This window comes from Solanum verrucosum, unplaced genomic scaffold (genome assembly GCF_900185275.1).
Source record: "Solanum verrucosum unplaced genomic scaffold, falcon-dt-bn FXZP01000110.1, whole genome shotgun sequence".
Classification (NCBI taxonomy): Eukaryota; Viridiplantae; Streptophyta; class Magnoliopsida; order Solanales; family Solanaceae; genus Solanum; species Solanum verrucosum.
The window spans coordinates 1,425,878-1,497,966 of record NW_026020370.1 but is presented as its reverse complement, the minus strand read 5'-3'; the positions used below and the strand labels follow the sequence as shown (position 1 = coordinate 1,497,966).

The window sequence follows — 72,089 nt, the reverse complement described above, 5'->3', positions numbered from 1 at the left end:
AATACAAAAAGAAGATGAACATGAGTGTATTTACTGATTTGCAAAAAGAAAATCACACTTGAATGAAGTTTATCTTGCTTAGTTGATAAATCTTCTCTCTTTAAATATGTCGTCGCTGATAATATTATATTTTCATACAATCTGTAGTGAAAAAAGTAAATAGACCATTGGAAGAAAATTTTAATTTACAATGAACCAGTTATATGAGTAATTCCAATCAATAACGAAAAGTCAATAACTTCGTATTCTTGGTAACATCACATATCTATGTGATCTGCAATAAGAAATTTAAACGACAATCACATTTTCTTTATCCACGAAGAACTAATTATTACATAATTACAATTTATATAGATAGATTCAAATAAAAAAAACATAATTAAATTTGATGAACAAAGAGAGATATCACATCACTTTAATATTACCTTGCGTATACTTAACTTTAATATTATACTATACAGATTTAGATTTAGGGAGAGAGACATATTGAATAGAATTAGAACGTAACTTCCAAAAACTAAAATAATTTTTTTAAAAAAATTAAATAACATTGATATTGATAAAATAATAATAATAATAATAAATTATTGGCTTATATAAAAAAGCTTCATAGTAATATCCTTTTCAAAGGATGGTAACATGTGTTAAAAATAAAATCAAGAATGGATAAAATCAACTCTTGGCTTATCTCTTCTGATCTTCATATAAAAGAGTTTCATAGTAATTATCCTATTTAAAATGATGCTAACATATATACATTAAAAATAAAAATCAAGGATGGATAAAATAAAAGGAAGAAGATGAAAGAGAACAAAAAAAAAAAAACACTACATGAAACCCCCCAAAAAGGTATAAGAAGATATGAAAAAATACTTACATGAAACCCCAAAGGAAAATGTCTAAGAAGGTATTGATAAATAGGGGAATGAATTGTCTAATTAATTACATGTGATTAAGCATTACCCAAAAAAAAAAAAAAAAACTGATAATACGTGGGTTGAACTGTTGAAGCAATGATTTAATAGGGAAAATGTGTGATAATGCACATTAATTGCACCATTATGTATTTAGTTGTTACATATTTCTTTTTGGAAGGAAGAGTTAAATGTAGTAAAGGCTAATACTCAATCTGTCCCTAATTACTTGTTCATTTTTGAATTGATACACCAATTAAGAAACAATTAATGACATAGTGAGTTTACCATTTTACCCCTATTAATTATGAAGTGGATGAAAAGTTCTACATTTTTCAAAATAATTAATCATTTATTTGAGGATATAATAGGTAAAAAAAAATTGTCCTTTCTTGATCTGTCAAAATGGACAAGTAATTAGGGACAACTATAAAAGAAAAAATAAACAAGAAATTAGAGACAAAGGGAGTAGTAAGGAAAGTGAATAATTGTTTTAAAAGGTTATTGAACAGAAAATGAGAGAAAAAAATTCAAAATTCTAAATAAATAAATAAATAGTATACTGATCAATGAAGCATGCCACATTAGCGTGATTTTATTCAGCTTTATATATATATATATATATATATAACTAAATATTTAAGGAAAATTAAAATTAGATTATGTATTTAATTGTCTAAATCAATGTATTTTAATTGTCTAAACCAATGTTGAATTGATTTTCTTTTTGCATTAGTATTAATTTGATTTTGATTTAAGTTTTATTATAATTATCAACATCTATGAACTGTAATCTTTATTGGACCATTCCGAATTCTAAGTTTTAAACTTGAAATAATATATTAAAAGATAAAAACTATGAAATAGTATAAGAAATATTTTAAAATTATATCAAAGTAAATAATTTTATGTATAAAATAAAAATTTTAAAATTACATATATAATGTCGGGTTGGTTTGATCTCGGGTTGTTTTTTTTTTAGTTAAAACCAAACCAACCCAAATATAATCGGGTTTTTTTTTCCAATACCAAACCAAGTTAAACCAAACCACTAATCGGGTTTTTTTTCGGTTTGACTCGATTTACAGTTTGATTCGGTTTTCAATTCAATTTTGTACACCCCTACTCCTCACTACAGGCGGTTAATTGTCTGAAGAGAGAGACTCTTCTATACACTGCAAAAACCACTTAATATTAACCAAATTACTAATTAAGAATATCATGACATTCTTTAAATAGGCATTGCTGCAACTTAGAAGATAGTTTTGGGCATGCCTTTGCCTTAAGAACTTTATCAATGTGAAATCATGGGGTTACAAATTTAATATTCAATTCAAAGTTATTGTAAAGTCAAAGTCATGTTTAAAAAAGAGTATACCTGGCTATATTACAATTTTGATCTTAATATTGTAGAGATTTCATCTGACATTGTTTGGCATTAAAGAGATTTTCATGGATATATTGTTGGTAAGTCTTTATATTACATCTTGAAGACCAATATAATTTGTATTGGGTATGTGTGTTGATTTAATTTTAATGTCATGGATTGTTTATAGACAATGATACAAATTAACTTTGGTGGAGTTAAATGTATGTTCTTCTATCGGAAAAAATTTAAGGTGGCTGAGGCACACCATGTCATAGTTATATGAAAAGTTACTTTAATAGATAAAATTTTATTTTGTGGGTCCATATCTTTATAACTTTTCTATTTCTCTTCTCACTCCTCAACCCCACCTTCTATTTAACCCCCTCTATGTAGAGTACTTTGTAAAATTTCAAATTTTAAATATATTTTCATTAAACAATAAAAATAATTATACCCTAAAATTAGTAATTTAATATCTCTTTTGCGCATTATTTCTCCAATTCTTTAATAGAAAATTAGTAATGTCCTAAAATTAGTAATTTATTTTATTTATTTTTTTGATAATTCATAATGTTCATTTGTTAAAAATAAAATAGAGATAAATATATTAATATTAATTTAGATTTAAAGTCAAATAATTACGTATTTAAAAAAAGATAAAATAATATTTAACCTCATACAAATCAATTGGATTATTTTTAGGACACAAAAACAAATAGTTATTTAAAATTATTTGTAAATCAACAAAATCAAAATATAATTAATTATATTTTTTATTTTACTCTCTCTATTAATTTATTATTTTTTGTTCTCGCAATTCAAGCTATAAAATATTTTATTTTATTTATTAACATGATAAGAATTGCAACTAATAATATTTTAGGTTGAATTGCAACTTAGTGAGAAGGTTATATTTTTGAACAAACACTATAAGTTGCAATTCTTATCATGTTAATATAATAATAAAAAAATATTTTGAAAATATTAATTAAATTTCACATAGCTTGAATTTCAAGAATAAAATTATATCATATAAATTGAGAGAGTGTGTATGTATGTAGGAGTTTATGGATGATTTTTTATTTTGGATTACATGAAAATAGAAACAAAACTTATGTAATTACTTGTCAAGATTACGGATGGTCTTTCTGTTATATTTTCTTCTTGGAGAATTGTCACAACCCAGACCATCGTGATTGACACTCACGCTAACCCTCCGGTGGGAGAATCATTACTACAACTCAACTAACCATAAAACTACACAATTAAATCAAACTAAAGCATTTAAAGATACAGAAGCAAGTTTAAATGCTAAGAAAAAGAAATAGAGTTTCTGTAAACTCCAAAGTCTAAGACCATCTCCACCCCAAGTCTATTTTACTCTCCATTCTCTATATTTTGAGAGTAAAATAGAGAATGAGCTCTCCAAGCACCATCTATTTCACTCTTTATTCTCCACTTATAGAGAGGTGAATAGTAGTTCTCCAAATTTGGAGAATTACTATTCACACTCTCTATTTTACTTTTTGATTATTTTATTATTTTATAATTAACACATTATTTTTCATATAAGACCATTAGTTCAAATATTTAATATACGTAATTCTTTTTAAATGTAATATAATATTTTTTAAAATGTATTATTTAATATATACTATTTTGATCTCAAATTAATAATATTTTAATTTTTTTTTAAATTTTCGTCACTTTAATATGATTTTATATTATTATTAATTGTCACTATGATGAATGCACAAAATTAAAATGATAAGATGAAAATTTTAATTTAAAAATACAATACATAACATAATAATTTAAATACGAGATAACACAATACATAACATAATAATTTTATCACAACAATTTTGGTTGCAATTTATGTCCACTAGTTTGTATATTATATAATGTTTATTTGCAATTTATGTAATTTAGAAATTCAGAATAAAATAAAAAATTTAAATTAAATAAAATTAAAAATATATATATATTACATGAAAATTATACAAAGTGATTAATTGAAACTTTGTATAATTGAAAAAAAAAAAAAGGAAAGAAAATTATATTATGAAATAAGAAATAAGAATGAAATAGAAATAATAATATAATATTGAGGAGAGAGAAAAAAGATTCATTTTTAGAGAGTAAAATAGAGAATTGGATTGAAGTTGATTGTCTGAAAAAATAGAGAACTAGTCCAAGTCCAAAGAGTGGACAAAAATAGAAAGAGAACTCATGAAAACCCGGAAGAACTGCTCACCCTTGAATTCGAACGATCATTGATCTTCTTAGCGAGGTTTTTCAATAGCCTCTTGAAGATGCCCTGTACTCAACAAAGAAAGAGCAAGTGCAGTATCAGTACACAACCACAGTGTACTGGTAGGATCACACGACTATCTCACTAAGTGCAACATATATAAGCCATCACAACATAATAATAACATGCATACACCGAACATATACAATATTAATATAATTTACGAACAACGAACAATTTCACATTCCTCAAGATATACAATTATGTCAAATCAATGGTCCTCTCATGGAACTCATACCCAAACTATTAGCATACCGGTACGTGGTATCCGATCCCATGTTTATGCCGAAACGTGTTAAAAGATCCTAGTTAGTGTGTCAGAACGCAACACCCGATCTATTTAACAAGCCACAATCACAATCACAATCACAAGTATACTCTCAAATGATAAAATATAGTCATGATTTATGGCATTCATCATTCATCTATCCTCATTTACAACTAGTGTGGTCAATAATGCACCAGTCGCATACATACACGTATTATAATGAATCAAGAACAAATATACATCACACAACATGAAACCACAACCATCACCTACCTCGAAACAAGCTTGAATCCCTTAAGAAACTTGATTCTTCCTTTCCGAATTCTTTCTGCTTGTTCTTGGTCTACAAACAATCACAATAATGTGAGGATCAATAAACAACACCTAATTACCCAGATTATAACAATCATATCAATCCTAGGTCAAACCCTTGATCCCCATACCTAGATTAAAGCTTTTTCCACCATAATTTTTAGATCAAAACCCTCACCCATCGAGAATTACCCACGAAACTAAGTTTGTACGGATCGAAAAATGGATTTGGAGAGTGAAAACCCTACCTTTAGCCTCAAGAATTGTGGAAAACTGTCACGACCCAAATCGAGTGGTGAGTGGCACTCACACTTAACCTCCTAGGTAGGAGAACCAATGAATTCAACCCCAACTTATATTTATCATTCAGCTTACAAAATGCTAACCATAATGCGGAAGCTTAAATCTTATTAGTGTAAGAAATAGAAATCCATTATAGTCTACTATATGTCATTCCCAATACCTGAAAGTCATCACATCAAGGACATCTAATCTCCAAATACTAAGTCTAAGAGTATCAAAGATACTAAAATAAATTAAATAAAAAAATTTGTGTCCGAAAACTAAGGACATCATGTCATGACCGAGAGAATCCAACACAAGCTCGAATGAATAGCTCACCTTTGAACCTGATATGCTGAGACTGGCTAGAGCTGAGGGCGAGTCAAAGTCGCTAGTACACTCACTGCACTCCATAAAAGGAAAACAAAGAAACAGACAAGTAGGGCTCAATATGGACAACATGTACTGAGTAAGTATCATCGGCCAACCAAAAATAGAAACTAATATACAATGAATAATAGTGTAAAATCAACTATGACACTTAGCAGATGGCAAGCAACAAACAACATGAACCAGTGACAACAACACTAAAGTAAGTACGCAATCAATCACAATACCAAGCACACATATGGGGACTCATGCCTCCACACCACGTTCATCTGGGAAATGAGTTTTTTGAGATTGAGTACATTAAGTTAATTCAATATATTTTTCCTTTTAATATTACCGTATCCGAACATGACATTCCGATCCAATTATACTGTGTTAGAATGTGACACTCCGATCCAATAATATCGTGTCGGAATGTGACAATTCGATCCAATTATATCGTGTCGAACGTGACACTCCGATCAAATTATACCGTGTCAAAACATGACACTTCGATCCAATTATACTGTGTCGGAACGTGACACTTCGATCTAATAATACCGTGTCAAAACGTGACAGTTCGATCCAATTATACCGTATCGAAATGTTACACTCCGATCCAATAATATCATTAATTTATCATTTATTATCACCACTTTTCAATTCATTAATAATATTTCATCAAGCCTTCTTTATTCAAGGCATCACTTCGATAAAGAGGGTTTCAAATTATAAATTTCACGGTCTCAGGATTTCAAACCAATCACAAACCACACAACCACGCAGTCAAGTATATAGAGAACTTCACAATATCACTCAATGCATATCAATCACTATTAAGAGTCTATCTATCCAATAGAATAAATCATAACCTACTTCCACCGAAGAACCGAAGTCAAGCAAGCTACTTTTTCAAAAAATTTCCTTTCCTCAATGCCTCCGAACCTTTCCAATCTATCAAGCATATATACATTGTAAGTTAACGAGTCTAGAGACACTCATATTGTATTATCTCTAGCCTAGACTCAAAAACTCACCTAATTCTATAATCATTTTCCTAAAGTTCAAAACTATGGGTAATTCTTAATTCCTTCAATTTGCATAACCTAAAAGGTATTCAATTAATATAATACGCCTTATATTTAATTATCTATCTCAATATGTCGAAATACAATTTATAATACGAGAACACAAAATTAATATTAAACGTTTGAAGCCACTGATTACGAAACTAGTGGCAGCCAAACCTCAACTATACGCCTGTTGCACAGTGACAATATCCATTCCATGTCTATCCTTCTATACAATATCCAACAACAATACTCCAATCATTAGCCTCAATTATGAACTAAATTTCCTTAATTTTATTCTTCCTTAGTTGTAACTTGTATCCACATACACACATATAAATTTCATTCCATGTTTTTCATCAAGCCTTCTTTATTCAAGGCATCACTTCGATAGAGAGGATTTCAAATTATAAATTTCACGGTCTCAAGATTTTAGACCAATCACAAACCACATAACCAAGCCACACAACCACACAGTCAAGTATATAGAGAACTTCACAATATCACTCAATGTATATCAATCACTATTAAGAGTCTATCTATCAAATAGAATAAACCATAACCTACCTTCACCGAAGAACCGAAGTCAAGCAAGCAACTTTTCCAAAACTTTTCCTTTCCTCAATGCCTCCGAACCTTTCCAATCTATCAAATATATATACATTGTAAGTTAACGAGTCTAGAGACACTCATATTATTCTATGTCTAGCCTAGACTCAAAAGCTCACCTAATTCTATAATCAATTTCCTAAAGTTCAAAACTAAGGGTAAGTCTTAATTCTTTTATTTGCATAACCTTAAAGGTATTCAATTAATATAATACACCTTATATTTAATTATCTATCTCAATATGTCGAAATACAATTTATAATACGAGAACACAATATTAATATTAAACGTTTGAAGCCACTGGTTTCGAAACTAGTGGCAGCCAAACCTCAACTATACGCCTGTTGCACAGTGACAATACCCATTCCATGTCTATCCTTCTATACAATATCCAACAAAAATACTCCAATCATTAGCCTCAGTTATGAACTAAATTTCCTTAATTTTATTCTTCCTTAGTTGTAACTTGTATCCACATACACACATATAAATTTAACACCTAATATTCTTAAACCTTAACAGTTGCCTCCATTCCACCAAAATTAGCCATAATATAATTCTTTCCCATGAGTCCACATGGACTAACAAAGAAAGATTCAATAAATTTTGTTTTTTTCTTACTAATGTTAACAATTTCCCAATTTTCCAATCTAATGGCGACCACAGTTCTAACACCCACATACGATAATATTTAACACAAAAAAAATATATAGCAATTAGTAGAACCAAACCTGTCTCTGGCCTAGATCAACCTAAGTTAAATGAAGTCTCTATCGTTCTGCTTAAAAATCAAATATGAAACTTCATACACCTTAAAGTTCATATGACGAAAAGAGATTTTTTTGAGGTCCTTATACTCATTATGCCTAGCATTGAATAGACTGGGTATTCACCTTATCAAGATCTCAAATCAATGATGGGGTCTGTTTGGCACCGTCTCATTTCTTCTCAATTCGTTTTTCCTTTTCCACCCGTGCCTCTATCTTTTTAATTTTCTTCTTTTTTACAGATTATTTATTACCCTAATTTTTATATAACTAATTTAAAAAATGGACCACTATTAATTTTAATGTTATTTTTCTTAACCACCAACTAAATGAATTATAAAAACTACCCCATTAGTTCTATAATTGTAGTTACGAATAGTCCAAAATACCTATTTAAAATCTATCGGAAAGCATTTTATTAAATAAAAAGCTCTAGTATTCAAAACGACCAAAATGGTCGTTACAAAAACTGCCAAGAAAACACCTGGGGTCGTTCCTTAGCTCTCAAAGTCAAAAAATGCAGAATAAAATATTTTTGGGATTTATTTCCGACTTAAGTCGCGATTGTCCCGCTATGGAGGCACTCACCCCGCTACAACGGCCCCGCCCTGGCGGGAAAATCCCGCCTCAGCGGCTTGCACTGAAACAGTAAGCAATTTTAAGAATTTCAAAACCCCCATTTCACAACACACCTTCAACCAATGACGCTCAGAAACTACCCGTTTACGCTAAGATCAATTTCGGGAGTTCTACTCGCCTGAATTCAATTCCGTAAAGTCGTACAGGTTCCTTAACGTCTTAGATATCTACTCATGTGATCAAAATCATAATTAAATCACCCAATTATTACCAGATTTACCTAGACCTTACTGACTCTGATTTCGTCCAAATCTGGACTAGGTTGAGAAATTCCAAGTTACTATGAAAAAGTTTTCCGGCCCAAATTTTTTTCTCGTTGGCTTTTCTATAATGACGGAAACTGATCGTTACAAGAATATTGGATAATTTAAGTGTTTAGGAAATTAGAAAATTATGATATTATTGAGAAGAGAAAAAGTTGATTTTATACTCCTTTCATTTTCCGTATTAGTTAATTTACTTTTTTTTACACGTTCTTTAAGAAATTATTAATAAAAATTATAATTTACTAATTTACTCTTTAAGATATATTTTTATACTTTCAAAAAGAATAATTGCTAGGGTAATGAAAATAAAAAAATGATAGTTTAATTTTGTTAATTGATAAATACTTTTAATAATTATTTTTAGTAATTTAGATAGTTAATATAGGATAGATAAATAATACCAAATGTTAGGAGTACGATGAATTAAGCTAAATTTTATACTTATAAAATTATTTAAAGATAAGGAAAATAGCAAAATTTGAAATAATGGTTAAAAACAAAAGTTGAAAAGTTAAAGTAATGGGAAAAAGTTAAAAAGTAAGAGAGAAGGAACTTTGGTCCATTTTTTGAAAATGGGACCCAATAATATACTTGTCAAATTGTGAAAGGAGACTCATACAACTTTTGTATGCTACTTCATACTTTTCTCCGATGTATCTATGTTTTAGAATGTATCTAGTATAAAAAATATAGAATATATCTATCAAAGATACATGTATTTGACATTAATAATTACATTTATACCTTTAATTACTAATGTATTCGTGCATAAAAAGAGCGAGCGAAGGAAGAGAGTAGAAAGAGAGGGAGAGAGAGAAAGAAGGAGAGAAATGTATGATGCATCTCACTTGAAATATGATATGAAATGAGATGATATATAATTATTTTAAAGAGAAAATGCATAGATTTCCTCCTAAACTTGTATCGAAAAGTCAGTTACACGCTTAAACTATCATGATGATCTATTACACACTCATATTATTTAAAAGTGAATTTATTACCCCTTAAAACTGACCTGGCAAAATAAAATAAAAAAAAGAAAACAAATCATACGCATTAGATAATTATTAAAGTAAACAAAAATTAAAAAAATCAAAATTCTCCTTATTCCTCACACCCCACATCTCTTCTTCTTCTTTATACCCCACCATTCTCGTCTTCTTCACACCAAATAAGCTTAAATGAATCAGTAACAAGAAGCAATGTAGTATCAAGTTACTTCAAAACTACTACTTTTTTACCCATAAACCTTCTAGCAAGATATCAAAACAGTATTCAGTGACTTAAGATGTGTGGTTTTTGATTTGTGTTTGTTCATGTCATCAACGAGGTAAAATTTTGGGGGTTTCTCTGTCGTGGAGCTATGGGGAGATTTTTTGAGTAGGCAAGATGAACGATTAATTGAAAAGGGGAATAAAATTACTTTCCTATTATTCCTATCTTTTAATAAACCTCCATGATGGACATATAAAAAGAAAAACTAATATGTCCGGATCTGAAAAATATTTGCGATTGGAAGCTCAATTTTCATGATCAAATCAATGTAAGAAACTGAAGTAGTCTTCTTGTGGTTTATTTTGGAACGGAAGAAATTCTTCCACTCTACGAATAAACTTCGAATTTCAGAAAGTTTTCTTGGCAGCCATTATAAAAAGCTTCTTTTTTGCAATTTTGCTATGAAGAAGATATAATTATTAGAGAATTTTACTAATTAATAAAGAAAAAAAACAAAAAGAATATAAAAGATTATAATTTCTGACATGGCGTTGACATATCGCTGATGTGGCAGTGAGTGTAATACACCACATACTGTAAGAGTGGTGTTACACGTCCTAGAGTGATATTAAATTCACTTTTAAATAGTAAATGTGTGTAATGAATCGTCCTAATAATTTAAACGTGCAACTGATTTTTCGAGACAAGTTGAAGGTGAAATTTATGTCTTTCCTTATTTTAAATTATAAAAGAATAATACATGTGGTAGGATTTTTTATAGGGAAAATTGTATATAATAGCAAATTATTAATTCAAATTAAATACTATAAATATAGTTTGATTTAATTGTACCTCATAGCAAATTGTTGCTATTTCACCTCTCTCCTGGTGAATCTCGCTCGCCACTCTCGTTCTCTCCCTCGCCTCTCTCGTTTTTTATACAAACGCAAGTGTATAAAGTGTGTTTGTGTTTGTATAAAGCAAGAGAAAATTGTATATATTCATATATTTTTGTTCCCCTCTCTCCCCTCTCCTAGATCTCGCTCGCCACTCTCCCAGATCTCACTCTCTCACTCGTCTCTCTAACTTTATACAAAAAACGCAAATTGTATAAAATGTGTTTGTGTTTGTATAAAGCGAGAGAAAATTGTATATATACATATATTTTCGTTCCCCTCTCTCCCCTCTCCCAGATCTCGCTCGCCACTCTCCCAAATCTCGCTCTCTCACTTGCCTCTCTCACTTTATACAAAAACGCAAATGTATAAAATGTGTGAAAAATTGAAATATACATATATTTTCGTTCCCCTCTCTCCCCTCTCCCAGATCTCGCTCGCCACTCTCCCATATCTCGCTCGCTCACTCGCCTCTCTCACTTTATACAATTGATCTTTTTGTATATGTATACCAAAACAGATTATACAACTGTTTTTTTTGTATAAGTATAGTGAATTATACATATATATGTTTGCTATGGAGCACAATTATACAAACTTTGTTATATCATACAAATATGAATTTTGTGTTTGTTATATGTAAAAGTTGCTCTTTTTTATATAATTAGACCGTTGTTTCTAAATTCCACCATATGATACGGGCTTCACTTAGAACCCATTTTATGGTTGGGATATCCAATGATGTAGCCAAGAAGGTGGTGTTCATTTTTTATTTTACAAGGCCAGTCTCATTGTATGGGCTTTTGCGCAAATTGAAATGAAAAAAGGGTAAATAAGGAAAAGTGCACCGAATAAATTAGTGGTAGGTCCCAGTGAGCACATGATTGACGGCTAAACAACTTGCCTATGGGACCCATCTACTTTATAGCTTGTTACAACTCAGCAACACTCCCCCGATATTCATTAAGAGAAAAAAAAGAGAGCAACGCGTAAATGGCAAAATCATAATACTTCTTCCTATCACCCTTTTGTACTTTGGGACAATTTGTGAAAATGATTTATTTGTACCTCCCTCAACAAATAAAATATGTTTTTTTAATAATAAAAAAGGGTTAACCAATTTTATTATGTTTGTTTAAATTAAATACCGATTCATAATTTTTTTTGAAATAAAAAAAGTTATGTTTATATTGAAAAAGCATAATATATAAATATGTCCTTTAAATTAATTTCAGTTGACATGTATGTCTTCTAACTTTGAATGTGCATAAATATACACATTCATCATACGTGATGTCCTACATAACAATTTTGTATCCTAAGTGTAATATGTCACTTAGGACATATGCGTCTATTTAATCAATTTTATATAAATTTAAATATCCTTGTGCACATGTGAAGTTGAAAGACATATATATCAGTTGAAACAAAATTAAATGACATATTTATATGTCATTTAACTATATGTCATTTAACTTGATCTCAACTAATATTTATGCCTCCAACTTTAGATGTGTATAAAGTATATATTTAGAAAAAAGTTGAACAAGTAGACATTTGCGCTCTACATGACATAATGCGCACAAGATGCCACATAGAACATGAATTGTCATGTATGACGTGTATGTCTACTTATTCAATTCTATAAAAATTTAAGTATTTACAGTTGTACACTCAAAATTGAAAAGTATATATATCAAATGAGATTAAATCAAAAACACATTTATTATTTTATACATGTAAACAATAGTTGCAACTAGAATATTATTTAGTATATATACTGAAAAGTCGTAATTCATTTCAAAATAATATGATTAGCAATATGAAAATATGGTGTTTATATTCCGTTTTTATGGTAGAGAGTGGGAGTGGGAGAAGGAAATAGGAATATAGTAATAATATAATAATTGAATTGCCACCTCCCCATTTGGTCCCTACTCCAAACGCGTTTATGTCCTTAAAAAACTCCCAGTCTGTCATTGTATCAGAAATGGCAAATTGAGATTTCAACGTTCTCTTAAAGGGTATTACCGTCATTATACTTGCCGTAGTTGGGGGACCCAGTTATTTCTACTCCATTTTCATAATCTAGATTACCCCAACTAATTAGTAGAGTTTTTAATATCAAGCTCACAAGCACCTACCATCTTCCTTCAATTTCACTTCTTCATTTTTCTCTCTCTCTAAAACTCAAACCCTGTTCTGTCTCTTCTTTCATCTTCAGCTCACTGCTGCATTCAATTTACTTCTTTTGGTGTTTGTCAACTCAGCAATGGCCTGAAGTTTGCTGCTTTTGGATCTCTCTGTCAATTCATCATCTTTAAGGTATTTTTTTTTTGTCTTCCTCTACTTGTTTATGCTTTTTCTTGGCTACCAAGATTTTGTTGTATGTACATATTCATGCTTGTTTTAGCTGGATCTTGATACTCTTGTTTCTTTATTTTGGACTGAGTGCTTTCAGCCTTTCATCATTTAGTTCTGAAGTTCCTTTTTTATGCTACTTGTTGATGCTTCTACTGGGTTTTCTTTATTTTGGACAGATTGCCTTTTATTTAGCTCTTAAAACTTTTATCTGTCTACTTTATGTCATCCCCTGCATCTTATACTGCATCGTGATGCTGGGTTTTTATTTATTTTGGACTTAGTGTTTTTTGGTCTTCTAGATTCATTTGAAAAAAATATTTGAGGTTCCGGATTTCGGTCAATTTTGAGATTGTCTTGTCTGTGCGGTCAAAATTGAGGGGAGGTCAACAGATGGAAACTGATTTTTCTTTTTGCAATTCTGTTTTTTTTTTCTTTTGTTCCAGTGATTTCTGCGGACAACTATAGGCTTGTGCAGCATCAATGGCAGATGACAGTAAATTCTGTTTTTTCTTGGTTTCGACATTTTTGTTGTTGGCTGTTGTGGTTAATGTGGCATTGGCTGCCAATTATGTGCCCGGTGATGATATTCTGTTGAACTGTGGAGGTCCTAACAATCTCCCAGATGCTGATGGTCGGAAATGGGGCACAGATATTGGGTCAAAATATATGTTGAGTAGTAAGTCATCAATCTCTGATGCTGATGATCAAAAGCCCTCTGTCCCTCAAGTTCCTTTTATGTCTGCCCGTGTTTTCCAGTCTGAGTTCACCTATAGTTTCCCTGTAGCATCTGGTCGTAAGTTTGTCCGTCTGTATTTCTATCCCTCGTCTTACAACAAGCTAAATGCTACTAATGCCATCTTCAATGTGGCCTCCGGACAATATACCTTACTTAGAAATTTCAGTGCAGCACAAACTGCTGAAGCTCTCAACTATGATTACTTGACCAAGGAATTCTCAATAAATGTGCCATCTGAAACTTTGAACATCACTTTCACACCCTCTCCAAATACTTCAAACTCCTTTGCGTTTGTCAATGGGATTGAGATTATTTCACATCCTGATATCTATAATACAGAAGATGGAACTACCTTCATTGTGGGTCAGAAATCTCCTTTCATCATTGACAATTCTACTGCCTTGGAAAATGTTTATCGCCTTAATGTGGGAGGCAATGTAATCTCACCATCAGGTGATACTGGTATGTTTAGGTCATGGGGTGATGACTCAAATTATATTTTTGGAGCAGCCACCGGAGTTACCAATACTGCCGATGATGAGAATGTCACAATAAGCTATGGTAATGGGCAGCCTACCTACATTGCCCCGCTTGATGTCTATAAGACAGCTAGGTCAATGGGTCCAACTTTTCAAATTAACCAGCAATTCAATTTGAGTTGGGTTTTCTCAGTTGATTCAGGGTTCTCTTATCTTGTTAGGCTCCATTTCTGTGAAATCACTAAAAATATCACAAAAGTCAACCAGAGGGTGTTTGTCATTTACATGAATAACCAGACTGCAGAACCTGCAGCGGATGTCATTGCTTGGGCTGATGGCAATGGAGTTCCTTTTCACAAGGATTATGTGGTCTCTGTTCCTCGTGGGGCTTCACAGCAGGATCTTTGGCTTGCCCTCCATCCAAACGTTGCTTCAAAATCCAATTGGTATGATGCAATTTTGAATGGAATAGAGATTTTCAAAGTGAGTGACAACAATAATAACCTTGCTGGGCCTAATCCAGTTCCAGTTGCAGAACCAGATCATATTGACCCTCTGCCGTCCAAAACAAGTGAATCAAAAAATAATAAATCAGCTATTGGTGGAGGCGTTGGAGGCGGAATTGCTGCTGTAGTTCTTATTGGTTTAGTTGTATGCCTTGTCATGCGCCGCCGGAAACGTGGGAAGGTCCAAAGTCCAAGTGATGGACCATCAGGCTGGCTCCCTCTTTCTTTGTATGGAAATTCACATACTTCTGGTTCCGCTAAGACGAACACTACTGGCAGTTATGCTTCGTCCCTCCCATCAAACCTTTGTCGTCACTTTTCATTTGCTGAGATCAAGGCAGCCACCAATAACTTTGATGAAGCACTGCTTCTTGGGGTGGGTGGTTTTGGCAAAGTATACCAGGGAGAAATTGATGGTGGCACAAAAGTTGCTATCAAACGTGGGAATCCTCTCTCCGAGCAAGGTGTTCATGAATTCCAAACTGAAATTGAAATGCTCTCAAAACTTCGCCATCGCCATCTTGTTTCTTTGATTGGTTATTGTGAAGAGAACTGTGAAATGATCCTAGTATATGACTACATGGCTCATGGTACCCTTCGTGAGCATCTCTATAAGACCCAGAAGCCTCCTTTACCTTGGAAGCAGAGGCTTGAGATTTGTATTGGTGCTGCTCGTGGGTTGCACTATCTTCATACTGGTGCCAAGCATACTATTATCCACCGTGATGTGAAGACCACTAATATCCTCTTGGATGAAAAGTGGGTGGCAAAGGTTTCTGATTTTGGGTTGTCTAAAACAGGCCCTACATTGGATCACACCCATGTCAGTACCGTGGTGAAGGGCAGTTTTGGATATCTGGATCCAGAATACTTCAGAAGGCAGCAACTGACAGACAAATCTGATGTGTACTCATTTGGTGTAGTGCTGTTTGAGATTTTGTGTGCTCGGCCAGCTCTGAACCCAACTCTTCCAAAGGAGCAAGTAAGCTTGGCAGAGTGGGCTTTCCATTGCTACAAGAAGGGGACTTTTGACCAGATAATCGACCCATATCTGAAAGGGAAGCTTGCACCAGAGTGCTTGAAGAAATTTACAGAAACAGCAGTGAAGTGTGTGTCTGATGTTGGTGTAGACAGGCCGTCGATGGGAGATGTGCTGTGGAACCTTGAATTTGCTCTGCAACTTCAGGAGAGTGCAGAGGAGTGTGGGAAGGGTTTTGGGAAAATGGACATTGAAGAAGGGTTTGATGATGTTACATGCAAAGGAAAGAAGGATTTAAATGAATCCCCAGGTTATGATGCAAGCATGACTGATTCAAGAAGCAGCGGAATATCTATGAGCATTGGCGGCCGCAGCCTTGCCAGCGAAGACTCAGATGGGCTAACACCTAGTGCTGTTTTCTCTCAAATCATGAATCCAAAAGGACGTTAAAATCTCATGTCTTGAAAGCAGCAAATACACGCCTTAACTTTCCATTTTTCCTTTTCCTACCTCGTACTGCCTGCCTTATTCTTTTACTCACTATTTATTTTGTAATTCATATGTTTTGTTTAAGCTCGTTGTATCTACCAATACTCAAAAGTGTGAAATTATCTTCTGTTGTACTATTAACTGATCATAAAGAGGTTGTTCACTATGGCAGTCTGATCTCTTGCTAGTAATCAATCGTTCTGTATATTATTATATGTTCCTGTCTGGTCTAAAGATGAAATGAAGAGATGTTAGTCCCAAAGAAAGTAGAGGTTCAAATGCAACAAGGCAAGGTATAGACGTATAGTAGTGTTGTTATATGACATTTTGCTGCAAGGAAATTCCTACTAATAAGAATTGTCTTCTCCGTTGCCATTCCAATTTATTGTGTCTGGTGGAATAGTTGAGGTGCGCGCGTAGATTGATTTAGACATTTCAATTATCAAAAAATGATCGTTGACTTTGGTTGGAGTTTAACCCCATTTTCTTATCAATTACTACATGTTTTCGCGTTAACTTTATGATTTATTTAATTATTCATCTGTCATTTTGATTAATGCCAGTTGTACTTGTATAAACGTTTGAAGTGGGCGGTGAGTGTGTAAACCAATTTGAAAAGGATGGATAAGTTGAGTGGCATACATGATGGAGAGGCATTCATGTCTTTCAAGTAATTATAATCACAAAAAATGGATAAAATATACTTGCACAAATTGTCTTTTGCTGATTTATTTTAATTGAAAAAATGACGTGCTTCCCATGTTGTTGACAAATTAAGGTCTGACCACTTCCATTGGATTTTAATAAAATATATTTTATCGTTCAATCAACTGATTAGTTGAGAAATAGCTTACATGATTCTTATATGCCAATTCAATTTATTTAGGTGGCCATAATTAAATGGGAAAATTTCATAAAAATATAATCACTTAACTTAAATTGCAAAAATATAGTTTAAAATTTATATTGTAAATGAGTGTATAGATGAGTCTTTTTTTAAAATTTGATGACATATTTAAGCCTTTTTTTTTAAGAAGTGCATAACACATTTTAATTTCAAGCTTTGTGTACCTCATATTTACGTGTATTTGTTCACGTTTGTTCGCTTCAAATATGTAATAATATTTATTTTTTAACATTATTTTGTAGGTAAAGGCGTCACACATGGTTACAAGTAAGTAAAAATAAGGTTTTATAGTTATGCAGCCCTCTTAAACTTTCCCAAAATTTTCATTTGACCCTTGTACTAAATCTTGTTCCAATTAAACATTTAGAATTTGTAATTCCAAATCACGATTCTAAATGAGTGGTTGAATATGTAATTTGGGATTATCATAATTTTAAATTGTTCCAAAAGCATGATTTGAAATTTCAATTTTTTAAAAATATAAAACTAGATTCATAAATTTATATTTTATAAAAAAAAATTGGTTATGAATCTATTAATTAAGAAGAAGGAGAAAGTAGGGAGAAGAGAGAAAACTTCTTATTCCTCTTAGAGGATATTCGGGGATTGTGGTATATTCACAGATTTATTACAATGAAGAAAATTTCTTTATTTATAGGGGAAAACTGATTTGGTCTCCAACTAGGATTCCTTAGTCTTCTCCATAGGATTCCACATAATAAACATTCACCATAATACAAATATGTTTATAGCGTTACGTGTCTCGTTAAAACCTTACTACATAAAATGTCTATTTGATAGATTATGTGCCTCGTTAAAATCTTACTAGATAAAACCAAATGGGGAAAAATTCTAGTGAAGGAAAAAGAGTACAAATATATAATAATACACACTTTAGATGCCTCATTAAAAACCTTACAAGGAAAAATCAATGACACAAAACCTTGTGAGGGAAAAGAGTACATCGCGTATTAACTTCTCCTAAAGGGAACATCAATCCAAACACTTGAATCTTCACATTTCAAGCTTGTGCATCACCTTCTCGAAAATTGAAGTTGGTAGAGACTTGGTGAATAAATTAGTCATATTATTACTTGAACAAATTTGTTGCACGTTGATATCATCACTCTTTTGGAGCACATATGTGTAGAAAAGATTTGGTGAAATGTGCTTCGTTCTATTCCCTTTTATGAATAATCCCTTCAGGATCGAAGAATTCTCCAAGTTCCTCATCAGCTTCTTTAAGGAAATAATTTATTGCCTTTCGAAAACTCTTCGAGAGTTCAATTCAAGTTATTAACTTGTTTAACAATACAAAAGGTTCTTAAATTGATTCAATCCATATGAGGATTTTAAAGAAGTTTTTCAAAAATTTGTATATGCTTCAAGCATTTTGAATTCTTCTGATTTTATATCAATTTTTGTCAAGTGACAACATTCAATATTAAATGTATGACATCTTTTAGTGTCTAGATTGCAAGTCAAATAAGCTTTACGCTTATCAAGATGCATCATTTAAACATTTACACGTTAGCATGTTTTAATAGATCGTAGAATTTAAATCCTCGTAATTTTTATAATATTGCACGCTATTGTATCAAAGATATCGTCGACGCTATATCATTTTATATCGGTTCACAATATGTTATAACATATTGAGATCTCATCACTTCATTACTTTCAAGTACCTACCTCTCTCATGAGGTTTCATGAAGTGTTATGTCGTAGGCTCTTCAAGAACACAGTACCTCCTCATTATGATCATTTTAATCATTTGCTCCTCCCTCTTTTTCAAGAATTATTTTATTTATAACCAATTAGTCTATTATGCTTCAGGCATGTCGTAGGACAGAAAAAGGACATACAATGAGAGCATATTAATGATAAATTTTAAAAAAAGTATCATTTCATGTATGTACTAGGTATATAATCTATTTTTTCTGGTTAACTTCAACTAATACTATTGATATCGGTTTATATACCAATTTCGTACATTAAATAATGATTTCTTTTTTTATAACTCACTGCATGTAATTTTTATCTAATGTCAATTCTGATACCGAATTGACTTCAATTTAGATGATAGATCATTAAAGTGTTTGGAACGTGTATATTATAAAGTGTTCATTTAATGCATGAAATGAATGTATAACCTGATTGCTTCAATTTTCACTAAACATGTTTAAAAACTGAACATCATTTATTAAAATTGTGGTATCTCCTGTATTCAGATTAGCAAACTAGAAATAATAAAAGAAGTATCTGAGTCCACGAAACTCACTGTGTGTCCTTAAGAAATTTAATCCCCTCAAGTACTCAAGGTTGTAGATTAATTCCTCTCAAGATAAAACAGATTAACCATTAAAGAAGTAGTGGTACCTCAAACTTCAATAATTTCAACGAACTCAAAAGGACAGCAATGAGATGACACACATACATGATCGATCGATTCTGTTTTGTAAGAAATGTATGCACAAGAAGGGAAGAATTCGGTTCAGAAAAATGAGAGAAAGTCAGCAAAGGGTAAATGTCGCAACTCTTTGGAAAAAAAAGACAACCTTTCAGAAAGGTCACAACCCTTTGGAAAAGGCACAACCTTTGAAACAGTCAAAACCCTTTAGAAAAGATACAACCTTTCATAAAGGTCACAACCCTTCGACAAAGGCACAACCCTTCAGGAGAGTCACAATCCTTCATTTCCTATTCACACCTCTAAAACCCAACAAATAGAAAGACTATAATTTTTTTTCACATAGTTCGTCAACAATTAACGAAATGGAAGGAGCAAATTAACTTTATACAAACTTACTAATAGATAGAAACTTTTATACACTTTCTAAACACTTGTGAAAAGTGTGATAGTTAACAAACTTGTTGGACGTCAAATTTCATACCTATCTCATACAATAAAATGTTTATACGTACTAAACTAAACTTACTAGTGGATATCAAATTTTATAAATAAAAAGTATAATAATCCAATTTATTGGGACATAATTTCATACCAATATTTTATGTATATAATTTGTGTTCAATTAATATATAAATAAAATTCCAAATTTTAATACGAAACTCATAGCAGTTACTTTTGTGTTACATTTTGTATATAACTGAATTTCAATGGTATAAACTGATTAACTAAGATTATATCATTTCAGTTTTTAGTCGATTGAGTACTTATTTTTAGCTGAACACAATTATTCCAAAAAAGCAACAAAACATTGAAATCTAGTAATAAATTTCTTTGAATCAAGTTTCATCATTACAGTTTCTAGTTTAGTTTTAAATTTATCTTGTATTTGTTATTTTTATTTTATTGGCATTTTAAAAATTATTAATTTAAATTTAAATTGTCAACTAGAAATATGAATCCGACTATTCAAAATTTCAAAAAAAAAATAAAAATAGTTTAAAATCGAATATAATTTACAAAAAGGAGCTTTTGATTATTTGATCGACAATAAGTTTTAAAAACAATTTTTTGAAAATTAAAATTAATCAAATCTTACTTAAGATCAATAATATATCAATAGAAATTGAATTGACTTGGTATATTATCAATTGAAAAGAAATCATTAGGAGAACTAGATTATAAAATAATTATTCATCACTTTGCATTTGAAAAAGTAAAAAAAAACATATATTTTAAATTAAGATCTCATTTAAAATTTAATTTTAGGCCACTAATAATATCGACCCGCCACTGCCTACATCCTGCATTCAGTAAAAGAATTTGCGAAGAAGAAATCTAAAAATAGAATGTAGTCCAAAAATTAAATTGAATAAGTTAGTGTTAGTACCGTATAATCATTAATATTATTCAAATATTCTCATATAATCATTAATTAGCATAAACCATGGAATTTCCTTTCCAAGAGATACCAATCACAGTATAAAAAGTTATTCACTGCCACTGTTGCTTTTCAGTTTACATGTGAGCCCATAGCATCCCATAAATTTTCTTTTCTACATTAGTTTATACTTTATAGAATATCAAAATTGATATTAAAATCAAAGTTAACCAAAGACTTGTCCAATTTTTTTTATTTAAATTTTCACTTGCAACATACATGAAATTACATAAAGGTATAAACCAACAAATATTTCGTCCAAAATTTCAGTATGACGCATATAATTTTATCTCGAAAATGAAAACTCCTCTCAATCTCCCCGTATCACTAGGATTGGAACATGCATGACCTTTTTGAACAATAATATTTTATTTGTTTATTTTTTCAAATCAAAATAGTTCCTTCAATCATTGAAAATGCATCTGTAATCGGTTAACATAAATCTAATAGACAAATCTCTCTAAATACTTACTTGAGATAGTAGAGTCTCGTATTAATAACGTGTTATGCATCTATTTAATAAGTAGAAGGAGAAAGTAGGGAGAAGAGAGAATTAGGGATTGTGGTATATTCACAAAGTTATTACAATGAAGAAATCCCTCCAGCTAGGATTCCTTACTTCTCTCCAAAAGGATTCCACATAATAGACATTCATTATAATACAAATATGTTTATAACGGATTTACCATTTTAAATTTTTATATATAAACAAAAATCATTATCGACCATCATTTTAAATTGTTTGTACGAATTCCATTAAAGAATAGTTTTTTACCCTTTCTTAAAAATTCTCAATCTTTTTCTCATCTCCATAACAAAAATTTAGATAATATTCATCATTAAAAAAAAAAAAAAGAAGCAAGTATCCAAGTAATACTTTTTTAATGAACTAATTTTCCTTCCATCCAAATAATATCCGAGTCATCGATCGGGGTCACAGTTGGGGATCGAGTCCTGAGTCGAGGCTGGGGTCCAGGCCTTGAATCATAGTATTACAAATACTATTTAGTCTTTACTAATTAATCAAACAATAGAAACTAGTAAGCCTTGTGTTTTCCTCATCAACTTGAAACCCAACTGCTACACTTTCTATAAAAAAAATAAAAATAATAGTAATTACTTATTTTTCAAGAAAACAAACATTTTCTTTCTACCCAATTATTCAAGTTAATAACTCAGAAGACCACTCAACTATGCACTCTTCTCTCAGAAAGTCACTCAACTTTCAATTTTAACTCAAAAGTCACTCAATCATATATTTCAACTTTGAATTTTATCTCAAAAGTCACTCAACTATCTACTCTTCTCTTAGAAAGTCACTCAATCTATTTAATTGTTATTTTAATTAAAATTTACTAATACAAATTGTTTATATAAAAAATCAAAATTTTAAAAAAATAAAAAAATACCATTTAAACTATTTAGTGATCCACCCACTTGACCCGACCCATTAAAAATATAATGTGACCCAGTTATCCAATCTTTAGTTGCTGATTCAACTCATGAAAGTAACTGTGGTACTACTTCCGGATGGTTAGAACTAACATCAAGTTTTGGCTCGATCATTAGTGGGACTATGTCTATGTTGATTCCTGAAACATCATTCATGCTGAAGAATCTTTTTTCACCTTGTTGGTATATTTAATTTATACGTGTTCTTGTTGATTTTCTAGTCCGTTTCGTTGCCAACGATCCACGATATCTTGGCAATAAGGCTGACAAAGAAAAAGACAGTTTCAACTAAAATCATTTAAAGAAGAAATAAGTGAACTGCTAAAAGAAGCAAAAGCAATTATCAATGGAGAACTAGAAAAAAATGCACAGGGGAGGAGAAAAAGAGTCAATAAAATGGGTCAATGTTATATTTTTAGCAGGTCTGGTCATTAAATGGATAATTTTTTTTTTTTTTTTAAATTTGGTTTTTAAATAAAAAATTTATATCAGTAAATCTTAATTAAAATATCAATTTAATAGGTTGAGTAACTTTTTGAGATAAAATTCAAAGCTGAGTAACTTTTTGAGAGAAAAGTGCATAATTGAGTGACTTTTGAGTTAAAATTAAATATTGAGTGACTTTCTAAAAGAAGAGTGCATAATTGAGTGACCATCTGAGATATTAACTCCAACTATTCTTACCTTTTGATAAGAACAAATTGTTCTTTCATGCAAATGGTAGTCTGGACCTCTATTTGGATTATTTCAAATCCTAGACTTGGTCTTCACTTCAAAAATACTACTATTATTTTGCCGTTTGCCTCTCTTTTTACTTGTTCATAGTTTCATTTGTTTATTTATATACTATGATATATCATCCACTAAACAAACTTGATGTCAGTATCTCCTACTGTTGCTACAATGTTACAAAACGATAAAGGAAATGTTGTTCGATTGACCATACATGTCTTACTGATGATAGTGATTTAAGAGTTAAAAAAAAAAGTCAAAATTTAAAAGTAGTTTCTCAAGATTGAATTTGCTAAAAATATGTCCGTCTAGACATCAAAACAATTCTTATTTTGGGCCACGGAGTAGTCAGATACCCAAACGCAAATAAATATCCTTAACCAATTTCACAAATTAAAAAACTACTAATATTTTATAGGTCACATGGGGATAACTTTATCGTTATTATAGAAGAATGGAAATAATGCACTCATACGGTGGATCCAAGTAATTTTGGTATTTGGACAATGCTTTAGTTGATTTTGATAGTATTGTGTTTTGGTAAGTCTCTTATCACTCATCATTCACGTACAAGAATTAATTAAGGGGAAATTAGCAAAGTGCCATGAATCAATCATCCATTAAGCAAATATATATTTTTTTCGAGCAAATTATATATCAAAAGATTCAAAATATCCTAAATTTTAAAACTATTATGAGATAATTTTAAGTTGATCGAGATTGCATAGTCAATGCATATTTAAATTATATATATTCAACTTTTTGAGTATATAATCAATGTATTGGGGGAGCAATATTATATAGTCAATGTATACTTTTTATGACTTTTGACTATTTTTATTATTTTTATGTTAATAAAACCATGACTACATTTGTTGTAAAGTAATTACTTTATCATATATATTTGAAAACTATCCCAAGAATTAATTTGAAATTTCCTTTACAAAAATATACCAGCGGATCACATTATGGCACAAACTTGTTTGCATACATACAACTTCATGCTTCTTTCAAGATCATAATGATTCAAATAAACAAGCCTTAATTTATTCCAATCACATCATTCTTTTCATGTTTTTTAGTTGATTGGGGGAAGGGGTTGAATATTGGGACTGGACTGCCTTCAGTTTTTTAACATACATACATACACACACACACACACAAGATGTCCCCAAATTTGTAGTGGCTCAATGTACAACAACTATACAACATATTGGCAGCAATGCAAAGAAACGAAGGACACACCTATTGGAGACCTGAATTTCTTGAGAAAAACTGGAAAGCAGGGATTTTAAAGACAATTCACACCTCCAATTGCAATTACTGTGGCTGCGGCTGTGGCTCGCATGCTACATGTGTGTCTGCAACTGTGGTTATCTTCTTCTGTAGCTCTGGTTTATTGGCTCCTACGAGTTTGTCAATCTGCTCCCCATCCTTGAGGAAAAAGAAGGTTGGAGTTGCTTTGATATCCCAGGATGAACTAAATTCCTGAACCAAACAAACAACGAAAATTAGCTGTCAAAACTTTCACATTACTATAGCAAAACAATCCAACAAATACTCTTATCATACGAATGTTTGCATCGTATTACACATTCAAGTCTTGTTCATTTATCTCCCAGAATTGCCAGTCTTAATAGAGTAGAAATAATTTTTTTAAAAAAAAAAATAGCAAGACCAAAAGAGTTAGATAGTTGGGATGCAGAAGGGTATAGGATTGAACACTGAAATTTTTGCTACTTACCGTAAGCTCATCAACATCGACTGTTAGAAACATCAGAGAAAGATATTTCTCAGACAGCTCACAGTAGAATGGAGAAATCATTCTACATGGACCACACCATGAAGCACTGAAATTTGCAATAACCTGCCAAAATTTCACTTGCGTAAGAAAGGTCCAAAATGCCAAAGCCAGCAAAAATGTAAAATTTTAAGCAAGCAAAAGGCAAAGGATCCATATGTGGAAACCGCTGCACCATTCTGTTAGTATCCTTCTCACTTCGCATGTGTGCAAACAGTGTGGTGAGAGGAAAACCTTAAGTTGGTAGCATTAGAGTTAAAAGTGCCTTGAATATTGTTTTTTTAACGTCTTTTGAATTTAGTGCAGCTGGGCTAGAGGATTAAGTTACATGCACGCAGGTGTAAGTTTATATGATATTGGTAAGACACACATTCAAGTTTTGGCAAGTTCACAGTGAAAATGTTAGGGATCACTGTAGATCTGCATCCGAGCAAGTGAATGGTAAATATGACAGTGTACTCTCCTTCTGGAGAATCAACATTCACAACTTTCATGCAACTACCACCATGTTATTACATTACTTAATAAGAACCAAACATAGTCCTGGGAAGAAAAGCCGATATTGATGTGGACCTGTAGAGATCTCGAGGGGAAATCCCCCATCATAATTTCAGATTCCCAAATTGACATGGCTGACCTCCTCTTTCATATTTCTGTTATATGTTATACTGTAGAGAGGAAAGGACTCAAACATCAACTATTCCTATGAAGTGCCCAAGATTTCAAAAAGTATTTAACTAGACAGTAATTAACTCTTTTTTTGAAAATAAGCAACAACAACATACCCAGTATAATCCCACACATTGGGGTCTGGGAAGGGTTGAGTGTATGCCTCTACCTCAGAGGTAGAGAGGTTGTTTCTGATAGACCCTTGGCTCAAGGAATGCTTGAAAAATATGATAAGAAAATAAATGCAAAACAAGCCCAATTTTTTTTCTCACAAAGCCATTCAAGAAATACCCGTCTAAGAAAACACAGAAAAAGAGGCGTAATAAAGTACAAAGAAAACTGTGAACTCAATAAATGGAAGGCCTAACACCTGTTCGTAATAGTGCTGAAAGCAAAATCCACATGGTCGCTATTCATTTCCTTCCAGAAAGCAAAACATAATAACACATCCTCAAGTCACTTTACATGTCATTTCCCTAAAACTTTGATTTATCCTAGCATATACAATTTCTCCATAGCATGAAAATAAATTTATGGGAGAAGACGAGCCACAGAATTTTAAACAGTGATATCAGTCCAAGGAATATATATAGACAAAAAGACACATGTATCTTCACAAGCAATAACTGAGCATGTGGCTATGGATTGTGAAGTTCTCTCCAATGTATATATAGTGAATGTTTCCCCATCCTTATAGTAATCACAAGTTGCCCAAGATGACTGTACATGGAGTCAACCCCAAGACAGAATTTTTCCGTAATTGCATATCCTCAGCCAAAGCACTAAGCTTTACATATCAATCTGATAAATCACTCAAGATTGACTTTAGATCTACCAAACCAAACTTCAACATATTCTTGGCAATTGATAGTTATCGAGTCATTTTATCTGGACTGAGCAAGTAATTCGTTAGAAACCTAGCTAATAGTGTTGATTGTCAACTCCAAGACTGAAATTTTTCATTAATCACATATCCTCAGTCAAAGTCCCCAACTTTTACAAATCAAGTTGATAATTCATCCAAGATTTGTTAAATCGACAAACCCAAACTTTAACACATTCCTTACCAATTGATAGTTATTGACTAAGGAGTTAATGCAAGGTGGAGGTTTGGAGATAGACGTTGAAGTCGAAGGGTTTCATTCAAGTTGAGCAAGACTTGGAGTGCAAGTTCAGTGATGTGACTCATAAAGCGGAATGGACGTGAAGCTTGGCACGCAGGTCATCCCTAATAGAAGAAAATTTCAAGTACTTGGGGACAATAATCCAAGGTAATATAGAGATTGACGAGGATGTCACACACTGTATTAGGGTAGGGAGTGAAATGGAGGCTCGCATTCGTTATTCAGTGTGATAAGAATGTGCCACCCAGAATTGAAGGTAAGTTCTATAGGATGGTGGTTAGCCTGACTATGTTATATGAGCCGAAGTGTTGGACAATTAAAAACTCTCATATCCAAAAGATGAGAAGATGAGGATGTTGAGGGGGATATGTGAACATACTAGGAGAGATAAGATTAGAAATGAGGATATTCGAGACATGGTGTAAGTGGCTCTCGTGGAGGACAAGATGCGGAAACTGAAATTGAGATAGTTCGGGCATGTGAAGTGGAGATGTGTAGATGCCTTGGTTATGATATGTGAGAGGTTGACCATAGTGCATTTGAGGACAGGTAGGTCGAAGAAGTAAAGGGGTGAGGTGATTAGGCATGATATGATGCAACTTTAGCTCATCAGGAACATGACCCTTGATAGGAAGGTTTGGAGGTTGAGAATCAGGGAGAGGTTTAGGAGGTAGTTGGACATATTTCTTTCACTTTCTCTATGCATTAGTATTCTAAGTTGAGCGGACTCTTCGCTTTCGATACCACACTCGTATTGGCTTCTCCAAAAAAAAACACTACTTTTAAGAATCCGAAACACACCTGTTACATTTTTGAAGAGTCCGAGCAACATAATTAGCAGGCTTAAGTCATCGACCGCCCCTTAAAGTTGTCCGCATAATTCACTTAAGACACCTCAACTAAGACTTGTACCTATTGAACACCTAAATTGTTCAAAACATGTACCTATTAAACACAAAACGCTGATATGGCAAAAAATGTGTTTTGCACTTCCCTGAAGCGCGTGAAAAGATTCAAAATAGTGTCTTTTTGAATTTTTTTTTACATTTTTTCTTCTTTTATTGACACTTGGCATTATAATTAACTTAAAAATATTTTTCTTCTTTCATTTACACTTTTTTCAAAAAAGAAAAGGACCCCACTCCCTACCTATCATCTTCTTCATACTTTAGTTTGCAAAACATTCTTCATTTTAGCTCTAACATTGTTTTTCTTTCTTTTTTATAAAAAAAAGAATATTATTTCTTTCAAATATGAAGATAAATGAAAATCAATTATGAAGATTCAGATTTGAAAGAAAGTAAGACTTTCTTTCGTATGATTTATTTCAAATCTCATAAAAATAAGGAACAAATATGAAGAAGAAAAAAGAAGATAAATGATTTTTACGTATAAAAAAAGTTAGCCGATATTTGTTTATCAAAATTTTCGAACAAAGATTTTTACGCAAATTCATATATAAACCCATTAAATTTATCAAAAATGATATTCAAAAAATTGAAAGAATTAATTTTTGAGCTATCAATTTCATTTTGTCATCGATGTAGAAATGAATAACCGTTGGCAAAATTTTCTTTCTTCTTCACTCTTAGTATGAAAATGTATATATATATATTTTTAAAGTTAATCTTCAAGTTATTTGAAAAGAATTAGGTTTTGTGATTTGAGAAAGAATGTGTTTGGGAAGAAGATGAAGATGAACCGGGGTTGGGTAGGGGTGGGGTTGGGTAGAATAGGTTGACATTTTCATTTTTTTCTTTTTCTTTTTAAAAAAAATTAGATATAAAAAGTGTTTGAAATAATTTTAAACAATTTTTTTTTTATAATTTTCAATAGGCATAGTCTTAGTTGAGGTGTCTAAGTGAATTATGCGGACATCTTTAAGGGGCTGCTCATGACTTAAGCCTAATTAGTATTATTCTTGTTTTTCATCATATCTACATGTTCTATTAGCCTCAGCTATCTTATTATTTTGTTGTTGTTTCTGCTTGTTGCTATTGCCTCTTTTTTATCGTTCTTTGAGCCGAGGGTCTATCTAAAACACTCTATATCTTCTCAAAGTAGGGTAAGGTCTGCGTACACTTTATCCTCTCCAGACCACACCGCCACAGGGTTTGTTGTTGTTATTGTTGATAGTTAAGAGTCGGATCATGTGGAGTGAGAAATTAATTGTTAAGAAACCTAGCTAATAGTGTTAATTGTCAACTCCATTAAACTTAGGTTCATCAAACAAACAAGTGAAGCCTTTCAATTGAATTTACTTATAATGATGAAACCAAAACCCCTCCATTCTCCTAAAATGTCAACAGCACCACAATGTCATTAAAAAAAAAAGGACTAGAGAGAATTGCTAGTGAGGTACTGGTCGGTTTCTTGTTGACGGTGGAAGCTCTTTGGTGAGTCGAAGAGAAGATCTAAGCAAGGGAGAGTTGGATCTTTATCTCTTCTAAAATCCCAACATACAAATTTATGATAAGAGTGCAAAGTTGAAAGCCTCACAATGTCTGGCCCCAAGCAGTAGGGCCACAATCTTATTGCTGATATCAGTCTTTTAGTGGCCAAATATATGAACTGATTACTCATGATTTGAGAAAATGCTCCCAGGCACGATACCCCAAATCTTTTCTCTCTCCTAAAGGAGGAGGGCAGAACCCCCTCCGGCAAACTTCTGTCACCGGAATCCTCCCTCATCTTCTCTCTTCTGTTCTCTTTTCTTCCATTCCCAACCACTCCTTCCCTCATACTACTAGATAATGGAGGAAGATATGATCTTCTTCGCAATGGGTTTCAAGTCTTTTGATGTAGCAAGAGATGTATCTCGAGCAGAGACATGGTACGACTGGACTGAGAGAGGAAGAAACATGATGAGCAGAACAAGCTTTAGTAAAAAAACGATGGAATGGATTTGTTCGATTCTCAAGGAAGCATCAAAGGTGAAAGGAAACGTAGTCAGAAGATGGAAAAGGCAGGATCATGTGTCAAATGTATTTTGTGCAAGGAACTTTAACAACAAAGGGAGATATATAAGCATTATCAACATACAAGGAAAGAACAGAGCTGTAATAATAATTCCTGAAATCACATTCAATGCTGGTTGGTGGAACTTGGCCACCAAAATTGAAAAATTCATTTATTACAAAGCATGTAAGACACCTAGTAAGAATTACAAGAAGATTGATAAAGAGATTCCATATGCAAAAACTATCAGGAGGAGCAAATGGTCTTCTAGAGAGATCGAAACAGCCATCATAGAGGAGGAAGAAGACACCATCATTATTGACGGATAATCCAACCAAAATCAAAATGAGCTCTTAGGGAGAAGTCTTGTTGGCAGCTTTCCAGAAAATGGATCTGAGAACCCAACCCTGTCGGAAGTTCGAAGATGGGCGAGCAAAAATTGGACCCAAGCTTATGGCCTCAACATCTACGAGATGAGACACAATCACTTCCTTTTTGAATTCTCCTCCATCACTGTTGCTGAGCATATTCTCAAAGGAAGATGGCTATGGATGAACCAGAGCATACGGCTACAATGGTGGACGCCGACTGCGGGTGCAACTCAATCAAGAGTAAAAATCAATCACTCTTGGATCAGATTGGTGGGCCTCCCTCTACATGTGGTCACAAAATGTGTTCAAAGCAGTGTTATCAAAGGCGCGCTTTAAGCGCGCTTAAGCCCTAAAGCGAGGCTCAAAACGTGTTAAGCGCTTCGCCTCGCTTTATGTGCGCTTCAGTGCCGTCATCAAAGTTCTAAGACAAACTTTTCCTTGTCAATGAGCCTCTTATGAAGAAGTGACACTAAACAATTGATATTTCACTTTATCATTAAAAAAATTCAATTTCTTTGGTCATATATTTGTCATTCATGTTTACAATTATTAGTTTTGGACTAAACATACACATTTTATTTTTTTCTCCCTTTGCGCCTTTTTTCATTAAAGCCCACGCTTTATTTGCACTTTGCGCTTAAAGCCCGCATGGACCTTAGAGCTTTTTTGCGCTTTTCGCTTTTAATAACACTGGTTCAAAGCAGTAGGAGATCTTTGTGGGGGATGGGTGAAAATAGAGGAGACGGAACTACGCAACCACCTCAAATGGGCAAGAATACTTGTCAAAAACAACGGAAAGCCCATTCCGAAGGAGGTGAAGGTAGTTTTCGGGGGCAATGGGTTTATCTTACAAATATGGGATGAGACACCGACGAGGTTCTGGTCGGAGAAGAAGACCTTGAGTTCGTAGGTGACAGAAGGGCCTAAGTCTCGACCCAGCAGGTAATACACAAGGGAGGGCAGCGAAATCCACGCTCTTGACAGCTGGGGGCAGGAATAACCATGTGGGGTCTTCAAAAGTTTTTGAATTCTTTAAAGGGGCACGTGCCCTGGAGGAACATAAAGGAAAAGAAATCAAAATGTTGGGCCCAGACCCACTGGCCCAACACGCTGCACAGTTAAATCAAAAGAAGCCCAATAACAGTGAAAGGATTTCTGAGCCACTAAACGATGAAATAGAAGCAAATCACAGACTTCTTATGGAACAGGACAGAGAAGGTGCCCTAACTCCACTTGAATTGGGAGATGAGAGGGAAAATTTTGAATTTGGTGCAATCCTGAGAGATGACGATGATATGTCCATCATCCACACAGAAGAAAGAACAGATCAGGAGACTCAAACGTTAAGTGACATGCAATTGGATCAGAAGGCAGAGGGGGAAAGCACAATTGAGGACATTCTACCACTAAATTCTAACGAGCATGGAACTGATACATCAACGGAGAATGAAATTTCATCATGGGTCCAACAAAACATAATTAGACTTAGCAAAAAATTTGGGGTACACTTCATTGGATGTGAAGAAGTGGCCTTGAACCTCTTCATGGCGATCGACAGTAAGAGACAAACAATTGAGAAGGGGTGGGAGCCATAGTTCCTATAACCCCAATAGGAAAGGTCCCGAAAGAACTCAAGAATTTGAAACCAAAGAGTTATTTTGTGAGCTATGGAACAAGGAGTAGGGGGGGTTGCTTTATAGACGATTTAAATGAAGGTTAACATAGTATCATGGAATGTGAGGGGCCTCAATGATCCAAGTAAGAGGCTGCAAATCAAAAACTTGATGAATAAATGTAGGGCAAATGTATATTGTTTCCAGGAGTCAAAAATCAAGGGAGATATAAGCAGGATTGTAAAAGATTTGTGGACAAATAGGAAGGTGAAATATGCACAACTAGAGGCACGGGGGACAAGAGGTGGCATCATTATCTTGTGGGATAGTAGTATCTGGGAGGGGGAAGTATGTGCAGTAGGGGCTTACAACATCACTTGTAAGTTCACAGGGAAAACACAAGACTTAGGATGGCATTTTTCTGGTGTTTATGCTCCAGATAATAGAGAAGAAAGAGAAGAAGTATGGGGAGAGTTGGGGGCAGTGAGGGGTCTATTTAATGGACCTTGGGTGGTGGCTAGGACTTTAATGTAGTGCGGTTCCCATCTGAGAAGAAAAACTGCAACAGATTCAATAAGGAGATGGAAGAATTTTCTGAATTTATGGAGGACATGGAATTACAAGATTTACCACTTGTAGGTGGCAGATTCACATGGAGGAAAGGGGATGGACATGACATTGCAGCAAGATTAGATAGATTTCTGATATCCGAAGAGTGGGAAGTAGCCTTTAGAAATATTAAACAATCAATCTTACCTAGAGTAACTTCTGACCATAACCCACTGTTGTTGGTATGTGGCAACTGGGAGAGATCAAACTTTTATTTTAAGTTTGAGAATTGGTGGCCGCAGACTAAAGATTTTAATGAAAGAGTTTAAGAATGGTCGAACTCTGTAATTTATGTGGGAAGACCGGATTATATTTTAGCCTGCAAGTTGAAGTTACTGAAAGATAAGTTGAAAGAGTGGAGTAAAATAGTACATGGCAACCCAGGTATGCAAAAACAGAGCATCCTTAACCAGCTAACTGAGCTGGACTTGATACAAGACCAGAGAACTCTATCTAATGATGAGTCCTATTTAAGAGCAGTATTGAAAGTAGAGTTTGAAGATAATGCCAAGAGAGAGGAAGTGGCTTGGAGGCAAAGATCTAGGGCCTTGCGGCTCAAAGAAGGGGACATGAACTCAAAGTTCTTCCATAGAATGGCTAACTGCCATAAGAGATATAACAATATTGATAAACTGATCATCAATGACTCCAGTGTGACCGAACCAGCTGAGATCAGAGATGAAGTTACTACTTTTTACCAAAAACTCTACAGTGAGACAGAAGTCTGGAGACCTCAGTTCAATCTAGGATCAATGAAGTAGACAATGCAGCTCTGCAAGCCCAATTTGAAGAGCAGGACATTAAAAATTGTGTATTTTCATGTACAGGGGATAAGGCACCAGGCCCTGATGGTTTCACAATGGCTTTCTTCAAACAGTGTTGGGAAGAGGTAAAACAGGAATTGGTGGCTGCAATTCAGAATTTTCATGATCAGGGCTACTTTGAAAAAAGTTTCAATGCCACTTTCATAGGCCTGATTCCCAAAAAGGTGGGTGCAACTGAATTGAAAGATTTCAGGCCAATTAACTTGATTGAGAATATCTACAAAATCATTACAAAGATTTTAACAGACTCAAGAGAGTTATGCCAAAGCTAGTAGATGAGCAAATGGCATTCATAAATGACAGGCAAATTATGGATGCAATCTTGGTGGATAATGAATGTGTGGACATGAGATACAAATCCAAAGTTCCAGGAATTTTATGCAAGGTAGATATAGAAAAAGCCTATGATCACTGAAATTGGGAACATATGTGGAGAACATTAAGGAGGATGGGGTTTGGCAACACCGGGATAAAATGGGTGAGGTTCTGACTACAGTGAAGTTTTCAGTTTTGATCAATGGCTCCCCAACTGGTTTCTTTCCTTCTGAGAGAGGATTGAGACAAGGAGATCCCTTCTCTCCTTTTCTCTTCATTTTGGCCATGGAAGGTTTAAGTAATATGCACAACAACAGAATCAGGGGTTTCATTGTGAATGAAGGAAACTCTCTGGGAATGTCTATATCCCATTTACAATATTTTTTTTGACAAAATATATCCCATTTACAATATGCTGATGACACTTTAGTATTTTGTGATGCAGAGAAGGAGCAACTAAAGCATCTAAGGGTTATCTTCATATAGTTTGAAGCAGTTTTTGGACTTCATATAAATTGGGGAAAGAGCTTTATCTACCCTGTGAATGAGGTCCCAGAGATCAGTACTTTGGCAGACATTTTAGGTGGTAAGATAGGGGAACTTCCCACCACCTATCTCGGAATGCCTCTGGGAGCTAAGAGTAAGTCCATGAACATATGGAACTCTGTGGTGGAAAAGTGTGAAAAGAAGCTAGTTAACTGGAGAAGTCAATACTTATCTTTGGGTGGCAGAGTCACCCTAATCAATAGTGTTCTTGATGCCATGCCAACTTACATGATGTCCCTTTTTTTTTTGAGAAGGTAACAACTTGTATTCTATTTCCAAAAAAACAGAAACCTGCCACAACAAGTTACAGGTTTCCTAATTACAATCAAGGAGGAGTATCCAAAAGATCTACAACCCTTTTAACAAAAATTTACAAAGATCTTAATACATCCATAATTGATTCTAGATCTTCCCTATACTCCTATTTACACCGAAAATGAAACAAAACTAAGCATTTCATCTTCATCTTCTGGATATTGTTACTCATGATGTCCCTTTTTCCCATTCATGGGAAGATCATCAAAAAGTTGGATGCTATCAGAAGAAATTTTTTCTGGCAAGGTAATGGTGAAGGGGAGAAGAAGTATCACTTGATCAAGTGGGAGGTTGTTATAACCAACAAAAAAGAGGGAGGTCTAGGAATTAAGAACTTGAAAGCACAAAACAAGAGCCTTCTGTTAAAATGGCTATGGAGACTGGCAGCAGATGACAGGGCCTGTGGAAGGACATCATCATTGCAAGATATGGTAGGGAAGGACCATGGACTACTCTAGAAGTTAAAATTCCTTATGAAATGGGACTATGGAGAGCTATCAGAAATCAATGGCCAAAATTGTGGGGTAATTCTGTGATCAAAGTGGGTTATGGCGGAAAGACCATGTTCTGGAATGATGTATGGGTGGGGCAAACACCTCTGAGGCAACAGTTTCCGGACATCTATAACCTCAATCAACAGAACCTAGCTACAATCTAAGAGGTCAAAAATGCACAACGTTGGAATCAGTCCTTCGGAAGATTCCTCAATGACTGGGAAGTGGAGAGAATGATTCAGTTCTACAATACTTTGGAACAAGCTAAGAGCCTTAACTTTGAGGAAGATAGATTGCTATGGAAGATGGACAAAGATGGCACGTTCAAGGTGAAATCAGCCTACAAGCTACTGGATATCGCAATTGAAACCAAGGAAGGTTGGCCTTGGAAGATGATCTGGAAAGGGAAGATACCTCACAAGGAGGCCTGTTTCACCTGGCTAGTTGCACATCAAGCAGTTCTGACTCGGGACAACCTTATGAAACGGGGAAGGCAGTTATGCTCCAGATGTTTTTTTTTGTGAAGCTGAAATAGAGACGGTAAACCATCTTTTTTTACACTGTAAAGTGACTGAGAAACTATGGCAATGGTTCATCAACCTCAGGGGTATTAGATGGGCCATGCCAAGACATACTGTAGAAGTTCTAGCATACTGGAAATCAGACAGGACACAAGGAGAGATGGAAGATTGTCCTTGCATGCATATGGTGGACAATTTGGAAGGAGAGAAATCAGAGATGTTTTGAGAACAAGAGCATTTCCTTCCAAAGTATGAAGATGAACTGTTTAGCAACCTTCTAATTTTGGTGTATTCAATCTGTACCTAAGGATATAGGGGACATTATTCTGTTTTTAGATAGACTATAAAGGATATAGGTGATAGATTTTGTTTTGGATGTCCCTCCATACTTTTGATGTAACTACTTAGGAGCACACTATTGGTGTACTCCTTTTGTTTATAAATAATACCAGTTAACCTTATAAAAAAAATGTACATTTTGCATAGTCAACTTGGTACATGCTTCTATTCCTCAATCAAGTACCAAATGCTCAAGTCTATCACCAATGCAAAAGCACATTTTTCCAATAAGTGTCTACATAAAAATTCAAGTTTCTTGTGTAATCAAGCAAAAAGTAAAAATTCAAGTTTCTTCAACTTTTGGAATATAATGGATGCAATTCAAATAATTCAAGTTTCCTCTATTACTTGATTGACCATTTAATAAAAAATTCTCATATGACACAGGGATACATGTATAACATGGCAGGGAGGGAGGGAGAGAGAGAGAGAGAGAGCCAAGTAACGATTCTCACAATTTTGCCCTCTTTTTTTGCTTCTGCCAACTTCTGATCCCAGCTTTCTTTTGTAGTAATAAGGGACACATTTCCACCAGCAAACTCGACATTATGGGTAGAATCATCACCATCACTTGTGGAGTGTGACTTGATACAGGGAAAAAGGCTACGTACCTGGAAAAATAACGTACAATATAACATAAAAGCTCTTTCATACTAATGTACTTCCTCTAAAAAAAATTGGGTAGACATGGAATCCAATTCATTCATCAACAAAGAAATAGTGTTATATAGATAAACATATTGATCAATCTGCAAATAAGACTTAAAAGACTGATCAAGGTTCAACTCATTTTTTACTTTTTGTGTATTATATGTAGGTGGGTTTTGTTGTTTCAGAATAAAAGGTCTATGTTTATTGTTTTCTGCTTCCCATCAATCTAATTTGCATAGTTGTTATGGGTACTATATGTTTTGAGTTGTTAAACTTTCAAGATACATCCTGGGTAGTAGACCCCAGAGCTTTGGTCTAATGGTAAGAGCTACGCATGTGATGTGTTGGTTAGGCGCACGTCATGGATTCAAACCTTAACGCAAGCAAAATCCTGGTACTTAGTGGACCAAGTGTAGAAGGGTGCACCCAATATCCACTGAGTTTCGAATTGTGTGTCATTCTTTCCTCAGGGATTTCTCGGTCATAAAAAAAGGTTGCCAAGATATATCTTTTCTCATTATATGCAGCTATATAGTTTTACATTTTTTTTCCTTTCAGCAAGGGTGATCACAACCATTATGCAACTATGTTTCTGAAAGTTCTAGTTGACAAAAGCACAATAAGTGCAATATTTAAGTTTCAAAGAACTATCTGAAAGCATGAACTCCTTAACTTGAATGCTAAATTACTATAATACCTTCAACTAAAAACACCCCATAACATGAATATTAAATTGCTATAATATCCCAAACTAAAAACACCCTCTAACTTGAATGCCCAACAAAAAACATCCAATTTAGTATATTTTCTATATTTTATAGTTATATTTATTAATTTATTTATATTATATTAAAAGCACACACCTTTTCACATTAGAAGGTAGGGACTTATTCGAAGGGTTGCGACTTTTTTTTAAAAGTTGTGACTTTTCCGAAGGATTGTGACTTTTTCGATAAGGCACAACAAACATTTGTTCATACTACTCTTTGTTGGCTATATATAGTGGGGTTTCCTGTCATTTTTAAACTATCAATTTTCTAAGTGTGATTTGCAGTTGTTGCTTAAGTTCGAAGTTCAAGGGAATTTAAGGAATCATTGAGGTGCCCTTATCAAGGGAATATGTGTCCCTTTTTATAGGCTTGAGCAAGGTTTAAGGTAAATAGCCTACAAGATTTTTATCTCTACCTAACCATCTCAAGTTTAATCATAATGAGGACCAAAGTAGAACTACCAAAATAATGTATATTTTTTTCACATGAAGTAAAATTTTACTTATGAAAACATTATAGCATTAGAAGTCATGATCTACGAAATATACAAGACTTAAAAATATGTTTCTTTCAAATTCAAAGTTAGTGCACATTTTATAATGACTCTTTTATAGGTTAATTGCTTCATGGAAAAAAATTATTATTTGCTTAAGTAATGATGCATTTTGTAATTGTAATCTGATAGATATATACATTGCTAAGCCTCCCCACCCCCTAAAAAATGAATAGGATGACACATAATTTTGAAAGCTTGTATTTGGTCATGATTAAATTTGATTGTGCATCAAATTTTTCTTCAGGGGGACCTTTGTGAGGGACTTTGACAAATTATTTTTCAATTATTCTTTGTATTGTGAAGGAACACATTGACGTGACAGACAACAGTTGATTGATCTTAGATATATCACTTATACATAATTTGATATACACGTGCAACACACGTATCAAAAAACTAGTTGACTGAAAAGTTTGGATAAAGATGTTGTGATGCTAAAATAAAAAGAAAATAAAATGATACTCCCTTTGTTTAAAAAAGAATGATCTACTTTGACTTGGACCGGAGTTTAAGAAAAGAAAGAAGACTTTTTGATCTTGTGGTTCTAAATTAAAGTGATGTCAAATGTACCAAAATGCCCTTTAATCTTGTGGCCTTGAACATGCCACGTGGAAAGTTGAAGTTAAAATGTTGCAAAAAAAGGAGAGGGGTCATTCTTTTTGAAACAGACTAAAAAGGAAATTGGGTCATTCTTTTTGAAACCGAGGGAGTAGTTACATTACTAGAAGTCATAGAAGAAGATTGACACTCAAAAAAGAATCAAGAAGTGTATGATGACAAATATTGGAGTCCAGCAGCATATTAAAATCTGAAGTTGACTAGTACCAAAGATCAACAATAAGAAAAAATGCACCAATTTTGGATGCCTTGAGAAGAAATGAAATTCGCTTAAAATATGACTCACCTTTGCCAAATGTCACTAGGAATACACTTGGTTCTTTTTGATTGTTAACTAGGAAAAAAATTGCTGAGCAGGTGACTAACAGAAAAAAGAGACCAACACCATCCATCGAAAGGACAAAAGTTAACGGCTTATTTGGATTTCTTTTATGGTTAGAGCTATTTGCAAGCTGCCTTAGAAGTGTAATAATGTTCCTTATGTATCCAGATGCTGAGAGACAAGATGAAATTCCTTTATAATGTAGATTATTAGGAATCACAAATGACACCAATTTAGCGAGCTCATAAGACGGCACATACATTTTTACTTTTGTTTGGTAGACCAGGCATACACCATAAGTTGGTATGTCGCACTATAATTCTTTGATTGACTTGATCTTTGCTTTGTTTACTCTGTTTCCACGTTAGCTCTGGAATTTCTTTGTGAGCTTTCTAATTCTATTCTTACTCTGGTCGAACTTGAGAGACATTTACCTAGGCAATAAGACTATATGGAAGAGTTGTGATTGCCAGGATAATAGAACAATAACAACAACACGCCCAGTGTAATCCCACAAGTGGGGTATGGGGAGGGTAGTGTTGTACGCACTTACCCCTACAAAAATATAGAGGCTGTTTTAGTCTTTTCGATAGACCTTGCCACCTTGGTTCAATTGAAAGCATTACAAAGCAATTCGAAATAAAACAAGGGGGAGTGAAGAAATCAAGACAAAATGCTAAAGTAAATATGACATAGCATACTAAAAACAGGACAATCACTACCACAAAATAATACGATAATAGAAGTGCTAAAAACAGTAAATAGTAACAGAAGTGGAATAATAAGAAACTCCCAATGTAATACTACGACTACTAGTATGAAGGACTAAGCAAGACAACTTGCAACTACCAAACTAACCCTCTACTCTAATTTGTGTCCTCCATAATCTTCTAAGGTCATATCCTTGGTAAGTTGGAGCTATGTCATGTCTTGTCTTGTCTAATCACCTCTCCCCAATAATTTTTTTGCGTGCCTCTCCCTATCCTGTAACCATCCATAATCAACTCTCACACCTCCATACTGGTCCCCTTCACATACTCAAACAATCCAAGCGACTAAGCCTCACTTCCCGCATATTATCCTACATTGAGACCACTCCTACCTTTTCCCAGATACCTTTATTTCTAATCTTACCTCTCCTATTCTGTCCACACATCCAACTCAGGATACTCATTTCCGCAACTTACAAGTTCTAAACGTGGGAGTTCTTGAGTGGTCAACATTTTGTTCCATACAACATAGCCAGTCTAACTAACTTGCCTTTAAGTTTGGTGGCACCTTCTTATCACAGAAGACTCCTGATACGAGCCTCCATTTAATCCACTCTGAATTTCGCCAGAAGATTATACCATTCCTAGTTTTTTAGCTGGCTTGGGGAGGATACATCAATAACCAAATTAACTAAAGCAAAACAATTAAAAGGTAAAGGTACTTAACAAATTGTTTTCGAATATACAAGCTTTATATTTTACTCGGTCTGTCCTTTTCCAACGCGTGTTCCTTTGTTAGACAAACACATGAGTGAAGAGAATGAAAAGGCACAAAAAAAGATGGAGAAGGCCAATTGAACACAAACAAAGTAGATGCATAAACTCCACTTTGGGATACGTCTTTCACTTGGGAATAAATTGTAGAAAAAGTTACCGTATCAGAGATCCCCATCTTAAGTGGACACCAATACAACTTACAATCTAAAGCAGCAGTAACCTGAAGATGGTATCAATCCAAAATCCACTTGCTGAAATCTGAAATAATGACAAGAGGGAAAAATATGAGGCATGAATTAATCAAGAAGGATTCAGGCTTCAGACAACACTAAAACAAACAGTTCCTACTGAATATTACTAAATTTAACCCCCATTCAAGCAAACTATAAGGTTCTTGACCTAAAACTAAAAAAACCCATTTTTTTTTAAAAATCTACTTTTAAAATCTACTTTTCAAGAATATACAGGCCCTCCAGCGTGAATAACTAACCTAAAGATTAGATCTTTAGAATATATTGAGCAAGAAAATAATTGCATAATAAATATACCTGAATAATTAATGTGAAGAAACCCTGAGGCAAGGAAAATTAGGTGAGGGATTAAGAGAGGGATAAATGGGTTTATGAGATTTATGAAAAGATTGTTTGATTTTGACGGAGAAGAATACCAGAATGATGATGATGATGCCCTCTCACGCGCTTTCCCACCCATTAACCCAAACATCTTTATCTTCATTTCTCAAAATTAACCACCAACTCTTTTCTTTTAATCCAACCAAATAATTTACTATTTAACTATTCGCCTATTAATTACTCATCATTTCATTTCATTTCATCAATAATAAATACATATCAAATGTTTCATTCTAAAAATATATATGTCGTTTTACTAAAAATAAACGGTCCTTAATATATGTCATTTCACAAAATTAATACCCCTTCACGTTAAATTAATTAAATCATTAAGGTATTTCACACCATTTAAAAAATGAAGATTAAGACATAAATTAGGTATAACTCTCCATTTTTACCCTTATTGATTATTGCCAAATTTATTAATAAAATAACTAAACATTAATTAATGACTAATTTCAATACTAATTAATGAAGGATAAAATTGGAAGAACATTTTAAAAGTAGTCTAGAAAACCCAACAATTCAATTAATTTGAAACGGAGGGAGTACACTATTTTTCTTATTTTACCCTTTGAGAGTTACTCCCTTCGTCCAACAATAATTGTGCATTATATTATTTTGGGATGTCCAACAATACTTATCTACCTTATGAAATCAATGGACAATTTTACGCTTACTTCCTAATTTACTCTAATCATTAATTATAGTTAATTCTCTGTTACATTTTTCAAGACATAAGTATTATTGGACAGATGAAGTATTAGGCTTGAAATTTTGAATTTGACTAACACAGAAAAATTAAATGATTAATATATATTTATCGGTCAATTTAATTAATCAAAATAAATTAATTTATATTCATTTATTGAAACTTGACTTTAAGAAAATATTAAATAAAGGTATAATAGTAAATTTGAATAATTTCTTAAGGGACGTGAAATCTAAAATGATTACATATAAATAAAAACAGAAGAAATATAAAATGTGTCAAGTTTATTAACTACTCCCTCCGTGCTAATTTATTGAGAATCAGACAATTTAAATTTCACCTAAATTTGTATATGAAATCTTCAAGTTTTTTTAGATAATAATTTTTATATATATATTTACCGTTTTGTGTATATAATTGTACAAGCTAAAAACGAGGAAATGTACCATGCGATATTTTTATAAAATAATATTTGAGTAGTGGTAACTTTCCAATGTGTGCGTGCATAATAGAAAAATTTCACAACTTATTTGACTTGCCTTTTTCTGTTTTTTTTCCTTTGGTACTTATTTGACTATTTTTCTTCTTGTGCTTGTATTGTTTGTACTAGTTTGAACAAAAAGTAGAATTTATAAATATAATAATTAAAGGCAAGTAAGTTACATTTAATTTATTTTATATTTCGGCTAGGAACTATTGATAAAAAAAAAGGCAGACAAAAATAATATTAAAGATTGAAAGTAAAATTGTTTCCTAATATCCAGATTTGAAAATAAAAAATGAGACAGATTATCAATTTACAGGTTGAGATAACTCATTAAATATTATTGAGAAAGATGAGATACCATTTTTTACTCTAATTCAAAGGATTTTGTTGGGTGGTTTGAAAAGGTGTGCATAGAAAATGACGGGCATAATACATAAACATGACCCTTAATTTGGCGTCAGTTGGCAACTATAACATTTAACTTTGGGTGTGTGCACAAGTAGACACTTTAACTTGTATAAAATTGAGCAAATGAACACATTCGTCCTACATGGCACCCACATGACAATTTTGTGTCCTACATGGCATCCTATGTGTATTTTGTCATGTAGGACACTTGTGTCTACTTGTTCAATTTCATACAAGTTTAAGTGCCTACTTGTGCATATTCAAAGTTGGAGGGCATAGTTGTTCGTTGAAGCCAAGTTAAGGGTCATTTTTATATATTATGCCAAAATGACGAGTTGTGACTTTTCTAAAGAGTTGTAATTTATTTTATGGGTTGTGACTTTTTCACTAACGCACCATAAACATGTGTGCATAATTCCCTTTGTAGTCTATAAACAGAAGGGTTACCTCTCATTTTTCAACAATGAATTTTTATGAATTTCAAAACAACTTTTTCTGTCAAATAAAGTCTGTAGTGTTTTATTATCGTTGAGTGCTTCGCTGATACCGTGATTTTATGTATTGATACACCGTTGAGTACAATCGTTCTATCCTATAAAGATATATTCAATTAACCTCGAGTACCGAAGGGAAATAATTTATTTAAGGACATTGTGTGCTCGAGTTTCTTCCTTAAAATATTTTTTATATTGTTTATGATCTTTTTCAGATTCTCTAACTTAAAATTTTCTAGTTTTGAAAATATTTCTTTAAACTTTGATGTTTCGTACGAAATTCTCCTAAGTTGATGTTCTAAGTAATTTTATAATGTAGATTGACAACGATCTTAAGGAAATTATTTTCTTTTTATTAATCTGCATTCTGTTTGGGAGACTAAAATCAATGTGATTTTCTACTTCGTATGAAATTCAATTGTGTCTAATTTTTGGAGATTAAATCTTTCAATTTTCTACTCCTTCAATTTGAAGAATATAAAACTTTACCGAATAAATTAGACTGTGCATTTAGTTCGAAATATATAAAAGCTTGACCAATTTATCAATACTAAGTTTGAATGAATATTTCAACTTGAAGAATATAAAAACTTCATTGGAATGTTAAAATTTGTGCTTGTACAACAATGTAAAGAACATAAAAACTTTATTGTTGTTATTGTGATAAGTTTGTTATTTTGGTTAGTGCTTACTAAAATAGTTTGTTAATTTTGATAGTGAAAAGAAATGACAATTGAAAGTGCTACTACATCTGCGATTGTTTCGGTAACAAGTTGAATGGTTGTACCACTGGCGGGAAAATTGGGAAAATTTTCTAAAACAAACTTTAAGGGATGAAAGAAAAGGATATTCTTTTTTTTTCCAGTGTTACGACCCCTCCTAGAATTATGGGTAGGCCAACTGTGAAAGAAGTGAGTCAGAAAATCTTTGGGTAGTGACTTAAAAATTCTAGGCTATGCCAATCTTAGAGGAAATCTGAGTGAGGCGAGGTTTAGAGAGATCCAAAAACGGATGAAGTGATATATCTGAGTTTGGATCGTGTGTTCTAGTAGCTAAGACACTAAGAAATCCATAAGGTATTTCGAAATCAAATTCGGGTGGGAAAAACTTTGATATAGAACTTGGCGTGAAGAGGTTAGCTTAGAACGTCAAGATTCAAATGAGTGTTATGAAATGGGGGCATGTAAAAGGATTTATGAGTCTCTGTCTTTGTGCAAGCCGCTATAGGGTGTCATGACGCTATAGCAGGATAAATTAATTCCCGCTATAGCGAATTGGCTTCTATGGTGATGCCTCTATAGCGGAGTTCGTCGAGATTTTATGTAGAAAAAATTTAAAACCCATTTATTTTTTGCAACTTCATTCTTGAAACTGGAAAAGGCAATTTAGGACAATTTCTTTCAATTTTCTGTACCAATTTTTAACTTGAATTAATACTGGAAAGGACCCTTGTTGTGTAGGATGATCATATGGATGGCCTGCGTTTAGGATTGAGTATACTTCAGGTTTAATTAGGCCATTTTTTCATTTATTTGTATTTTATTATTACTTTAGACTAAGAACAAGTCGAATTCATAACAAGGGAAAAACTCAAGTTCTTTAGAGCATTCAGGCTTGTTTCGAGGTTGATGATGATTGTGATTTTTCTATTTATGTTATATGTGCTTCTTCACTATGTCAAGAGTAATGCATGCATGATATACAGTTAGGGAAATTGGAAAGATATAATGTGAAATGAAAGATGCTATCAATCACATGCAATGAATGTGTTACATGAATTTACATGTCTGATTTATTGTGGCTATGATTGTGTTGTGTTTATTGTTGATTGGAATCGGGTACCATACCAGTACACTAACTTCTGGAATGGGAATCACGCCGGTAAACAAACATCTGGACTCAGTACCATGCCGGTATAATGGGAATGGTTATCACGCTAGTACACTAACTTGGAATCGGGTATGTACATTAACAATTTGTATGAGTGGATTCATGAGAGAACTGGACTCAGTTGTTGTGTTATGATGATTCATGTTGTTATTCTTATCAATTCGAGGCTATGTTGTACTTATGTTGTAATTGTGTATTATGTGCTTACTCAATTGTGGTTGCCTGTCGTATTTCATATATTGGAACTACTAATGATCCTACTAGTACAATGTGGTTATGTACATATACTTTACTTGTTTTCTTTTGTTGAGTATCTTCAGGCGGTTGCTTCGAGACCTCAGTTGTGAGATGTGCGACATATGAATCCAAGGATGAACTAACTTCTTTTCGGCTGCCATGAATTTTTCCCTATCTTACCGTCCATCTTTTAGGGCACATATACTTTGACTTTTAGTTGATGTTTTCTTGTTGGGATTGCATCTCCTTATTCTACACGCATCTCCTTATTCCACATACATCTCCTTACTCTACACTTGTTAGATGTTTTGGTACAACGACTTTAAGATTCTAGGGGGTTAATTTTCCGCAGTTGTTAGGTTGACTAGTTGAGTTTATGGGAACTCAATCTTTTGACTATTTTCAACTATTTTTCTAGTATTTTATATCACAATTTGGTTTTGAAATAGTTTGATGGGTTAGGTTTGGATATGATAGTTGGTTCTACCACCAAAGAGTTAGTGTGGGTTCTACTCATGATGGGTCTGGGTTGTGAAAAAGTTAGTATCAGAGTCCTAGGTTTGTTGATCTCGTCGTACCAAAATAGGTCTAGTAGGGTCCTGCAGAATGGTACAGAGTCGTCTGTACTTTTCTATAGAAGGCTATAGAACTTAGGAAAAATCCTTTCCTTCATCCCTTCGTGCTATAACTTGATTCCAATCGGTATATGGTGATCCAAATTGGTATCTAACCTTCTTAATTAATACTAGACATAATAGGGTCAGATTACCTATTTTTGTGACGAAACCAATAGTTTGAGGTAGAGGTAAGGGCAGAAGAAGAGGAAAAGGTAAGGGCAGATGGACGATAACACCTGCCAAAAGTGGAGCTTAGTAAGCGGTTGGCCAAGGCCAACAATCCCTCTCTCACCCCGGATCGTGTTAAGGAAGAGGTCGAAATGGAGATTGAGGGATGCTGAATCAGAGATGGAGGAACATGTTGGGGTGCATGTCTTCCCCCAATGGCTTTTGAGGTGATTCAACATGTGTTGGCTTTTCTAAGTGGGTTGGAAGGTACTGGAGCCACTCTTGATGTACCAATTACTCAGGTCCCAGGTACTCAACTTGTTGTTGCTACAACTCCCGGAATGGATGAGGCTTCAGGTAAAAAAGCCATTTTGCATCCAGTGTTAAGCCCCGTTATGACTGTACTAAGCATGAGCTTCTGACCAAGTTCCTAAAACTGAAGCCTCCATTCTTCCACGACATAAAGAGCGAGAATGTGTATGAGTTCATTTTGTACTGCTCTGAGAGGCTGCGAAAGTTGGGTATTGTGTTCATCAACATAAGGTGGAGTTTGTTACCTTCCATCAGAGTGATGCCAAGTAATGGTGGAGGTCTTATGTAGAATGTCATTTGTCGGTTCTACCTCTATTAACTTGGACTCACTTCATGCATTGTTTCTAGAGAAGTATGTGTCTCATATTCTGAATGATCGAAAGAAAGATGAGTTTCTGGCCCCCTGAGTAAAGTAATATGTTTATTGCAACCTATGATGCCATATTTCATGCTTGGTCCCATTATGCTACTCAATTGGTAAGAACCAAGGAGGAGAAGGCCCGTCTCTATAAGAAAGGATTGAACACCGACTTGCAGGTCTTATTGGTGCACATGAATTCAACTGCGAGGCACTTCAGTGAGCTAACATACTATGTTAAGAAAATTGAAGGAGTTCGACAGGTTGGGCATACCAAGGCATTGGCTAAGAGTCCTAATAAAGTGGGTAACTACAATGGTTCATTTTAAAAGGGTTTTGGTTAGCAAGAGTATTCAGCCCAACCAATCCAACCTGCTTTTCCTGCATTGATGGGTGGCTATTTTGGGGTCACACATCAGTCTCTGACTTAGGGTGGCCGAAGAACATCCTATTCCTTAATGAGCAAACCTTAGCTTGATTGAGCATGCTTCATTTATGGTGAGGTGGACTTTAGGAGGGAATATCCTTATGTCACGACCCAGGGGTACCCCTAGACGTAACATGGAGTATAGAACCCCAAAGGACTCCATACAAGCCACTTAGTTTTCATAACATAAATAATAGAACAATAAGAGTAAAAACACATTTCAATGTCTAAAATTTTCATAAAGGAAAAGTGGAAGTCTAGACACTAAGTCTCAACATATCAATCTATTACAATGTTTGAATGAAATAGGGCCTAGCCCATACATGTCCAAAAAGGGAAATACATGAATGAAACTACAATATGGGAAAAAGCCTCCCTCGAACCATGAGGACTCATCAACAAGCTCGGAAGATACACAAGTCCAAGCTCTAGCCACTAGAATGATCACCTCAAGAACCGAACCTGACACTTGGGAAAAATGTAGGAAAAGTAGGCGTTAGTACAAAAATGCACTAAGTATGATAGCCATGCATCAAACCATTGAAAATATGATAAAAGGGACATTTCATTTGAAAGCATGCAATTTACCAACTTTAAACCTCATCATAAAGATAGTGGAAAAGCATAAGTCATAAACATAGCCAACATAGTCATTTTTAAAACCTTTGAAAACTCATATAAAATCTTCTTGAGTAACCATAATTCATAATTCATAATTCATATTATTGTTCTTGTTGTGTTAATAAGCCTTAACCAATATGAGACTATGTGAGCTATACATGATCCCCCGGTGTTACCCACACCAAAAATTGGTGTCCTACTTGCCTAAGGTAGAACCATACTTTTAGCTTAGGTGGATCCAATAGCTAAATAACCTATGGGGGTACATATTTTATGGGATAATCAGATTGCTACTAGAAACCTGGCCTCTACTATCATGAGGGATTCCATCCCAAGAGATTGCTTCTAAGAACCCGGGCTCAACTATCGTGAGGGCTCCCATATCATATCAATATCCACTCGGTGCCACAGATTTATTCTCTCGGAGTACTTATTAAGTCTTGACTTAATTCATATTCATGGAAGAATGTCTTGACACTCAATCAATGCTTAATTCATAGGATAACTCTTAGATCATGCGTGAGAATAACCTTTCACTGTCCATGTCTATATATAGATTCAATAGGTGAGAAAGCCTTTCAACCTTAGAATCTTCATTATGTGAGAAAACCTTTCACATTATATCATATTCATGAATAAGTGTGTATATGAGAATATCATTTCAACAACACAACAACTATATCATAATCATAGACACTTCACTCTCAAAGTGTTCTAAAAGCATTTACATAGGTTTCATAAAATCATGCATAATTCTCATACTTTGCCCTTCCAAGGTTCAAAGTTGTTACGCCTCGGAAAACTAGTAGGTGAAACTAGAGCCTTACGTGGGACTGCCCAAAAAGGGCCACCTACGGATAACACCTACGACCAGTAGGTGGAACCACACCCCGTAGATAGGGGTCGTGGGTCAGGACCTCAAAGTTAGGTTGCAGACCACCCACCTACGGACCTGAAGGATGGGGCGTAGACCCATCCACAATCCGTGGGTCATGCGCGTGAGTCATGCATGTGCAATTTGCCTAAGACTCGGCCAAGGGAGGGGCAAATAAGGAAATTCCTTTTGAGGTTAGTTTGAAGTGAGGTCATTTTATATTGATTATTTAGACCTATATAAGTACTTTTAAGCTATTAACAAACCATGTACTTCATAAATCACAACTACCCAAGTCCATAACTAACTTTACCCCCAAAGTCTTCTCCCAAAAACTCCATTGAAGAAGAAGAAGATCAAGTTAGGGATTGAAGGAGGGGGATTTCTCTCACGATTTTGATTGGATTTATTCATCTAAGGTACGGTAGTCTTGATTCATGGAATGCTTTCATCCATGAAGCTCTCAAACTTTCAATTTCAAAGTTGGAAATTCTCCAAAACCTAGGGTTTTCATTCCAAGTCATGGATTCTTTTATTTATCATATACTAAGATTGAATTGTTGTTTTATGATAAAATCTCCCATGAATCCATGTATTCTCCATAACCCTAATTTATGACTATGTGATGTGGGTGAATTGTAGTAAGATGAATACTATGCAATAGTTCTTGTAGTAGTTTAATTACTTGAATACATTATTATCCATGCCTAATTGTAGTAATTCTAGGTGTGTTGGTGAATTATGATTCATGATCCTTGGAGGGAAAATTATTGAGGATTGTTGTATAATCATGATGCTTGTGTACATGCTTTGTGAATACATTGAAAGTAATGTGATCATGATTATAAAGTAATGATAATGGTGTTGTGTTGAAAGTCTATTCATTACACACACATTCATGAATGAAGTGTGTATGAAGTTTCTATGGTTATGTTAATTATGATGTGTTGGTTGAAAGACTATTCTCAATTGTACATTTATGAATGATAATGACATGTTGTGAATGGTTTTCTCACAATATGGGGATTCTTAGCTGAAAGGCTATTCTCACCTTTGAATCTATAAGCTATCTAATGAATGTTGTGATTGAGATAGATACTCATACGTGAGTTGAGGTGGGGTATCTAGTAACAATCTCTTATTCCTATAACAATGAACTACAGTAATGAATGTCAAGTACTCCGTGGGGAATAATGCTAAGCACCGAGTGGATATTGATTGAGATGGATACTCATACGTGAGTTTAAGTGGGGTATCTAGTAACAATCTCTTGAGATGGATGCCCATACGTGAGTTGAGGCGAGGTATCTAGTAAGAATCTCCTTATCCCTTAACTATGTGCCCATATAAGTTATTAGCTAGTGGATCCACCTAAGCTAAATTAATAGTCCTACCTTAGGAAAGTAGGAATCCCTTATTCGGTATGGGTAACACCGGGATTCCATGATACACTCACATGGTCTATGTCGGTTAAGGCTTACCCCCACAATGAATGTTAATGAACTATGGCTTCTCAAGAATGCACTACTTAGTGTGGGTGGGGGTTCGGGACTTCATCCATGCATTGCACAAGTAGGCTTTGAGAGTAGTCATAGTGTGTTCTTCAATGTTATAATGTCTAATGGAATGAATGTGCTCATAATGATGCTAATGAGAATGTTGACATATAGGCTATATGTATTAATGATGCTTAACTTGGATTGTTATTGTGAATTTCTTTCCTTGACTTGACTTATTAAATGAGAAGGTTCCTTATCTATGAGTATTAACTAAAGATGAGAATTAAGAATGGTAAGTATGTTTATGGTGGCCTCAGAGTGGTATAACTTAGGGTTACCATAGATGATGGTTCTAATGTGTTATAATGACTTACATGATGAATATTCTTGTGACTTATGTCTTTATACTAAAAGTACATGATGATTCTCAAACTTGTTAAATGCATGGTTTTCAACTAAAATGTCCTTTTAGCATGATTTTTGCATGGCTATCATACTTGGTGCATTTTTGTGCTAACTCATATTTTTTATACATTTTTACAAAGTGTAGGTTTCGGATCTTAAGGTGATTTCTTTGGATTCAAGCTTGGATTGACTATTCTCCTAGCTTGTGGTGAGTCCTCAAGATTCGAGGACATATGAGTCTCTAGTAGTCTCTTTCATGTCATTTTATGTTTCGGACTGTGTTGAAGGGCTGTGATCCTATTATTGATTCAAGTGGTATTAGATGGCCATGTGAGACAAAGTTAGACTTCCGCTTGCTTTTAAATAAAGACTTCGATTGTATGGATAAAAGTTTTTAAATTCCGCACCATTTTCTTATGTCTTATGTTATGAATGCTATGAGGCTTGTATGAGGCTCTTCGGAGTCTTGTATGCCGTGTTACGTCCGAGGACTAGGCTCGGGTTGTAACAAAAGCTTACATTCAATCAACACATCTAGAATTCAAACATAGGACATGGATGTCATAATAATTCAAGTAACACAATCACTATATGCATACCTTCATAACATTCTTCTTTCAACAACGAAGACTCACATCATAAGATCACAATTGAGAAATATGGGGATTTCATGGATTCTTGGGGATTCATCATAAAAAACATAGGAAGTCATCAATTCATGCTTAATATAACATAATTCAATCATTAGAATCAAGTTTCAAAGGAACGCATGACTTTGGAATCAAACCCTAACATTTGGGGATTTCTATCTTTGATATTGGGATTTTGGAGGGACTCCATGGATGAAATCTATCCATGGATGAAAGCTACCATACCTTAACAATGAATCCCAATGAATTTGGTGTGAAGAACCTTGCTCCTTGAACTCTAGCTCCAACTTTCTTCTTCTTCTTCAAGTTCTAGAGAGAATATTTGAGAGGAGTTTTGGGAATTCTTTTGAGTGATGTGAGAGAATGACTTGAATGAGGGGTTTTGGGGGTTAAAAATGCTTATATAGGTGTCCTAGAGTTAGGAAAAATGACACCACTTTGATTTAATTAAAACCGAAAAAGATCCAAATGCCCCTAAAATAACTGCCCAGGCCACGACCTACAGACCGTGGATGGACCCACGGCCCATCCTGGTCAGGCGTGGTCCATGGTCAGGAACTTTTTGGCCAACCACGGTTCCTTGACCCACGACTCATGGTCTCACCTACGGATTATAGGTGGTTTCGTGGGTGGGGCTTGTGCTGCTAAGTTTTTGCCTAGTTCTCCCCCTTTTCGGATACGGGGTGTTGCACTAGCCCTCTTACTTAGCCCTAGTTTAGTCTATTAGATTCCGGGGTGTTACATTATCTCCCCCTTGGGATCATTCGTCCTCGAATGAGATTCTAAGCACGTTTCTAGACACAAGACTCAAGACTAGCATCCCATCATGCATACAACATTAAAATAATGCACAATTCAAAGGAGGAAACATCAACTCCAACACAAACATATTCAAAGCATCACAAGGAAGTAGGAACTACCTCTAACAACCATTATGCATGAAATCTCAACATTTCTCATATTCATAGGAGGAATTACCTTCTCCAAACTAAAAGCATACTCAACACTATCTCATGGAGCCTTTATGCAATTGACTTTCGAAAAGCATAACTAAAGTTGTTCAACAATTCATCTCATGAAGCGTATAGGAAACTCTTACTCAATGCACAACAACATGAGGAAAATCTATCATAAAAACTCATTTTCTTGCTAAACATAAATTTCTCATGCACATGCATAACATAGGGAAATCTTGGAAAAACTCAAATAACACACATGACTCCTAAAACAAGGAAAACTCAAGAGGAATTACTTCCCTCGAGCTAGAATATGAGTAGAAGGAAAAAGATGAGGATAACGGGACTTCATATCGACCTCGACCTCCCAAGTAGCACCCTCAACTAGTTGATCCCTCCATAAAACCTTCACGGAAGCTATTTACTTGTTTCTCAACATCTTAACTTGCCGGTCTAGAATCTCTACTGGAACTTTCTCATACAAAAGACTTTCATCAACCCCCAACCCTTCTAAGGGGATAATGGATACCGGATCTCCAACACACTTCTTTAGCATAGAAACATGAAACACCTGATGCACTGAAGCCAACTCACTTGGCAAATCTAACTCATATGCAACTTTATCAATACACATCAAAATTTTGTATGCCACATACTGGGGACTAAGTTTCCCCTTCTTGCCAAATCTCATCACACCCTTCATGCCAAATCTCATCACACCCTTCATGGATGAGATTTTCAAATAGACCCAATCGTTAACCCTAAATTCTAGATCCCTTCTCCTCACATCGACATAAGTCTTTTGTCGGCTTTGAGCCGTTCTCAATCTCTCTCTAATGAGTCAGACTTTCTCAATGGTCTCTAGAACCAATTCAGGACCTATCAAAGCCATTTCCCCTGCCTCGAACCAACCTATAAGATACATCTCCTACCATACAAGGCCTCCAATGGAGCCATACCAATACTTGAGTGATAGATATTATTGTAGGCAAACTCTACCAATGGAAAATGGTCGGCCCAATTACCCTTAAAGTCAATCACATAAGCCCTTAACATATGTTCCAAAGTTTGAATGGTGTTCTCTGCTTGCCCATCAGTTTGGGGATGAAAATCCGAGCTAAGCTTAATCTTGGTGCCTAGACCCTTTTGAAAATACCTCCAAAAGTGAGAAGTGAATTGAGGGCCATGATCAGAAATAATGGATAAAGGCACTCCATGCAACTTCACCATTTTTGTTATATACAACTTGGCAAAGTTCTTCTCCGAATAGGAAACCTTGACGGGAATAAAGTGAGCCGATTTTGTCATCCGATCTACAATAACCCAAATAGAGTCATGTTTTCTTCGGGTGCGAGGTAAGCCCACAATAAAGTCCATATTTATCTCTTCCCACTTCCAAGTTGGAATACCTATATCTTGGGATAAGCCTCACGATCTTTGATGCTCAACCTTAACTTGTTGACAATTGGACACTTAGCCACAAACTCCACGATATCTTTCTTCATCCCATTCCACCAATAGACCTCTCGCAAGTCACGATACATCTTGGTGGCTTTCGGGTGAATAGAATACCGAGAACCATGAGCTTTTGACAAGATTAGCTCTCTCAAGTCATCAACATTAGGAACACATAAATGACCTTTGTATCTAAGTACACCATCTCTCCCTTGGGAGAAAGCCTCAATGGATTTCTTAAGTACCACCTTTTCATTTCAACCAAAATAGGATCAAGACTTTGCTTAGATTTCACATCTGCCACAAAAGACGATTCAGACCAATTGTGAACCATGACACCACCCATGATGGAATCACTAATTGAACACCTATCCGGGACAACTTATGAACATCCCAAACCAACTCTTTCTTATCATCATCAATATGGGCCACACTACCCATAGACAACCTACTAAGAGCATCTGCTACCACATTGGCCTTGCCAGGGTGATAAAGAATACTCATGTCATAATCCTTCAATAATTCAAGCCACCTCCTTTGGCAAAGATTCAAATCCTTTTGAGTAAACACATATTGTAAACTCTTGTGGTTGGTAAACACATCAACGTGAACCCCATATAAATAATGCCTCCATATCTCTAAGGCAAAAACAACCGCTGCTAACTCAAGGTCATGGGTAGGATAATTCTTCTCATGGACTTTAAGTTGCCTTGAAGCATAGACAATCACCATACCATTTTGCATAAGTACACATCCCAACCCAAATCTAGAGGCATCACAATATACCACCATGCCATCTGTACCTTCCGGTAATGTAAACACCGGAGTAGAAGTAAGTTTATCCTTCAACTCTTGGAAACTTTTCTCACAAGCTTCCGACCAAATGAACTTAGCCTTCTTTTGAGTCAAAGCCGTCATCAGAGAGGCATTGGAAGAAAAAACCTCAACAAATCTTCTATAATAAGCGACCAAACCCAAAAAACTTCTAATAACCGAAGGAGTTAGAGGTCTTGGCCAACTCTTGACCGTATCCGTCTTCTTAGGATCCACCTCAAAACCCCTACTTGATACAATATGACCAAGGAAAGCCACGGATCTTAACCAAAATTCACACTTACTAAACTTTGCGAAAAGTTGATGGTCCTTAAGAACTTGCAATACAATTCTCAAATGGTCTACATGCTCATTCTCACTCCTCGAATAGATAAAAATGTCGTCAATGAATGATTTACGTATCAAGGCACTTCATCCAATACTAAATGCCAACAATCGTTCAATAGTAATATAACCCAACTAGTGAGTTGGGGTCGTGTCCCAAGGGAGCAGTTTGTAATCGAGAATGAATAGAAAAACACAAATATGCTCAAGTCAATCATAGCTAAAAACATTTACGAAGAAAAACATAATTCAAGTTTGGGGTGACACAAGTGTCAAATATAAAATGGGGGGTTTGTACTAAATTATCAACTAAAAAATAGAAAATAATATGGAAATATGAATATGAAGATGGAATTCTTGGGATGTGATTGGATTATGGGATAAGGTAAGCAACCGGGTAATTGTAATTAATAGTAAATCGCTGTAAATCAGTGAATAAGCTAAGCTTTTGTGAGGATAAATTTTCTCTCGAACAACTTATCCCGAATCAAATTGGTTTCTCTCGAACACCAATAAGCAACAATTAATCACAACCTTCGCTTTAGTCCATTCACTCTCTCTCGCTGAATGTGTGGAAAAGGGTTTAAGATTCATTCTCTCGAGCTGAACCCATGACAAACCAATACCCACAGACTATCGATTCAGTAATTTTGGTTTAAAACCTCTCTCTCGAGCAAACCAAAAACACGAAGTTAAGATTGTATTTACAACTACAACCCATTAAATTCAATCACAACTACAGAACTAAATCACCTTTAAACAGCAAATACACTATCAATTAGCAACACCCAACAGTTAAATCAACCCATAATCACATAATCACACCCCAAGAATTGGAGTTTTAGCTAGACATAGTATAAAGATAGAAATTGATACCAAAATGCGTTTCTATTAATTGGGTACGATTAATATTGTCTTTACAAATGTCTAAGATGAAGAATCTTTAATACCCACTTCTAATTTCTTAGAAATGGAAATCTTCAAATCTTCAAAGCTAAGGAAAAATGTCTCAAAAAATTCTGTTCTAAGCTCTAAAACTGAATAATAAACTTGATATTCTAAAATTGCATACTAAAGTAAAAATTCAAACAAGTATTTATAGTTGTCAAAAAATGTGTTGCGAAGGACCACTCGGCGCAGTAAGTCGGGATCGCCAATCCCCTAGGCGATTCTCCCTTTGGTCATTTGTATCATCGTTTTGCTTTTTGCCTTCAGCATTCTTGAAGTTTTGTAACTTTGGGTGATAAGGCACTGTATTGCGGAACTATTCGGTGACTCGGCGACTGCTCCTTTCTATCGCCGACTCAATTTTCTCCTTCAGGGCTTGGCATACTGGAACATTAGGTGAGACCAAGGCCATTCAGCGACTCGCCTAATGGGTTAGGCGATCCTCATGCCTTCTTTTCTTCGTTCTTTCAGCCGCCTTGTTCCTTTTTGCTCAATAGTGTCCATGTTTTGCCCCTCAATCCAAATACCTGAAATTCAAGGATTTACATCAGTTATTGAGACAAAATAAGCATTTGAGGACACTAAATCTATTAAAATAAATCCCTAATGAGTACAAATCGTGGATTCATCAACACCCCTAACGTAAACTTTTGCTTGTCCTCAAGTAAAACTCAAGTTTAGTAGTTCAAAAAGGATGTCTCAAACAGTGCTACACAATATTCAATCATGAATTCACACTAAAAGACTTAACTTACTCATGCAAGGATCAATTATGCACTCAAAGATTCAAGTTGTGACTCACCATTACTAAAGAATCTCAAGCTCACAATACTCGCTTCAAATGCAAGTTCAAGCTCAACAAAGGTATTCAAATGCCCTCACACAAAGAATGATTCCATATTCACACACAATAGTTCAACAATTTAAAGTTCCAGAATCAAATGCAATGCTCACACTCCCAAAGATGAACACAATGCATGATTTCACCCATAGGTTTGCCCGTATTTGCCAATCAACACTTGCTTAAGCTCACTCATGATAAAAAAGTCTTTTCAAGGCTTGTAATGGGGTTGAGTGCAAATGTATGGTCATTTAGGCTCAATGGCTATAGTCCTCATGAAATGTGGTGTGAAAAACACTTCCTTTCCTTTTCTTTATCATTTTTAATCATGCTCACAAGTCATCCCATTATTCGCTTTCCATGGATTGTTGGAAACCCCATTTCTTTTTGCATTTTCACACTTTATTTTACAACTTTTTTTTCTTTTTTTTCTCTTTTTTTTTTAATATGGAGGGGTTCCATTTTTCTCAAATCATGGGAAAAAAGAGACTTCTTTGCATTGTCTTGATTCACCTTTTATTTTTACCACACCCACAACTTAGGCTGTTGGCCTAAGTTGACTATTCAAACAGACCACAAATCATGAAAATTATGGGTAATGGATCAAGAAAAGTTATGTTTTCATCAAGTTTCTTCCAAGAAAAGGTTAAGGCTCAAAGGGTGTTCAAAAGAGGTTCACACACTCATAAGGTACGCCACAAAAAGAGGTATAATGTCAAATTGTTTCACACTCTTTAAAGTTGCCTAAGATCATCTCAAGAGTTCACATCACTTAGTCAACCGGACCAACGGGGCAAAGTCTAGGTGTCATCACACATGGTTCACGGTAAGCTGATCACACAAGGCATTGACACCAAAGTCAAACAAGACTCCACACTTTCGCTAGTGTGCAATGTTCATCATAAGAGACTCAATTTGATACTTGGCTAGTCACACAAGATGCAAATTGTTCACACATTGACAATGCAACTTCATTTGACCTCATTGTAGCCGTATATTCAGTTTTGTTCGATTACGAGCACTATTCAAGTCATTGGTGTTGATCAATACCGATACTCAAATTCGCAAAAGAACTGCCACATTCAGCACAAACAAGAGGTGTCAATTTTTTTCCAGATGGGTCAAAAATCATTTACAATTAAAAACAAGGAGCCACAAGCTCAACCATCCACAAAAGCAGTGTATACCATATATTCAGCTCAAAACCCAAATATATAAACAAAACATCAATATTCACAAATTGTCACACAAAAGGTAGGTCTCACCCCACCACAAATAAAAGTATTTGTCCTCAAATGCAAACAAAATTATCAAAATGTCAAAATAAAAGTAAGACAGAGAGGGAGGTAAAGAGGGGATCCTGTCTACACAGTCGCTCCATTTGTCTAGGCATTAGTGCTCGGAGCATCAGTCTGGTCTCGGGCCTCAGTACTCGGAGTCACCTTAGAAGAAACAACATTACCAAACCCACTAGGAGCTTCCAAGGGTGTATCTGCCAAAAAGGTCTGCATAACTGCATAGAATTCCTGTCCCATGAAGAAATATAAGGGTCTTGGGGAATAGTCTCCCTGTCAGAAATGGGCTCTTGTCCTTGCCTTTATCTTCAGGTGGAGGTTCTTGTCTTCCTTTCTTGGGGGGATTTGACCCACCTTTATTTCTTGTGATATACCGTGCTCTTTTTTGGGGTGGCATGTTTCTTCCTGTAACTTTAGGTCTGGCCATGTCTGCAAAACATCGGGAAAAAGTTAGAAAACTTTCAGTTAAAATCATAGGAACACAGTTGTAGACAAACTTGCCGATTTACTCAGCGAGTCACCGAATCACCTTGGCGAGCTAGATCGGGCTCACCAAAAGGATTGGCTCTAAAAGTTTGGCAAGTCGACGATGGAAATGTCTATTGGTGAATCTTCGACAGCTTTCGGTGAGCCAGGCCTAGCTCGCTGAAAGTTACAGCGCAAAAAGGGTTCAGAGGTGCAGACAAAGGGCGATCAAGAAGACTTTTAGCGAGTCGCCGAGTGCCTGCGGTGACCTCAGGCTTCTCACCGAAAGTTACAGAACTCAACAACACATTAAGCATGAAATTAAAGGCGAGATGGGGAACATTGGCGAACCGCCGAGTGGTACGGCGAGCTCGACCTACCTCGCCAAACAACCCAACGTGCCTTCTTTCAACCCAACTTCTTCAATTCAACCTCACGATCCCTGAAAAAAATCAAAGCATGCACAACTCAAATTAAATCATGACCCATAGCACCCATTACCCCCGGAATACACAGACTTCTCCCGGTTTTACCAAATTTGGCCAATTGACGACCTTTGCCTTTAAGAATGATATCACCCGTTCTATTATTGGGCAAATTACGTCGTTCGGTACAAATATGGGTTACGTAGACTTCACGCAACTAAATTAAATACAGGCAAGCACAACCCCACAAAATTTAATTCATTTTAGCACACAAAAATATGGGAATCCAATAATAAGGGCAATACAAGCAAGATTATCAAATTAAAACAGGCAACCGAACATACTAATCCTTTCAGAGAGGCCTAACACACTTCATAAGGATAATATCATTTGCAAAAGAGTATAAATATGCCAAAAGTAAACTCGAGGTTCAGAAAACTAACCTTTAATGCTGATAAAAATAAGATTAAAATGCTACGCGGTAATGTAATCCAAATACGAGCACAACTGAACGTCCAAAATATGGTAGAAATGCGAAAAGTATAAAAGCTAAAGTGTAGGTGTGAGTTTGGGAAGATTAAAAGCGAGGGAAAGTGAAAAGTTGGAAAGTTTAAACCTTTGGCCTTTTGAAAACCGTCCAGTTCTCACCCATTCAGCGATATTAGTCGTGCTCACTGACCCACTTAGTGACACGCCGAGTGGTCACTTACATCGCTGAGTTCTACAAGACCTCCAGTTAATGTGGGGGTCCAAACAGTGGACTAGATCATGATCACCGATCTAGTCGGTGATTCGCCAAGTTGCTCCTTGGCTCGCCGAGTTTTACATACTTAAATTTAAAATTTTCTTGGGTCCAACGACGGTCTAGGTAGGGTTCACTGACCTCTTTGATGATGCGCCGACTGGACTTTTAGCTCGCCACTCTGCACTTTTCAAACACTTTCCTCACTTCAACCAGCACAATCAACACACTATTATTTCCAAAGCAAAAACAAAGCGATAACAGTTGGGTTGCCTCCCAAGAAACACCTTAGTTATAGTCGTGGCACGACTTCCCCACTTAATCTTTATTTGTGGGGTAGAGACGAGACAACACATGACCCGTGTGGGTCTCCAGTAGCTGAATAGATATGGAATGGGAAGCAGTTATATCATTCAACAGTGAGGCATTCTATTTAATCTCATTCAACACCTTGTCGTGACTTTCGACTTTGTGGAGAATGAGTGAGAGCATCTCCTTTATTTGCCCACCCTCATTCACATTGGTATTTATACGCTCATGACGGGAAATGTACCAGTTTTTTTTTGTATTCGGTTCTTCCAATTCCATGGTCTTCCTGGCCACTAGATCCAGCTGAGTCAGTAGTGTGGCCAAAATATGGTCCTTCTCAGTCTCCTTATTGGTCAAGGCCATGTGATCAAGGAGCTGGGATGCTATTGCATAGGGTAGTCATGAGAGATCCCCCGAAAACATTTGGTGAGCCATTCTTTTATTTTCCGGGCCAAGACTTTTGTAGAAGCAGTCCAACAACACGTTATCTGAAATTTCATGAGTTGGGCACTGTAGAAAGAGTATCTTAAATCTCAGCCATAACTCATGGATTGACTCGCCCTCCAATTGTCTGAAACTTAGGATGTTGTCCCTAAGAAACATCATCCTCAATGGAGAGAAATCCATTAGATCACCATTGCTACTAGACATACTCAATTTTCCTACTCAGAACAACAACACAAACCAAAACTAAAGGTTAAGTAAGTACAACTATAATTAACAAGAACAAAATTTAACTTAACTAAATATTGTCAAGTAACAGCACTCCCAGAAGCGGCACCATTTTGATTTACGTATCAAGGCACTTCATGCAATACTAAATGCCAGCGATCGTTTAATAGTACTATAACCCAAATAGTGAGTTGGGGTCGAGTCCCAAGGGAGCGATTCATAATCGAGAATTAATAGAAAAGCACAAATATTCTCAAGTCAATCATAGCTAAAAATATTTACGAAGAAAAACATAATTCAAGTTTGGGGTGACACAAGTGTCAAATATCAAAGGGGGGTTTGTACTAAATTATCAACTAAAAAATAGCAAATAATATGGAAATACGAATATGGAGACGGAATTCTTGGGATGTGATTGGATTATGGGCAAAGGTAAACAACTGGGTATTTGCATATAATAGTAAATCGTTGTAAATCAGTGAATAAGCTAGACTTTAGTGGGGATAAATTTTCTCTTGAACAACTTACCTTGAATCAAATTGGTTTCTTCTCGAACACCAATAAGCAACAATTAATCACAGCCTTCGCTTTAGTCCATTCATTCTCTCGAGCTGAATGTGTGGAAAAGGGTTTAGGATTCAGTCTCTCGAGCTGAACCTATGACAACCCAATACCCATAGACCACCGATTTAGTAATTTTGGTTTTAAAACCTCTCTCTCGAGTAAGCAAAAAACACGAAGTTAAAATTGTATTTGCAACTACAACCCATTAAATTCAACCACAACTACTGAACAAAATAAGTTTTAAACAACAAATACACTATCAATTATCAATACCCAATAGTTAAATCAACCCATAATCACATAATCACACCCCAAGAATTGGGGTTTTACCTAGACATAGTAAAAAAATAGAAATCGATACCAAAATGTGTTTCCATCAATTGGGTACAATTAATATTGTCTTTACAAATGTCTAAGATAAAGAATCTTCAATACCCACTTCCAATTTCTTAGAAATGGAAATCATCAAATCTTCAAAGCTATGGAGAAATGTCTCCAAAAACTTAGTTCTAAGCTCTAAAACTGAATAATAAACTTGATATTCTAAAATTGCATACTAAACTAAAAATCCAAACAAGTATTTATAGTTGTCAAAAAATGTGCTGTGAAGGACCACTCGGCGCAGTAAGTCGGGATCGCCGAACCACTCGGCGATATGCCCTTTGGTCATTTGTAACTTTGGGCGATAAGGCACTGCACCGCGGAACTATTCGGCGACTCACCAACTACTCTTTTCTATCGCTGAATCGATTTTGTCCTTCAGGGCTTGGCACACTGGAACATTAGGCGAGACCAAGGCCATTCGGTGACACGCCTAATGGGTTAGGCGATCATCATGCCTTTTTTTCTTCGTTCTTTCAGCTGCCTTGTTCCTTTTTACTCAATAGTGTCCATGTTTTACCCCTCAGTCCAAATACCTAAAATCTAAGGATTTACAGAATCTGCCACTATGGTTGGAGCATACTTGGATAGTTGGGTGAACTTTAGAGCATACTCCTTCACACTCATACTTCCTTGACGAAGGTTGATGAACTCTTGAATCTTTGCCTCCCTTAACTCAAGGGGAAATAACCTATCAATAAATGCCAATTTAAACACTTACCATTCTACAGGGCCCGCTCCTACCAGCCTTTTTTTCTTCCATTGATCATACCACACTTGAGCAACATCTTTCAATTGGTAAGCGACTAACTCCGCCTTTTCTACCGAAGTAACCCCATGATAGAACGTACCTTATAGACCTTGTCGATAAACCCTTTAGGATCGTTCTCCACTTTGGAGCCATAAAATTCTGGAGGGTTCATCCTAGAAAAGTCTCTCACTTTTGAAGCTGCGGAATTCACATTAGGGTTCACGAGAGCAATCAACTCTCTATTGTCTTGAGCTGTCATGGCTTGAGCCAAAACTTGAATAGTCACCCTAAACTCCGCATGAGTAATATTCTAGACTAGAGGATCAATTGGAGCTTGAGGATCTTGAGGAGGAGCTCCTTGATTCACATTGTCTTCCTCATTCCTTCTTGCGAAGCCCTTCGAGTAGTCATATCTTGTAGACCAACGAATAAGGATTAGGAGAAAGACCTTATAGAGTTAAACTCTATCACACAACTTAAGAGTAATGAAAGAAGTGAAATTTCCTAGACATCTTATAGCTTCTTATTCATAAATGTAGCGCACTTCACACTCATGAACAAGACTCTACTAGAAGTAACTTATAATACATCATCCTAGAATCGTTCAAACCTTGTGCTCTGCTTACAAAGTTTGTCATGACCCAGGGATACCCCCTAAACGTAACATGACGTATAGAACCCCGAAGGACTCCATACAAGCCACTTAGTCTTCATAACATAAGCAATAGAACAATAAGAGTAAAAACACATTTCAATGTCTAAAATTTTCATAAAAGAAAAGCAAAAGTCTAGACACTAAGTCTCAACATAGCCATCTATTACAATGTTTGAATTAAATAGGGCCTAGCCCATGCAACATGTCCAAAAAGGGAAATACATGAGCAAAACTACAATATGGGAAAATGCCATTCTCGAGCCATGAGGACTCACCAACAAGCTCGGAAGATATATAACTCCAAGCTCTAGCCACTAGAATGATCACCTCGAGAAACGGACCCTACACTTGGGAAAAATGTAGGAAAAGTAGGTGTTAGTATAAAAATGCACAAAGTATGATAGCAATGCATGAAACCATTGAAAATATGATAAAAGATACATTTCATTTGAAAGCATGCAATTTATCAAGTTTAAACCTCATCATAAAGATAGTGGAAAAACATAAGTAATATACATAGCCAATATAGTCATCATCATCTTTAAAACCTTTGAAAACTCATATAAAAGATTCTTGAGTAACCATAGTTCATAATTCATATTCTTGTTCTTGTTGTGGGAATAAGCCTTAACCGACATGAGACCATATGAGCTATACAAGATCCCCCAGTGTTACCCACACCAAAAAGAGGTGTCCTACTTGCCTAAGGTAGAACCATACTTTTAGATTAGGTGGATCCAATAGCTAAAAAACTTATGGGGGCACACAGTTTATGGGATAATGAGATAACTACTAGAAAACTAGCATCTACTATCGTGAGGGCTTCCATCCCAAGAGATTGCTTCTAAGAACGGGGATCAACTATCATGAGGGATTCCATCTCATATCAATATCCACTCGGTGCTAAGCATTTATTCCCACAGAGTACTTATTAAGTCTTGACTTAATTCATATTCATAGAAGAATGTCTTGACACTCAATCCATGCTTAATTCATAGGATAACTCTTAGATCATGCCTGAGAAAAACCTTTTACCGTCCATGTCTACATATAGATTGAATAAGTGAGAAAGACTTTCAACCTTAGAATCTTCATTATATGAGAAAACCTTTCATATCATATCATTTTCATGTATAAGTGTGTATATGTGAATATCCTTTCAACAACACAATAACTGCATTATAATAATAGATACTTCACTCTCAAAGTGTTCTAAAAGCATTTACACATGTTTCATAAAAACATGCATAATTTTCATATTTTCCCTTCTAAGGTTCAAAACTTACATTTAATCAACACATCTAGAATTCAAACATAGGACATGGATGTCATCATAATTCAAGTAACTCAATCACTACATGCATAACTTCATAACATTCTTCTTTCATCAACAAAGACCCACATCATAAGATCACAATTGAGAAATATTAGATTTCATGAGTTCTTGGGGATTCATCATAAAAACCATAGGAAATCACCAATTCATGATTAATATAACATAATTCAGCCATTAGAATCATGTTTGAAAGGAACCCATGACTTTGAAATCAAACCCTAACATTTGGGGAATTCTATCTATGAAATTGGGATTTTGGAGGGACTCCATGGATGAAAGCTACCATACCTTAACAATGAAGCCCAATGAATTTGGTGTGAAGAACCTTGCTCCTTGAACCCTAGCTCCAACTTTCTTTTTCTTCTTCAAATTCTAGAGAGAGAATATTTGAGAGGAGTTTTGGGAATTCTTTTGAGTGATTTGAGAGAATGACTTGAATGAGGAGTTTTGGGGGTTACAAATGCTTATATAGGTGTCCTATACTTATGCAAAATGACACCACTTTGATTTAATTAAAACCGTAAAAAACCCAATTGCCGCAAAAATAACTGCCCAGACATTGACCTACGGACCATGATCCATGGACCATGATGGACCCACGGCCTATCCTGGTCAGGCGTGGTACATGGTCATGAACCTTTTGGTCAACCACGGTTTCTCAACCCACGGCCCGTGGTCCTACTTACGGACCATAGGTGGTTCCGTGGGTGCTGTGCTGCTGAGTTTTTACCTAGTTCTCCCCCTTTTTGGATACGGGGTGTTGCACTAGCCCTCTCACTTAGCCCTAGTTTAGTCTACTAGATTTTGGGTTCTGGGGTGTTACACCTTATCCCTTGATAGGTAAACCAGTACAACCGCAGACTAGAACTATAGTTCCCACATGTGGAGTTGGTAATGGCATAAGACATGCACATGATGGACAAGGTAATAATCAGGGATGCTGTGAGGGAAGAGGATATGGTAATACTAAGAGAGGAGAAACGCAACCAGGTAGAGGGGTTGCCTGGAATGATAACATAACTCAGTGTTATGCCTTTCCATGCAGGCAAAGGTCGAGCCATCAGGTGTCATGATAATAGGTATTATTCTTATCTATGATAGAATGGCTTTTATTTTGTTTGATCCGGGTTCGACTTATTCATATGTATCCGTTAGTTTTTTTTAGAACTTGACTAGACTTGTGATATTCTTAATGCCCCTATTTATGTTTCTACCTTGGTTGGAGAGTCTGTTGTAGTAACCCATGTGTACCATTATTTTGTGATGTTTATGGGTCTGCAGACTTGGGTAGATTTTGTCATTTTGGATATGATGGGTTTTGATATGATCTTGGGTATGACTTTTTGGTGAAGAAAAACATTGTATTAATCCCCACAACCAGCCATGTCTTTACATACTCTTAATACCAAGCAGAATTAAATCTACTCCAGTAACTATGTCTCCTACCTCTATACAACTTTGTGATTTATTTACGTATTGTTTCTATCTATTCCCTGTGTGCTCTTCCTTGTTTCCTGCACAAGAAAATTGTTTTACGTAGCCTGCATTCTTGTTTTACTTGTTCCATAATCCGCCATAGTGGTGGGTGATATACCATGAGTTTACGATATTTCTAATACATTTCACTTACAAGTTGTGTGTGTCTAGGGCCTTTTTATATTGTGTTTTTATGGTTTTTATCATGTTTTGCAGGAAAGGTGTTCTGGCGCGAAAGTTTCGAGACAGCTGAAGGAAATGCAGATAAAAGGCATCTACGGAGGTGATCTATGGACCGTAGATCCATCCACGGTCCGTAGGTTAGGAACGTAGATCAGCAGGCATGCTATTGAGGATAAATCAGGGAAGTCTGACCAAGTGTGGAACCACGGTGCCCATTGACGGTCCGTAGATTGATCTACGAACCGTACTGTTGATCCGTAGAGTGAGACTGCGAGGGTTCCAGTACCTGATTTTTGAAGATTCTAAGTATGGAGCTACGGAGGGGATTGACCGTCCGTAGATCGATCTACGGTCCGTACTGCTGGTCCGTCGTTTGCTTCAGAGAAGTTGAGTTTTGGAAGCTGAAATATTTTCTAAGTCTCGAGTGACGGAAGGGACTTACGGACCGTAGATCCATCGACGGTCCGTAAGTCGGTCTCGTGGATTGAAGACGCGTACCTGAACAAAACTTTCCTTAATTTGTTTCCATTTTTATTTAGGATTTGTTTTCTATAAATAGGACATGTAAACCTCATTTTTGGGGGTTAGACACTATTATTCTATTTTTGCTTTGTAACTTTGGAGATTAATTTGCAACCCTAACAATTATTGATTTCCCAAGTTCGTTTTGAAGATTTTGGCTTTGCAATTCAAGTTAATTTTCTGGGTTTATTATTCTCTTTACGTAAGTTCATGATTTCTTCATCTACAATTATGAATTGTGTTCTTGCCAATATGAGTAACTAAATCCACAACTAGGGTTGTGGGAACCATGATCAATTAACAAAGTATGAATAGTAAATAAGAAATTCTTGACTAGTATTTTGCATGCATTGATAATTCTTTCGTTTAGAAGTCTTTTTAACGGTGGCCAACGTTAGAACTCGTCTTGTAACTTGCCGGACCAAGGAGGTAATTAACAAGAAAATAATTATCAACATAGATTTAGTGTGATACTATCTAATAGGCTAGTGTCGATTGGTGCGAAGTAATAACTAAGCCAAACATCGATTATGATGTCTAATATGAGGTTAAGGTAAGGGTTAGTAAATTATACACACGTAGCCAGATCAAGGTGCGGGATGAAATTCTCTAGATGCCGGACCAAGGATTTAGAGATATCTAACTTATCACTTTGCATGTAATACACTAGAAAAAAGATTGCTATTACTAGGATTACTGCGTTATGAGATTGTGGGGAACATGTATACCCTATTTCTTTCTCTTATCTTGATAACAACCAAAGTTGAGTTTAATTATTGATTACTTATTAAGTTCTTACTATTTGTTTCACACAAGCACAACCCCTCTTTTATTACCTGTTTCTGGAAATAATTTGACTAATTGAATATAATTGTTGGTTAAAAGTACAGTCTAAACCATTTTCCTCGTGGGATCGATCTCAACCTACAAGTTGGGTTCTTTACTTGATAACGATCTCTTATGCTTCTGAAAGGAGGTGTAATTTGAGCGTATCAAATTTTGGCGCCGCTGCCGGGGAATTTGGTTTTAGATTTAGTTTTAACTACAATATTGAACGTTAGTCAAATATTTCCTAATTTTACTTTTTTTCTTTCATTTTGTCTCTCTCAGGTTCCGACTCTAGTGTATGCCAAGTACACGGAGCCAAGGCGAACCACTTACTCCGTACGATCCAAAGTTGAACAGAAGTTTGCGAAGAATGAACAATCAAGGACTTCCGGTTCATCCTATCGGAGGAAATCTAGATGAAGCAGTTGAGTTACAGCAGCCAAGAGTAGTTGGTGGGGAAAACCGAGGTCTAGTTGAAAATCAATTGGGAGATGCAGTGAGAGTGCATGGTCCACCAGGTCCACAACACCATGACAACTATCGAGGCAACATCGACATAGCAGACTCCGATGAACCCATCGTCCTACCTCCTCTACCTCCAGGGCACACATTTGTGGTGACTAGTAGTTTGATGCAGATGCTTACAGCAAGAGGCTTATTTTCAGGATCGCCATCGGAGGATCCACATGCTCACTTGGCCAAGCTCAGGGTGGTTTGCAAAAGTTGTGTAGGTAGACCAAACTTGGATATGAACGTCATTGGGTTACGAGTGTTCCCTCTGTCACTGACATGCGATGCTGCAGTATGGTTCACTGAGCTTTCTTATAACTCAATTTTCACATGGGACCAACTAGCAGAGGTATTTAAAGCAAAGTACTATCCAGTGTCTAAGAAGCTCAATCACAAATATAGGGTCAACAATTTTGTGGCATTACCTGGAGAGTCTGTGAGTAGCTCTTGGGACAGATTCACTGCTTTCGTAAGAAGTGTCCCAAATCACCGTATTGACGATGAGTCACTGAAGGAATATTTCTATCGAGGACAGGATGATAACAATAAAGTAGTACTTGACACTATTGTTGGAGGTTCATATGGTGATTGTACATACGCACAGATTGCTGAAAAATTGGAGAGGATCTCTCGCAACAATAAAGCGTGGAGCACTAGGAGGTCAGATACTGGGAGAAACACATTTGCTGTTCATAATGCTACTGTTAACTCTGCAGATGAAATTCGTGAGGAGATGGCTCAGATGAGGATAGAGTTGGGGTTGGTATTGAAGCATGTGAGTGGAAGAGCAGAAAAGGTAAATGCTGTAAACTACTTAACTAGAACTCCACCACCAGTTGAGGAGTGTTACTATGAAGAGGACACTTATGCGGTGAACGATCAGACGGGGGGTTTTCGACCAAACGCCCAAGGATCCAACACGGAAAATTGGCGCCAAGGTCAAGGGAACCAAGGTCAGAACTATGGAAATTACAACCGAGAGGGTCACTATGTCCGAGATGGGAACTTCAATCGCGACAACAACTACAACAGGAACAACTATGGCAACAAAAATGATCGGGTTGGACCCTATGTTCCCCCTCAAAATCGGGAATCTAGTGCTAGGGAAGTTGGAGGTAATATGACGCGTATTGAAGATATGCTGCAGAAGATGATGAGAAGGTTTGATGCGACTTATGAGAATGTGAAGGAGATGAGAAACGACTTATCTGGTATTGGTCAAAAGGTTGATGCCCATGCAGTGTCAATAAAGCATCTAGAGCAGCAGATGACGCAGTTGTCTACTACAGTGAACCCGCGTCAACCTGACACTCTTCCTAGCAACACCATCCAGAATCCAAAGAATGATGGTCATTGTATGGCAATTACTACTCGAGGAGGTAAACAAACCATAGATCCACCTATGCCGTCTGTGGAGGAAGTTGAGATCCGAAAAGAAGATGATGTGATAAAGGGTAGATCAGATGCGGAGAAAGCAACAGAGCAAGAGGTGGAGATACCTCAGAAAGTGGTTCCCATACCTAGACCTCCACCACCTTTTCCACAGAGGTTAGTGAAGAAGACTGAAGATGGTAAATATCGCAGGTTTATCACTATGTTGAAGCAGCTTTCTATCAATGTCCCTTTGACAGAAGCCGTGGAGCAAATGCCTGGATATGCAAAATTCATGAAAGATATGGTGACAAAGAAAAGGTCTGTGAGTTTCGAAGATGATGATATATTGCAGCATTGTAGTGCTATTGCTACAAGATCTCTGGTGCAGAATGAAATGACCCAAAAAGTTCTTAAAAATGTGCTTCGGAAGTTACCGGAAACTTGTTTAGCTATATATATATAAAAAAATCCATTTTGTTTTTCGAAAATCCGACTTCATATTCTTGTTTAGGGGGTCAAATTGAGTGGGAAATGGGTCTAACCCAAATTTTAGAGCAACCGTATCAAAATCCGAAATTTCCAAGTGAAGCCTTTTTCGAGGGTCTACTTTGGAGGGTCATATCTCCTATCACACAAATTATTGGGTGGCCAATAACATATCCATGGAAAGCCCTTTGAGTTAGCTACCTAACGCACTTCGTTTCACCTCATTCGGAGTTTGGCCGAAGAAGTTATTCCCATTTTCGTAAAATCTGTCCGGCAGGAAAGGCAATTTCCAGTGAGTGTTTTTACTGTTCACCCGCCTCTTTTTTTTTTCTAAGTGTTGGACCATTTTTACAAAGGGCATATGTTATTTCCTATATACCATTAGTTCAATTCCATCTCTAAAACATTTCCCAAAACACCTCTCCCATACTTAGACACATTTTCTCTCAAGTTCTCTCAAGAACCCTAATCCAAAACCTTCCTCAAGATTGAAGAGACTCTTGCTCCAAGTTCCAAGCTTCCATTGAAGACACTCTCAATACCTTCATAAAAACTCAAGGTATGTGGTGTTGAACTCATGGGTCCTTCCACCCATAGTGCCTAGACTCTACTCTACTCACTAATTCATGATTTAAGTTAAGATTCATAAATTAGTCTTGTTCTTTGTAATAATTTCCTGCACATTGAATTTTAAACATGAAAATTGATTGTTTTGAGCATGTTGTGACTCTAGAACTTGAACCTAAATTTGGAATGGATGTGGAGATTTTCATGTGGTATTGTGGGTGTTAAAAAGGTGTTGTTGTAGGTTGTTCACTGGTTTGGCTGCATAATTACTACCCAATTTTCCATTCTCTTTGATTCCATTACATGCCTTCAAGGTGTTTGACAAAATGTCCAATTATGGAGAATTGATGAATCGATGCTTTAAAGCTTAAGTTATGAGATGTATGGAAATCCAGAGATGTGTTGATGACAAACTAAGCTTGTGTATATGTTCATTCCATACGTGAGATTGCATTAGAGCCTAATGGGAATTTCCTATATAAAGTGTTGCATGACCATGCCCGGTCCGGGGGAAAAGAACCGGACAACCATGTGAGAGGTTTATATCTCACCACCTAGGATGCTTGGGGTGTGACCAACATCAACCATGTGAGAGGTTTATATCTCACCACCTAGGATGCTTGGGGTGTGACCAACATCAACCATGTGAGAGGTTTATATCTCACCACCTAGGATGCTTGGGGTGTGACCAACATCAACCATGTGAGGGGTTTATACCTTGCCACCAGGGTGTGCGGGTGTGAACGGCATCCCCCATCCTAAGTTGGGGTTATAGATTGGTTGGATCGTGCATACACATATGATATCTACTATTAGTATGGATTTACTTAAACATGTTTTGACTTCACTTTGATCATACATCCTCATATTGTTATTCATAATGCCTATGAAACTATTTCTTGTATTTCGATTGTGTCCTTATCTATTGTTGTGTTGCACCCCGCATACTTAGTACATTCCAAGTACTAACTCATATTTTGCCTACATGATGTCACCATGTAGGGACCGGAGCTACTCTTGATCCTTCTCTCCATGCACGTGGCTAGTACGGTGCTTATCCGAGTTGTTGGTGAGTCCTCAATGATTCGAGGGCTATGTTATGTTTCCTATTCCTATGTTTTGAGACTTTAGTTTGCAATTGTATTTTGACTATGAGGGAAGCCGGTAGTATGTCATGGCCCCGTCCTATCTATGTATGTAGAGGTGTGCGTTGGACAAGTATTTTGTAAATGAGCTTGACTCTTGTTCTATGATGTCAATTTGAAATGGTTTGCCCTTAGTCCCTATTTCCCGTTAAATAAATGTTGAATGTACTTCCGCAACCGATGAAGTGTGATGACAAGTTTGAGAGGCTTGTTTGGGGTTCCTTCGGGTTCCTCATTCGCCATGTCACATCTAGGCCCTAGGCTTGGGTCGTGACAAGCTTGGTATCAGAGCACTAGGTTGTTAAATCCTCGGAGTCCAACACACCGCGTTGAGTAGAGTCATAATCATGGTTGTGAAGCGCGCCACGACTATGAATGGGAGGCTACAAAACCTTTTAGGAAAGGTTTCCCTTCTTCATGTTCTATGTCGTGCTTAGAGTGCGATAAGGTGATTCCTCCCTAACGCTTGTTCTTTGGATTGCTAGATCATCATGCCAAACATGATGGGAAGACGGGCCCGATCACCGGAAGAGCCACCCACCAATGGTGAGCTCCGTGATGCACTA

General features: G+C 35.4%; 2 protein-coding genes across 3 annotated transcripts; one reads left to right on the top strand and one right to left on the bottom strand.

Moving 5' to 3' along the window:
• Positions 1–13,402: 13,402 nt before the first annotated feature.
• On the top strand, positions 13,403–16,980 carry LOC125838324 (receptor-like protein kinase FERONIA). Its single transcript, XM_049517386.1, has 2 exons — positions 13,403–13,615; positions 14,098–16,980. Exon 2 carries the CDS (start codon positions 14,135–14,137, stop codon positions 16,802–16,804), a length of 2,670 nt encoding a protein of 889 aa, XP_049373343.1. The 5' UTR covers positions 13,403–13,615; positions 14,098–14,134; the 3' UTR covers positions 16,805–16,980.
• Positions 16,981–24,710: 7,730 nt separating this feature from the next.
• On the bottom strand, positions 24,711–41,415 carry LOC125838299 (thioredoxin H9-like). Of its 2 annotated transcripts, XM_049517367.1 has the most exons (5): positions 41,237–41,415; positions 40,846–40,946; positions 36,740–36,895; positions 25,530–25,652; positions 24,711–25,273 (listed from the first exon to the last, which is right to left on the bottom strand). In XM_049517367.1, exons 2-5 carry the CDS (start codon positions 40,861–40,863, stop codon positions 25,106–25,108), a joined length of 465 nt encoding a protein of 154 aa, XP_049373324.1. In that variant the 5' UTR covers positions 40,864–40,946; positions 41,237–41,415; the 3' UTR covers positions 24,711–25,105. The 2 variants fall into 2 exon arrangements, with proteins under 2 accessions (XP_049373324.1, XP_049373323.1); XM_049517366.1 differs by lacking the exon at positions 41,237–41,415 and having other exon boundaries at positions 40,846–40,951.
• Between the last annotated feature and the right edge of the window lie 30,674 nt (positions 41,416–72,089).

Excerpts from the sequence above, each read along its gene's own strand:
- LOC125838324 (XM_049517386.1), top strand. The coding sequence starts at position 14,135 with ATGGCAGATGACAGTAAATTCTGTTTTTTCTTGGTTTCGACATTTTTG.
- LOC125838299 (XM_049517367.1), bottom strand. Across the intron at positions 25,653-36,739 it reads CAAAAAAAGAGGGCAAAATT|GTTATTGCAAATTTCAGTGC; the intron begins GTGAGAATCGTT and ends AAATTTTGGCAG. Across the intron at positions 25,274-25,529 it reads TCGATGTTGATGAGCTTACG|GAATTTAGTTCATCCTGGGA; the intron begins GTAAGTAGCAAA and ends TGTTTGGTTCAG.